Genomic DNA, 72,089 nt, shown 5'->3' on the forward strand with positions numbered 1-72,089 from the left:
CATGTGTGTGATGGGTACTAATCATGTGTATAGTAGTAGCACTGATGCATTATACATGAAAAGTAATTTAGTACATATAAAGTAGATGTAGATGCAATCCATAGTGTCATACTCAGGCAGCACATTCTTTACCAAAACAGAAAAAAAATACTCAGTTAAAGTTGCAAGAGTAGATTTTCAGTGGCCGAAATGAGGTTCTGCTGCAGGACCTCCATCATGACCATTTCTATCAGGACTGTGTTTGGCAGGATATTGCTGTGGACATTAATACTGTGGAGGAAAAGGACCTCACCTATGAGAAGATAAGAAGTTTAGCTACTTTCATCACCAGTGATAAAGCATGTTCAGTGCCTTGTATTACAGAGAAGGGTGACAGTTGAGGAGGCATTCTATTGAACATACATGGACAGATTAGGAGGTGTTTCTGGAATCTCTCAAAGGGTAGTGGAGTCTCCACAGTTTCTCAGAGTAGTAGTAAACCTTGGAGCTAAGCTTCAGCACATCCTGAGTATATCCATTGCTGTTGCCCCAGGTCTGCCACTAGTACAGCATGATCTATTAGATTGCTTTACTTGCTCATGTATTTCCAGCTTATGTTGTTTGTTGCATGTACTATATGTGTATTAGAAATACCTTCCTCCATGAGCAACTGAATAAAGTAAGTTATATCACCTACTATAGTTAGTCATATACATTGTTTACTGGGAGTAAGGCCGGTGGTGATGCAGATGACTTAAAATAGTCTTTCCACTTCTGTGTCTTCATAGGACATTCTTGAGCTGACATCATCATAATAGAAACCAGAATGTCTGAGATTGGCAGCTTCTGAGACTCTGATCATTATGTTGGAGAATTGTTGGCATGGCCAAGGATTATATTATCAGTATTGGACACAGGAAGTATAACCAAAATATCCCCTAACCAGACTTTGGACAGAGCCACAGTGCCTGTGCATACTTGAGATGCGCACACATGACAAGTTATTATGAACATTTACAGTTAGCACTGTATCTCAATCTGTGCCACAATCATTGTCTGCAGGATGCCATACTGGGATAATGAGGGAACAGAGGGATGTCTGCACTGGTGCACATCAAAGGTGTGGGTTGTGTCTTCTAACTAATTTTGTCAATGAATGCCACCCAACGTATGTGCAGGACTGTTGAGGAGGAGGGCTGTAGTGTTCTGGATAACCATAGAGAGTGCACTTCCTATATAGCTGACACCTCTGACAGAACTGAGCACACATTGTTGCAAGGCACATATTCCCATAGTCATGCCATCTGTGGCAGGCATGTGCACTGCAGGACATCCACATCTGCTTCCCCAGATGGTAGCCATGATGGACATGGATGGATAGGGTCACTGTTTCTCCACTTCAGCAATAGCACTGTTGGTACCTGTGCCCAGGAAAGGGAGCCCAAGAGGATGATGAATATCTGGTTATGGAATATAGTCGGCATCATGCAGTGTACCTACACCTAGCCAAGGCCATGACACTGCTCATGAGATTCCTGGTAGGGGCACCTCTCATAGCCTGGGGTGCCAATGGGATGGTTGCTCACCTTGCATGTATGCCTTGGACCTATCCATGACATTGAAGTACTGTGTTGAAACTGCTGCTGAGTCAATGCCCAACACACACACACACACACACACACACACACACACACACACACACACACACACACACACACACACACACACACACACACACACACACACACACACACACACACACTCACACACACACACGCTCATGCACATGCATGCACACACATGCATGCACACACACAAACACAAACACACACACACACACACACACACACACACACACACACACACACACATGCGAAACACACATAAAACACTACAGCTCCCCTTGCCTCACACACACTGAAACACCCAGTGCCAGTGGCCTCTCACCAAGCATTCCAATGTAGGGTCACACATACCTTTGTTTCATTGTGAGGTGTTGAGGGGTTGGTATAATGGCTAAGGTGTTTACTTCACAGTCACAAGGTACATAGTTTGATTCTAACAGTTGAAATGAAAAATGGCCCATAAAGGCAGCTAGCCTAGTACTTACCAATGAAGCTATGTTAGATGCAGTGCAGTATTAAAGTTTTGATTTGCACACGTTTGTGTGCACATCACTCACACATTTCCCCGTGGAAGACGTTGAACACGTGTTTTCCCATTCATCCATAAAAATGATAACTATGCCCTGAACTTTGTTCTTTGTTACTTGTTTTGCCTTTGTATGATGCACAGTGCATTCAGCCTATGCATAAGTCAGCACAGTCTGGTATTAAGTTTACTTGTATCACTTTAACTGTTGCATATGTGCTGTACTGTAGGCAGAAGCTGTGTGTCATTTGCTGCCTCTTTGCCAGTGCCATAACATACTGTGGCTGCCTTCATCTGGCAAGTTCATTCTCTGCTGATCAGTCCTCCACGGATTCCTCATCCGGCTAACTCTCCACTTCCTGAATAACAGAGAATCTGGCATCTTAATGGGGTGATATGATTTATGCTTCACATTCCTTCTTCCCAGCACACCAGGTAGGCCCTTTATTTCTATGTGGGTGCAGTCTATAGCCCCTGGTAACTCAGGAAAACGGGCTATTTCATAGAAATTCTACAGACTGTTTACTCTTTCTTGTCAGGTATGGGAAAACCATGTATGCTCCCCCAAATGCTGAAACACTGTGAACTCTAAAGGCAGTTGCCTAATATACTCATACAGTTTCTCCCACTGGTCACTACTTTAACTAGTAAATGTCAAGTCACACATACCTTTATATACATTAAGGTGGGTACTCCATGACTCTCACAGTCCTGCAGATGAGACGGATGCATGTCTACCAGCTCCTGCACGGGATCCCTATACACACAGAACAGTTTACAATGTCAGTGTCTCGAAGGCCATGAAATGTTAAGCAATGATAGATGATACATCACTTCCAAGTGTTATAACATGCATGTCCATGGGCTGTAGCAACAGTAAAAGTCTGTTGCATACAAGTGTTAATTAATGCTGTGGAAACCCCTCGCATGACTCCAAGATTGTCCTGCATGTACATGAGAATTTAGCTATGGTCAAAATATTAGTGTTTACTCAGCATGCCACACACTAAATAGGTCTCTAAATCACTTCACTGTCTTGTTTTGTTTCATTAACATACATAAAAGTACCCCATTTTAATACTGTTACTCATTACATTATCATTATACAGCCACTGAAATATACCATGAGCCCCTATGTGGCTCTGACTCCTACACTCATGTTCATAGTATCCCTGAAATGAGCATACCTTGAGTGCGGCCACTCTTACTATTAGGAAGCAAATGTTTCTGAATCCCAGAGATTGAATTAACAGGACAGAATTGTTGCTTATTAAATCATCTTGCTTTAATAATAATGTTTACTTCTACACTGAATCTTGTTTTTCATTATTTAGAAAGTTTCTGATTGTATAGATGCATTTAGGTATGAAAGAAGTGCTGACAGACAGGTGAGACAAGTAAGATGATATAATAGATTGTGTATCTATGTTGGAAATGTTAAAACTATAGAGGTGTTTTTGGTTGTCAAAATCAAAATTCTTACATTTTTCTTGTGTGTATGTCTGGGATTGGAGACTTCTTTTCCAAGAGGGATAGTATTCAGGATTTCCCTTTTATAATTAACTAAGACCATAATGGATGGTATGGGGAATGTAGCCTTTCTAAATATAGGCATTTAGGATCTAAGAATTTGGATAACATGACCATGGTGGCTAGACAAAGGGGTTAGAACAGCAGTATCTTGCTTATTTTATCTCTTTTTGCAGTGATAGAGCTCTCTGTGTTGACATATTCAAAGGAAGGCAGTCAAATTTTGCCAGGGATAGCTTGTGGGAGGGCAAATTATTATTGGATATTTGGGTTATTTCTGGGATAGAGACTTATTTTGCTATAAGACTAAGAATGGTGCAGGTGATAAAAATTTTGAGGATGCTCAGTGCTGAGTGCTCTGGGTATCTGGAAAGGAGTTGCTTTGAAACTTTAGTGGAGGTTGCACAAGGATCCATTAGTCCTAGTTCTTCAAGTAGACATCTTGGTTGCAGGGGAGTAGGTTGGCATGTTGTGGGGGGTTTAAAATAACTATTTGAATGTATGGAGTTTACATGAACACATTAACTTGAAATCTTTTCTGCTAGCACAGAGGCTTTAATTCATTTATTTCCTTTACTTTTGATTCTATTTTTATATTTATCTATATATTTAATGTATTTTCATTTTTAACATTACATGTCATTTTAAACTTAATTATTTCACAAATGTGTAAACTGATTGTTTCTAGAATTCACATCATCGTGCCAACACAGTTCATTGATAAATTGGTGCTTTTTATTGATTTGTCAAAACAAGTCACATGACTTTTTAAGCAAGTTTTAAATTGATCTAATGTGTTTTTACTATCATTTCTGAAGAAGTTCTGGTAATAAAGGAAAAAATAATTTGCTGAAAAAATTACATCTGGTCTCATATTTGCTGCCATTCCAGTAGTTCTTTTGTGGCCTTCTAGTATGGATTTTTATGCGGATTGTTGGTTTATAGACAGAGACATATTTTGCTCTAAGACTAGGAATGGTTGACGGGATACAAATTTTGAAGATGTTCAGTGCTGAGTGCTCTGGGTATTTGGAAAGAGGTAGCTTTGAAACTTTAGTGGAGGTTGCTCAAGAATCCATTAGTCTTAGTTCTTCAAGTAGACATCTTGGTTGCAGGATGAGTAGGTTGGCATGTTGTGGGGGGGTTTAAAGAAACTATTTTGAATGTATGGAGTTTAAATATTCCATTTGAAGAGAGGGGTTAGTAGATGCTAAAGAGAACAACTTGATGAATTTTTGAATTAAGAAACACAGATATCTAGAAACGTGATACCAAAAGTGGGCTATAGAGGTTATAAAGTAAGAAGGAAACAAAACCAACAAATGAGAACCAGAAACACATAAAACATAAAATAGTAATAAAAAAAGTGCCAACAGCTAGAAGGCACTTATAAACACTTTAATGGATAAAACTGGTAAGCGCTTCCCTAAAAACATCTTCAGACCATATCAAATTACACAATTCAGTCATTAAATAAAGATTTAAAAAAGAAGCAACCAATGAATATGCAGTTCTCATACACATGATTAAAAAATTAATTAAAACCTCCTACTCTTCAATTTAGGTTTTAAAGAAACCGTGTCATTTAGTTCAAAAACTTTATCAGCTTGCAAATGTAGTATCCAAAACAACTCATGGCTTTTAGTGTGATTAATAATATCACTGAGTCTACCATTTTCATTTACCATCTCAATAACTTTAAAATTAAAGTGATGTATAATGTCAGTATCTTTAATGTGCCTAGCCAGAGAGTTGCTAACATTCAAATTCCCGATATCCCTTTGATGCTCCCTCATTCTTTAAACAGCATCCTATTTGTTTTGTCTATGTAAAATTTTTTGCAGATATTACACTGTGTCAGATAAACTAAATTTCTTGTCCTACAAGTCGCATGAACTTTAAAATGATAAATAGCACCAGTATGAGGGTGTAAAAAACTATGCATATCAATTAGGTGACAAAAGTTACAAGAACCACAAGGAAAAGTCCCCTGTACATTACTATCACTATTGCTTGTAGGGCTCTTGTAACATAGTAACCTTTTCAAGGACTTTTTATTCCATTTGCAAGGAACCTTGACGATTGGATGTGAGAAAGGAAATTCACTCCGGGAATCATGTCAGTTGCCCGGGTCTATATTAGAACATCGAAGTTTCAAAACTTTGAATGTTCTAATATCGACCCCTATTCATCGAAAGCTGAAAACATCGAACATACAGAAAGACATTTTTTTTCCTAGGGAAAAAATTTGTTGTTCCAAAACATATACACACAACACAAGCACACCAAACAAACAGCAATCAACACACATACACCTAAAATCTTACACCTAACCCTACACTAAATTATACACACATCACTAACTATCCATTTACCTTAACCCAAACCTTAACCCTAAGGTCCGTCACTATCGCACACTCACCTCACCCGTGCCCTAACCCTAACTCACCTACCCCGCCCTAACCTCACATCCACACAATCGCACACTTACCTGACCCGCCCTAACCCTCATGTCCACACAATCGCACACATACCTAACCCGCACCCTAACCTAAATAACCTAACCCACACTCAATCGCACACTTACCTGAACCTGACCCGTAACTTTCCACCACAGTGCTGAAAATACTGAAGCAACAGAATTGGACAACCAAATTCTTTCCCTAAGAAAAAATTTGGTTCTGTTGCTTCAATATTTTCAGCTTTCGCTGAATAGGGGTCGATATTAGAACATTTGAAGTTTTGAAACTTCATTGTTCTAATATAGACCCAGTTGCACTGCTAGACAGGGTTCCAAGGAAGTAAATAGTGTGGGAAGAAATAGCCAGGGAATTGTTATGGTTAGGCTTGTATAGGCCCTAGGGTCACTAGCCTAGTACCAACCTATGAACCTATGAACCTAAATGAAAAAGTCAGTTCTATTCCTATTACAGCATTAATTGTACTATCTGATTTTAAAACATGCCAGTTCTTTTTTATTGTATCACAAATAACCTTAATATTACTAGAGTATGTCAAATTCACCCTTGGAGCTTTATAGCTGGTAGCTGATCCAGATACTTCATTCCTATGATTCGTATCTGAGAGTGTTAACAGCTCTCTGGCTAGGCACATTAAAGATACTGACATTACACATCATTTTAATTTTAAAGTTATTGAGATGGTAAATGAAAATGGTAGACTCAGTGATATTATTAATCACACTGAAAGCCATGAGTTGTTTTGGATACTACATTTGCAAGCTAATAAAGTTTTTGGACTAAATGACAAGGTTTCTTTAAAACCTAAATTGAAGAGTAGGAGGTTTTAATTACTTTTTTATCATGTGTATGAGAACTGCATATTCATTGGTTGCTTCTTTTTAAATCTTTATTTAATGACTGAATTTTGTAATTTGATATGGTCTGAAGAAGTTTTTATGAAAGCGCTTACCAGTTTTATCCATTAAAGTGTTTATAAGTACCTTCTAGCCTTTGGCACAGTTTTTTATTACTATTTTATGATTTATGTGCTTCTGGTTCTCGTTTAGTGGTTTTCATAGGTTCATAGGTTCATACTAGGCTATCTGCCCTAGGGCATTTATAAGCCTAGCCAGAGTATGTTTGGCTTTCACCACCCATTTTAAATTAATTTTGCTATGCCCTTTTTCGAGGTTAGTATACTGTGCCTCTGTCTAACAGTGACACAGAAGTGATACCGGGGTAAACCTACGATCTCCCATCCACTCATCAAGATTCCTCTTGAAGAGAGTCAATGAGGGACTCTGCCTAACCTGGACTGGGATTTTATTCCAGAGTGAAGGGAGCCTCTGGGTTATGAATCTGTCCCTCCAGCATGTCCTATTTATTTCAGTGCTGAGGTTCAAGTCTCTCGAGCGTGTAGCTCGATGGGATTTGGATTTTGAGGTGCAGCATGTCCCTTAATTCGGGTTGGACATGGCTTTATACGTCAGGCACAGGTCGCCTCTGAGCAGGCGGTATGCCACTGAGTAGAGCTGGAGTTTCTTTAACCGGGCAGCATATGGCATCTGTTTGAGCCCTTTGATCCTCTTGGTGAGGTACTTTTGGGGTCTTTCCAGTTGCTGCAGGTGTTTGGTAAGGTACATCCCAAAAGGGGCATTGTACTCGATTATGGGCCTGATGAGGGATGAGTAAAGAGGCACGATGACCTCCCCTAATCTAGATGTGAATCCCTTCATGATTAGGTGGGCTATATAAAATGTTTTTCTAACCACTTTGGCCACGTGGTTGTCAAATGAGAGATTGCTATCAACTTGGGTCCCCAGGTCCCTAATTACTTCTTCTGTACTTAATGGATTACCACCTATGTGGTAATTTGTGGGCACTTTGTTTTTGCCAAAGGGGATGACTATACACTTTTTGGCGTTTAGCTTGAGGCCATGGCTCTGGCACCAGTTGTCTGTTTCTATGAGGCCCTTTTGGAGGATGCTTGTGTCAGCTGGAGAGTCGATTATGGTGCCCAGTTTGCAGTCATCTGCAAACTTGGTCAGCCACAGTCCTTCTGTGTTGGCCTGTACCTCCGAGAAATATATACTGAACAAGAGAGGTCCCAGGACTGATCCTTGTGGGATGCCACTTGTAACTGGTTTGGAGTCTGACATGGCTCCAGCAATTCTAACCATGTGGGTTCTGTCCTTGACAAGTTTGCAACCCATCTAGTGACATAGGGGTTTATATTTAAGTTGGTGAGCTTATCTATAATGCCCGAGTGGGGTATTGTATTGAAGGCTTTTGCGAGGTCCAGGTAGGCTGTGTGGACCACCTTCCCTTCGTCAATGGCCTTGGTGACTGTTTCAAAGAAGTTGACCAGGTTTAAGAGGCAGGATCTGCCCTTCACAAAGCCGAACTGGGTAGGATCCAGTGTCTGTAGGTCCCCAATATCTTTATTTATGAGGTCCATGATGATCCTTTCCATAGCTTTGCAGACCAAGCTAGTCAGGCTTATGGGGCGATAGTTTCCAGGGTCCGTTGAGGCACCACCTTTGTGGAGAGGGACCACTGTTGCTGTACGCCACTCTTTGGGTACATATCCTGTAGTAAGACTGAGATTGAACAGTAGTTTTATGTTTGGGTTTAGCTCTTCTTGGAGTTCATGTAGGATGCAGCCCGGGACACCGTCTGGTCCCATTGATGCTGTGTTTTTTGCTGTGGAGTGGGCGGCTCTTACCTGAGCATCTGAGATGTCGGGGGGCAGCACTCTGCTAGGATAGATATTTGCCCTTTTGGTAGGGGGGGGTGAAGTTTGCGCTGAACCTGTCAGCTAGGATGTTGGCAATGTCTGTGGGTTCGGTGTATTTTTTGTCATTTTGGACTAATTCTGAGCATATCTGGGAATTCCCACCCAGGTTCCTAACATAACTAAAGAAATCCTTGTGATTATCCTTAGTGTCCTGTGCAATTTTTCTCTCGAAGCTGGCCTTAGACGATTTTATGAGTGCCCTTAGTTTTTTGCTAATACTGATCAGAGATGCCTTCCCTTTTTGGGATTTTGCTCTATCATGCAGTAGCTTCCTCCTTCTATTGTATAGTTTGTTTATGGCTGCGGTCCACCAGACAGGACATCTGCCTTTGGAGGATTGGGTCTTGGTTTTATTTGGGATTGCATGATCCATGCATTCCTGAAGGTGTTCATAGAATGCATTTATAAAGGATTCTGCGGTCTGGGCCGTATTTTCCACAGGCCCGGGGGCTTTGAAGGATTCCACCTCGGTTTTGAGGAGTGTGAAATTTGCTTTAGAGAAGTTTTTCACTGTGGTTTTCTGGGCGGGGTGGGGTGGGGGGGTCGGGATGTGAATATCCAGTGAGATCAGTTTATGGTCTGATCTTACCAGTGAGGGATACACTTCTGGTCTGGAGCATAGAGTCCCCATGTTGGTGATGATCAGGTCCAGTATGTTTCCCCTCTTGTGGGAGTGGTAACAAGTTGTTTCATAGCATTTGAGTTTATGAATTCTAGGAACCTTTGGGCTAGGGTGTTGGAGCTAGAGTAATGCTCCCAGTCTATGTTTGGGTAGTTGAAGTCGCCCAATATAATGGTGTTTGGAGAGACCTTCATATTTTCCAGTGTTCTCAGGAAGGCCGAGTGGGGTTCCTGAGTTTGGGAGGGTGGTCTGTAGCAGGCTATAAAATGGAAGGCAGTTTTACCCACTGTTAGTTGCACATGGATAGTCTCTGATGCTTCGTGCTTTGCCACCAACCTGGAGGTGTGGTTATCTTTGATGAATATCGATACTCCCCCTCCTTTTGTGGTTTGGTCCAAGTTTTGGGGCCGAAAAGCATGGTATGAGGTATAACCTGGTAGTGATGGGGTGTTCTCGGGAGCCCTGAACCAGGTTTCTGTTACTGCACAGATATCGATGTTCTCCACGCTAAGGAGAATTTTGAGTGTGTGCATCTTGAGGTTTAGACTTCTGGCATTGAGTAGCATTACTCTTAGTTTCTTATCCCTTGTGATACCTATGGAGGTGGGTTTGTCTTTTGAGCCTTGCCTAAAAAAGGCACTATGGGGGCAGCAAGAGCCTTTGCCAATATCCGAAAGCCCAGGGGTGACAGGTGCAAGCCGTCCCTAGCGAAGCATCGTGGCTTGTCGAGCATATCATCCCAGGCTGACAGGCATTGCATCCCCTTTGAATGACACCAGTACTTAAGCCAATTGTTGAAATTGATCATCTTGTCTTCATATTGTGGCATCATTCTTGGTGAGGGTAAGATGCTACTCAAGGTCAGGGTCATACCGGCCTGAGCTACATGCTCAGAGAGCTCCTCTAGGTCTCTTTTCATGTAGTCCAGGGAGGTACGTCTCAGGTCATTCACACCAGCATGGACAATGACTGAGTCATATTTGTACTTGCCTTGGAGTGACCTGAGTGCTTGTGTTATGTGGCGGATCCTAGCGCCCGACAGGCTTCTCACCGTGACCTTCTCCTTGTTCAGCCTGGTGAGCGGGACGTCAGTGTGCCTGACGATAGAGTCACCTATTACAAGTGTATCAGGTGTGTTGTTTAGCCTTAAGGGCTGTGACTATTCAGCACACTGGCTTTGTGAGATATGTGTTGGACGTGTTTTGTTTTTGGGTAGCGGTTGCTTGGGTGTCTGCTTTGGAGGTCTCTGCTGCTTAGGCAGATCTTTATTTAGACAAAAAGGCACTAAAGTAACATAACAGGTAACCTCACAAAACCTTTATTGATCCACAATTTGATGAATGAAGAAATAAAAAAACAGCAACTTGAACTGACTAAGTGCTTTCACCCTCACGGGCATCTTCAGAGTCAGTTAACTTCAGTAAAAACAACCTTTAAATACAGCTATTAATTAGTGCTTGATTAATCAATGATGAAAAAGCTGGAGGGTAGTTAAATTAAACAATTATCCCCCTAAAGTTCCTGTTCACCAAATCTTAAAGTCCTGCTCAACAATACCTTGTTTGCTAGAATCTCAAGTAAGTAATAGCTACCCAGAATAAATAAATAAACCAAAATAAAACATCATAAAAAGCAGTGTGTGCAGTAATAAACATTCAATATAAAACAAAAAAAAACATATCTGTTAAAATATTTAAACTTACATAGTTTTATATTATATACAAGCTGCCTTGTATCTTAAAATACATGCTAGGGATAGTGCATCATTGATACCAGGAGCATTGCTGGCATCAAGTCTCAGTTGCCAAAGACATTCCCTTATTTCCAACATGGTTTTAAAGTCCCCCCCCAAAATCCTTTGTATATAGCCTGTCAATAACAAAAAAAATAAACTTTTTAAAGTTTGAACAATGATTCGTGTGTACATACAATGAATTAGTGGTTTTCTTGTTTTTTATGTCCCTGTAATGTTCTAATATTCTTTGTCTCAGCTTCATGGTAGTCATACCTATATAGAACGCTGGGCAAGATAAACAAGTGGCAGCATAAATGACCATACTTGTGTTACAGTTGCAGTAACCAGGGCTCTTCAAAGTTCTCTTAAAATTACCTAGACAAACATAGGGACCATCATTAATAAATTTACAGGCCTTGCAACTGCCACATTTGGCCATAGTAACTGGTCTTTGTCCAAAGGATCTAGGGGTCTTCTCTAGTAGGTCTTTTAAATTTGAACCTCTACTATTAATAAAAGTGGGGCATTTACCAAGTATGTTGTATAAGTCTGCAGGGATGAGGCTTTCCCAAGCACCGTAAATAACATCTTTAACTTCAGGTGCTAACCTATTGTGTTGTAATACCATTCCTGTTGGCGTATTGTTTCTATCAGGCACATCTTTATGGTTGGTGACTTTGTCACATAACCTGTGTGTGTCATGCAAAATTGGAACAAAGTCAGTAGACCTTCTTCTAAATATTTCATGTTGAAGCGACAAAAGTATATCAATGGGATAACCTCTTTGGACAAATAAGTCCTTCAATATGTCCAGTTCAGTTTTAAAGACATCATCCTCACTAATAATATGAGACAACCTGATCATTTGGCCCTTAACAACATTTCTCTTAACATAGACAGGGTGACAACTACTATAATGTAGAAATGAATTGCTGTAAGTTTTCTTTCTGTATAATCTTGATTCTATTTTACCATTTTAGTATATAATTGTAAATCCAGATAATCAATACTCATCTTGCCAACCTTGTGTGTAAATTTTAAGAATGTTGTCGTGTTGTTCAAATATAAAATAAATTCTTCCAGTTCGTCAAGTGTGCCCTTCCAAAAAAAGCAAAATATCATCCAAAAATCTAAAATAGATAGGCATCTTAGCCTTATAATCAGATGTCAACACAAACTGGTCTTCCCATTCTGCTAAAACAAGGTTGGCATAAATGGGTGCACATTTAGCACCCATAGCCATCCCTGTGGACTGTCTGTAATACTCATCCTCAAAACCTACAAAATTGTTCTCCAGTACCATTTGCAACAGATCCACCAATAAGTCCTTCTTGGTCCGGTGCAAGTTGGTATGTTTGTCCAAGCTCTTTCTAAACCAGTCGAGCCCACAATCATGGGGGATCACTGAAAATAAATTGATAACAATCAATAGTGACCAACAAAAAATCCCCCAGATCATCATGAGACAAAGTTCTGAGGCAGTCCAAACAGTGCCATGAATCTTTTAAGATATATGGCAACCATTCCAGGATGTCCTTGGTCATAATGTCTATGTAGGAAGCTAGAGGTTCAGTTTTTGATCGTCTGGCTGCAGCTATGGGTCTAAAAGGTGGGTTAACTAAATTTGTATGAATTTTGGGTATGCCAAAAATGGTGGGCATGACCGGGTGTTCTACCAATAAATATTTATATTCCTCAGCATCTATTATACATTCACATAGCAACTCATAAAGCATCCAGTCTATTTTGGTGTACGCCTTCTGGACATCAAATTTAGAATCTAACTCATATGTGTCGGAGTCATTTAGAATGTTCTGCATCTGCGTTAAATAATCAGTGTTGGTCAGAATAACCACTCCTCCACCTTTGTCCGGTTTCATAAACCTATAGTCCTTGTTAACAGAAAGTTCCTTTAAGCAAAATAATTCTGCAGATGTTATGTTGCTGTCACATGTTATCTGTCTATTGTCAAGAAGTCACCTAATTTGTGTTGTACATAAACGTTCAAAAGCCAACACAGCAGGATGGTGTGGGGGTATAAATGTGCTACTCCTTCTAATTGTAAATAATTGAGCTTCACTGTCAACCCTGTGTTTAGTACTAAAAAATACTTATAAATTCAGTTTGTGTTGACATCTGATTATAAGGCTAAGATGCCTATCTATTTTAGAATTTTGGATGATATTTTGCTTTTTTGGAAGGACACACTTGACGAACTGGAAGAATTTATTTTATATTTGAACAACACGACAACATTCTTAAAATTTACACACAATGTTGGCAAGATGAGTATTGATTATCTGGATTTACAATTATATACTAAAAATGGTAAAATAGAATCAAGATTATACAGAAAGAAAACTTACATAGGTTCATAGGTTCATAGGTTTATACTAGGCTATCTGCCCTAAGGCATTTATAAGCCTAGCCCAAATTTTTGTGGCTTACGCCACCCCTTATATGAAAAAATACTGTGCCCATTAGTTTGTTGTGCCTCTGTCAGCAGTGACACAGAGATGATTCCCGGGGTAAACCTACGATCTCCCATCCACAGGTCTAGATTTCTCTTGAACAGAGTCAGCGAGGTGCTCTGCCTCACATGGACCGGGATTTTATTCCACAGCATAGGGAGTCTCTGAGTGATAAATCTATCCCTCCAGCATGTCCTATTTATATCCATGCTAAGGTTTAAGTCGCTTGCTCTAGTGGTTTTGGTGGATTTGGATTTTTTGAGGTGGAGCATGTCCATTAATTCCGGGTTGGACATGGCCTTGTATGTCAGGCACATGTCACCTCTGAGCAGATGGTATGCGACTGAGTAGAGCTGGAGTTTCTTCAATCTGGCAGCATATGACAGATTTTGGAGTCCCTTTATCCTTTTGGTGAGGAACTTTTGGGGTCTCTCCAATTGCTGCAGATGTCGGTGAGATACATCCCGAATGGGGCATTGTACTCGCTCATTGGTCTGATAAGTGAAGAGTACAGGGGAACAATGACCTCACTAGATCTGGATGTGAATCCCTTCATGATCAGGTGGGCAATGTAGAAGGTCTTTCTAACCACTTTAGCAATGTGAGTGTCAAAAGAAAGGCCACTGTCAACCTGGGTCCCCAGGTCCCTGATAACCTCTTCTGTGCTTAGTGGATTGCCACCTATATGGTAGCTTGGGGTTACCTTGTTTTTCCCGAAGGGTATGACTATACATTTTTTGGCGTTTAACTTCAGGCCATGGCTCTGGCACCAGCTATCTGTTTCCGTGAGTCCCTTCTGAAGGATATCCGTGTCCGATGCACTTTCACTATGGCGCCCAGTTTGCAGTCGTCTGCAAACTTTGTCAGCCAAAGTCCTCCCATGCTGGCCTGTACTTCTGAGAAGTAGATGCCAAACAATAGGGGGCCAAGGACCGAGCCCTGTGGGACACCACTTGTGACCGGCTTGGAGTCTGACACAGCGCCAGCAACTCTAACCCTGTGGGTTCTGTCCTTAAGCCAGTTTGCAACCCATCTTGTGACATATGGGTTTACATTTAAGCCGGTAAGTTTTTCTACAATACCCGAGTGGGGTATTGTGTCGAAAGCCTTTGCAAGGTCAAGGTAGGCTGTATGGACTGCCTTTCACTCATCAATGGCCTTGGTGACTGTTTCGAAGAAGTCGACCAAGTTCAAAAGGCATGATCTTCCCTTGACAAAGCCAAACTGGGTCGGTTCCAATGTCTGCAAGTCCCCTATATCTTTGTTTATGAGCTCCATTATGATCCTCTCCATAGCTTTGCAGACTAGACTTGTTAAGCTTATGGGGCGGTAATTACCAGGGTCCGTAGAGGCGCTGCCTTTGTGGAGTGGGACCACAGTTGCCGTACGCCACTCCTTGGGCACGTATCCTGTGGTAAGGCTGAGATTAAACAGCTGCCTTATGTGCGGGGTTAATTCCTCATTTAGCTCGTGTAGCACACAGCCGGGGACACCATCCGGTCCCATTGATGCTGTGTTTTAGCTTTAGAGAGAGCAGCTTTCACCTGCGCATTTGAGATGTCTGGGAGGCTACACTCGGCTGGGATAGTTATCTCTCCTTTAGGGGAGAGGGTGAAGTTTGCACTGAACCTGTCTGCCAGTATGTTGGCAATGTCTGTGGGTTCAGTGATTTTTGTATCATTTTGGACTAATTCTGAGCATATCTGGGAGTTTCCACCCAGTTTCCTAACGTAGCTGAAAAAGGCCTTATGATTGTCCTTTGAATCCATGGCAATTTTTCTCTCAAAATTGGCCTTAGTTGATTTTATGAGTGCTCGTAATTTTTTACTCATAATGATCAGGGGTGACTTCCCTTTTATGGATTTTGTTCTATCATGTAATAGCTTTCTCCTCTTATTGTAAAGTTTGTTAATGACTGGGGTCCACCAGACTGGACGTTTGCCCTTTGTGGAAAGAGTCTTGGTTTTATTTGGGATTGCCTGATCCATGCAGTCCTGGAGGTGTTCATAGAAGGCATTTGTAAGGGCTTCCAGCTTGGGTTGTGGTTTCTTCTGGCTCAGGGGCCTTGAAGGATACCACACCAGTCTTGAGTAGTGTGAAGTTTGCTTTAGAGAAGTTCTTCACTATGGTCTTTTGTTTGGGGTGGGGGCGGGATGTGGATTTCCAGTGAGATTAGTTTATGATCAGATCTCACCAATGAGGGATATACTTCCGTGTGGAGCATTTTGTCCCCATGTTTGTGACAATGAGATCTAGTATATTTTCTCCTCTGGGAACAGTGACTAGCTGTTCCATGGCATTTGAATTTATGAACTCCAGGAACCGTTGGGCTAGAAAGTTAGGGCTTGAGTAATGTTCCCAGTCTATATTCGGGTAGTTGAAGTCACCCAATATGATGGTGTTTGGAGATACATTTATACCCTCCAGTGTCTTCAGGAAGGCTGTGTGGGGTTCCTGAGTTTGAGAGGGTGGCCTGTAGCATGCTACAATTTGTAGAGCAGTTTTGCCTATGGTTAGTTGCACCTGGATGGTTTCCGAGCTTTGTGCGTTGCCACCAACCTGGAGGTGTGGGTATCCTTTATGAATATGGATACACCCTCCTTTTGTGGTGTGGTCCAGGTTTTGGGGCCGAAACGCATGATATGAGGTAAAACCTAATAGTCTCAGGAGCCTTGAAGCAGGTTTCAGTTACAGCACAGACATCGATGTTCTCCATACTGAGAAGGGCCTCGAGTGCGTGCATTTTGAGATTTAGACTTCTGGCATTGAGCAGCATTACCCTCAGTTTCTTCCCATTTTTGTTTTCTAGGGTGGTAGGTTTAGAATTTGAGCCTTGCCTAAAAAGGCACTATGGGGTGGCAAGAGCCTTAGCCAATATCCGAATCCCAGGGTGACAGGTGCAAGCCGTCCCTTGCGAAGCAGCGTGGCTTGTCAAGCATGTCATCCCAGGCAGACAGACACTGGATCCCCTTTGAATGACACCAGACATTAAGCCAATTGTTAAAGCTGATCATCTTGTCTCTATATTGTGGCATCATTCTTGGTGAAGGAAGGATACTGCTCAGGGTTAGGGTCATACCTGCCTGGGCTACATAATCAGAGAGCTCCTCTATGTCTCTTTTCATGTAGTCCAGGGAGGTACGTCTCAGGTCGTTCACACCAGCATGGACAATGACTGTGTCATATTTGTACTTGCCGTGGAGTATCCCGAGTGCTTGTGTTATGTGGCGGATTCTAGCCCGATAGGCAGCTTACTGTGACCCTCTCCTTGTTCAGCCTGGTGAGTGGGACGTCAGTGTGTCTGACTATGGAGTCACCTATGACAAGTATGTTTGATGTTGTATTTGGCCTTAAGGGCTGTGACTGCTTTGCACACTGCTTTTGTGGTTTATGTGTTGCTTGTGGGGTGTCTTGAGGTAGCAGTTGTTTGGGTGTCTGCTTTGGAGGCCTCTGCTGTTTAGGTAAATTTTACTCAGAGCCTCCGAGTATGTCTTTGTGTGTTTATGTGTTTGATTCAGTGGAGTGGTAGCATTATGTGAGGCTGGTTTTGTGGTGTGTGTAGTTGCCTTCTCCTCCTGTCTGGTCTTGCCAGTCCTGAGTTGAGAGAGCTCAGCCTCGAGTTTGGCTAAATAGCTGCATCTCTCGCAAGTATTTGTGTTATGTGGGAGGAGGAGAGGGTTGTCTGTGTACATGAGGCAGTTATAACATTGCCTCAAGATTCCCAGATTCACCAGCTGGACTGGAGAGGAGATTGACAACTAACCATTGGACATGCTAGAATAATATTGGGAAATCCTTAATTGAAAACAAGGGCCAGTGGGGAGTGAGGGTGTAGTGCTTTTAATTTTTAGTGCTGACTTATATAATTGCTTTAGTGAGCAAGTGCCAGGTAACTTAAGTGCAATGTGTTACAGGTAACTTAAATGCAAAAACGACAAACAGTAACTTTCTTTCAAGTGAAACAAGGAAATAAGTACAGTAAGCAATGCAGATATCACTAGTGATCCACAGAAGCGCTGAGAAGTTGCGTATTAGGTGGAATTAGCTTCCAGGGAAATAACAAGCAAACAAACAACAAGCATATAAACAAAGCTAGATTCAGCAGGCCTGGATCTAGTCTATGCTAGAGCAAACAAGGTGAACCAATTTCAGTAAGATACAGTTCAAATATTCAGGCACTATAAACCTTTAACCAGAAATTCCCAGCTCAGAAGGGCAGAGTCCAGCCTCTTCTCCCACAAGAGTGCAGACCACGAACCTTCTTAATGTAAAATAACTGGCCTGAAGCCCAAGTGCCTAAACCAGAACTAATACACTTGGACACTGGGCTCTCAATCAGCAGTTCCCAACTTAGAAGGATGAAAGCTACCTGTCCTGCCACCACAGTGCTTGCCACAAACCTTCCTAATGTAAAACAACTGGTCTGAAGCCCAAGTGCTTAATCCAAAAGACTTGAATGATAGCTACACTTTAATCAAGTTACAACCAAGCAGTAATAAATACCATTGAATACTTTAGAGAATGTCTGGATTAGTGCTCAAGTTACACAAACAAATCTAGATCCAGCAGGCCCGAATCCAGTCTATGCCACAGCAAACAAGGCACCAACTTCAGTAAGAAACAGTTCAGATATGCATGCACTATAAGCCTTTAACCAGAAATTCCCAGCTCAGAAGGGCAGAGTCCAGCCTCTCCTCCCACAAGAGTGCAGACCACGAACCCTCTTAATGTAAAATAACTGGCTTGAAAGCCCAAGTGCTTAAACCAGAATTAATACACTTTTAGAATAACAGACACTGAGCCCTCAATCAGCAGTTCTCAACCTAGAAGGATGTAAGCTACCTGTTCTGCCACAACAGTGCAGACCACAAACCCTCTCAGTGCAAAACAACTAACTGGTCCGAAGCCCAAGTGTTTAAACCAAAAGGCTTAGAATGAGTTACACCAAGCAGTAATAAATACAATTGAGTATTTTAAGATGATGCAAAAGTAAAAAGAAGTAGGTAAAAACACAAGTACAGTAAAAGCAGATGAAATTTTTTTTTTTTTTCTGAACAAGTGCTGAAATCAAAGAAACAGATTTGAGTGCTGAAACTAGAAAACTGGCTAGTTATAAGAACAAAAACAAGCTAGAAGGCTTCCCTCAAACACAGAATACAGCAATTCATTTCTACATTATAGTAGTTGTCGCCCTGCCTATGTTAAGAGAAATGTTGTTAAGGGCCAAATGATCAGGTTGTCTCGTATTATTAGTGAGGATGATGTCTTTAAAATTGAACTGGACATATTGAAGGACTTATTTGTCCAAAGAGGTTATCCCATTGATATACTTTTGTTGCTTCAACATGAAATATTTAGAAGAAGGTCTACTGACTTTGTTCCAATTTTGCATGACACACACAGGTTATGTGACAAAGTCACCAACCATAAAGATGCACCTGATAGAAACAATATGCCAACAGGAATGGTATTACAACACAATAGGTTAACACCTGATGTTAAAAATTTTATTTACGGTGCTTGGGAAAGCCTCATCCCTGCAGACTTACACAACATACTTGGTAAATGCCCCACTTTTATTAATAGTAGAGGTTCAAATTTAAAAGACCTACTAGAGAAGACCCCTAGATCCTTTGGACAAAGACCAGTTACTATGGCCAAATGTGGCAATTGCAAGGCCTGTAAATTTATTAATGACGGTCCCTATGTTTGTCTAGGTAATTTTAAGAGAACTTTAAAGAGCCCTGGTTACTGCAACTGTAACACAAGTATGGTCATTTATGCTGCCACTTGTTTATCTTGCCCAGCGTTCTATATAGGTATGACTACCAGGAAGTTGAGACAAAGAATATTAGAACATTACAGGGACATAAATAACAAGAAAACCACTAATTAATTGTATGTATACACGAATCATTGTTCAAACTTAAAAAGTTTATTTTTTTTGTTATTGACAGGCTATATACAAAGGATTTTGGGGGGGACTTTAAAACCATGTTGGAAATAAGGGAATGTCTTTGGCAACTGAGACTTGATGCCAGCAATGCTCCTGGTATCAATGATGCACTATCCCTAGCATGTATTTTAAGATACAAGGCAGCTTGTATATAATATAAAACTATGTAAATTTAAATATTTTAACAGATATGTTTTTTGTTTTATATGGAATGTTTATTACTGCACACACTGCTTTTTATGATGTTTTATTTTTGTTTTATTTATTTATTCTGGGTAGCTATTACTTACTTGAGATTCTAGCAAACAATGTATTGTTGAGCAGGACTTTAAGATTTGGTGAACAGGAACTTTAGGGGATAATTGTTTAATTTAACTACCCTCCTGCTTTTTCATCATTGATTAATCAAGCACTAATTAATAGCTGTATTTAAAGGTTGTTTTTACTGAAGTTAACTGACTCTGAAGATGCCCATGAGGGTGAAAGTGCTTAGTCAGTTCAAGTTGCTGTTTTTTTATTTCTTCATTCATCAAATTGTGGATTAATAAAGGTTTTGTGAGGTTACCTGTTATGTTACCTTAGTGCCTTTTTGTTTACTAGTTATTTTACACTCTGAGATCTTTATTTAGAGCCTCCGAGTATGTTTTTGTTTGATTATGTGTTTGGTTTGCTGTCGTGGTAGGTTTATGTGAGACTGAAATTGTAGTGAGTGTGGTTTCCTTCTCCTCCTGACTGGTTATGCCAGTACTGATTTGAGAGAGCTTAGCCTCCAGTTTGGCTATATGGTTGCATCTCTCACATGTGTTGGAATTTGTTGGGAGGAGGAGAGGGTTGTCTGTGTACATGAGGCAGTTGTAACATTGCCTCAAGATTCCCAGATTCACCAGCTGGACCGGAGAGGAGATTGACAACTGACCTTTGGACATGCTAGAATAATATTGGGAATTCCTTTATAATTGAAAACAAGGGCCAATGGGGAGTGAGGGTGTAGTGCTTTTAATTTTTAGTGCTGACTTATATAATTGCTTTAGTGAGCAAGTGCCAGGTAACTTAAGTGCAATGTGTTACAGGTAACTTAAATGCAAAAATGACAAACAGTAACTTTCTTTCAAGTGAAACAAGGAAATAAGTACAGTAAGCAATGCAGATATCACTAGGGATCCACAGAAGCACTGAGAAGCTGCGTTTCAGGTGGAATTAGCGTTCCAGGGAAATAACAAGCAAACAAACAACAAGCATACAAACAAAGCTAGATTCAGCAGGCCTGGATCTAGTCTATGCTACAGCAAACAAGGTGTACCAATTTCAGTAAGAAACAGTTCAAATATGCAGGCACTATAAACCTTTAACCAGAAATTCCCAGCTCAGAAGGGCAGAGTCCAACCTCTCCTCCCACAAGAATGCAGACCATGAACCTTCTTAATGTAAAATAACTGGCCTGAAGCCCAAGTGCTTAAACCAGAACTAATACCCTTTAAGAATAACAGACACTGCGCTCTCAATCAGCAGTTCTCAACTTAGAAGGATGAAAGCTACCTGTCCTGCCACCACAGTGCATGCCACAAACCTTCCTAATGTTTCCTTTTGTTTCCTTTGTACTATTTTTGCTGGTTTCTGGATGAGAACCATGGCTGAAGGTAACAATATAGAATTAGACTACAATCCTGCTTCTGGATCTATTCAGAGGTATAAAGATTCATTCCAACATCTTTTGCAGATGGACACTAACCCTTTACTTTCTATGAATGTGCTTGACAATGTTGCTGATGCTTCAACTGCAGATATAGACATTGGGGTACTAAAAACAACAGTAGCGGAACTTGAAAACAGCTTCTTTCAGCTTAAATGCTACCAATGGCAAAGGATGCATATGGAGGCTTGTTTGGAGTTTAAGGTAATATCAAGAGGTTTACGTATTTTTGTTATGCCTATAGATGGTATGCAGCATCCTGAGCTTCTTAAGAACTGTCAGAAGCTAAACCTAGATACACTTTTTGCATACATTAGGATACTTATAGACTATTTTTTGCCCCTGGAACTTTCTTTAATTGATTTGGTTAAAAATAAGCAACGTTTTTTAATTGACAATTTTCCATCTTCTACTGTGGACATTTACTTAGATGAAGTTTATACTAATGTATCAGTGTATGAGTTAAGGCTCAAACACCAAAACGCACAAAAATTAAAAAGGACATGCATGATTTTAAGAATGGCGCAGTGTTCTCTTGGCCTAGAAAGAATATGCAAGATCATAATGCCAGTAATGCTGAGGGGTCTAGTAGCTTGGGAAATAAGCAAGATGGTAATGTTAACAGTGCCAATGGAACTGCTGACCTAAGAGAAGGGCCGGCTCCTGAACTCAATAACACACCTATTCAGATGTCACCACCAGTGATGAGTGCTAGTTTTCTCTCTACAACCTCCAGTGCTGTTATTTCTTCACAGTTAGATGTGCATCCCAGGGAGGCCTTGGTTACTGACAACAACAATAAGTTTTTTTCAAAACTGCCGCTCCCCATTCGAGACAAAAGGATACAGGAGAGAGGTTGCTCAGTCAGCAGGGGGTGGAAACGTCATATGGAATAGCAAGACACTCTACTAACACCGTCAATGAAGAGGATGCGGGACAAAGGCACAATAGATTAATTTTTAATTTATCTACTCGGACATTAGATACAGATGAGTATAATGTCCTGCAAAGAGGTTTATACTTTATTCCAGCAGCGTGTTCATCTTTAGGTGAAGTTTCAACAGACATCTGTTTTTTTTCTGAAATATTTTTTTTATTTTCAATTAAAATAACATTTACATAATATTTTTAAATATAATTTTAAACAACTATATACAATATTTACAATAGCCTGACTTTCAATTATATACACTGTATGTTATTAAATATAGAATTAACAGATCAGTTATCAGAGATACAATATTGATTATTGCAGAGTGTCCAACAAAGATATAACTTTCTTCCAAGGATTATTTACCAGTGGCCTGGGATAGATTTGTAGTTCTTTGATTTTTATTTCCATCAATGCAGTTGTCTTCAGTAAAGTGTAGAATTCTTCCAAGTTTGGAGATGTATTTGAATTCCACCTTCTAGTTATGCATTTCTTAGATATAGCAAGTATTGTCCATAACAAATACATATTTGTCTTATTCAGGTAGGGACCTTCATTTACATTTAGAATTATCAATATGTTAGTTAAGGTAAAGGATTCATTAAATAAAGCTTGTAAAAAATGATTGATTCCATTCCAATATGATTTCATTTTATCACATTCATAAAAAATATGAATCCAGTCTGCTTTATTTGACTTTTCACACCTCCAGCAAAAACCATTTGTAGTAGTACTGATCTTTTTAATTCTATCTGGTGTTAAAAATGCTCTTTGTAAGTATTTCCAGTTAAATATTTTCCAGTACTGTGTGTTAGAGGTGTAATTAACGGATAGTAAGATGTTAGTTTTAATTTCTTCTGTTAACTGCAATGACTGACCTTTTGTTAAGAACTGCCAGTATGATAGTTTGGGAATTGTTTTATATGTTATTAATTCCTTATATAGATTTGAAATGGAATTTTTCTTTTCACAACTACTATATATAAATTCATACAAAAAACGTATTAGATTTGGAATATCTTTAAATGAGGAATTATTAATTAATCTGTATAAATCTTGAGTGTACATTAGAATGCTTTGTAAGATTAACCAGTCCTGTGTTGGAATATTGTAAACAGTTTTTATCATATGTATATCTAAAACATTTAATTTATTTAGACATTGAAACTAGCATAAGAATCCATTTTGTTCCCAGGAGGTTATCGTTTCTCTATATATTTTGCGAGGAAAGTTCTTAGTGATAGTAAATGGGATTAAAAGGTCAAACCAACGTTTTAGATCTATGTTTGCATTGATAAGTTTCCTAAATGAAATGATGTAATGATTAATCAGTGTTGTTTTAGAAGGTTTTGTTATATTATATTGTATACGTATGTATAGTATGTACCAGGGTTTGTTTGATTTGTCTACTATTAATTTTTTTTTAACAGATTAAATTAATTTGTTAATATAGCCGTTGTTAATTCTTTCCAGTTGGCAAAATAATTTGGGTTTATCCAGTCTATTGTAGTTTTAAGCACTTATGCTTTTATATATGTTTCTATTTCTGGGAAGTTCAATCCTCCTTGTTTCCAGGGTTTAATGTGATGAGTTAGAGCAACTCTATTCATTTTGGGGTACCATAAAAATGTTATTAAACATGAGTTTATTTCTTTAAGAATGCATCTTTCATGAATTAGCTATATTGCTAATGCTACATATAGTACTTTTGGTAATAAGACCATTTTTATTAATTGCAATCTGTCTTCAAAAGTTAAAATAATTATCTTCCACTTTTCTATATATAGTTTTATTGTTTTAATAATGTTTTTATAATTTATTAATATTGTTTTGTTTATATTTTTGTATAACAGTATTCCTAAATAATTTAGCGTAAGTTCTTGTTTTCTTATGATGGATTTATCTGTTACTTGTAGTTCTTTTTTCTTATTTAAAAATAGAAATTTTGATTTTGATCTATTAAAGTGTATACCTGAAATCTTATAAAATATCTCCATTACTTCTTTTAGCTCTCCTAATGACTCTCTGGAGTTTGATAGGGTTAAGAAAATATCATCAGCGAAAAGCATTATTTTAGATATGTACTGGCCATAGACTTCTATTCCTTTTATTCTTGGATTATTGCGTATTATTTCTGCAAGTATTTCTATAGACAAAGCAAATAAAATAGGAGAAAGGCGGCATCCTTGTTTGATACCTTTTGTTATATGGATAGATTCTGAGGTAAAAGGACCTAATTTAATGTAGGCTAAGTTATTAATATATATGTTTTTTAGTAATAAGATGAAGGGAGGAGGAAATTCAAATAATGCTAAAGTTTTAAATAGATATTCCCAGTTGAGGGAATCAACAACTTTTTCTATGGCTGATCTGGTTACAAGTGTTTCTCTATTTTCTTTATTCACATAATCTATAAGAGTAAGTATCCTTTTAATATTATCATGTGTGTGCCTGTTATATAAAAATCCAATTTGATCATTATTGTTTTTGAAAGTGGGATTTTCATTCTGTTAGCTAGTATTGACATGAATATTTTGTAATCATTATTCAGTAATGATATAGGTTTGTATGAGGTGCAAAGGTCTGATGGTTTATTATCTTGTAGAATTGATGTTATGAGAGAATATTTCCATGAGGGTGGTATTTTTGCTTCTGACTGGACTTCTAGCAAAGTTTTATGAAAAAGGGGGAATACTGTTGAAGGGAAGAGTTTGTAAATTTCTGTAATTATACCATCTATCCCTGGAGCTTTGTTAGATTTACTTTCTTTTATCTTGTCAACAATTTCTTTGTAGGATATAGGTTTTTGTAGGTCTGGTTTTAAGTTTTTGGGATTTTTTTTTATATTGATAAGGTTTGTATCTAAGTTTATTTGGTTGCTATCTAAATCTTCTTTTTTGAAGTGTTCCATATAATGGAACCGAAATGCTTCAAGGATGTCTCCTATATCTGATACTTTTGCCCTTTCTTTTCATGATATATACTACTAATGTTATTTGCTTTAGATTGTATTTTAATTCTTGTAGATAAGTTATATAGATATCTGGGGAGGTGGCTAATGAGTTTATTTTTAATTTTTCCAAGGCTAGACAAGTTTTGTGTGTTAGAATGTCATTATATTTTTTATTTAATTCCTCTATTTCTTTTTTCACTTCTGGACAATTCTGATTTTATTTAGATTTTGATGTCAAGAGTCTGGTTTAGAAGTCTAATGATTCAGATTCCCACTTTCTAACTTTGTTTTTGTACCAGCTAACAGTCTTAACAAATAAATACACTTTTAATGAGTCCCAAACTATGTCTCTACTGATTTCTGTTGTATTAGTAATTTCAAGAAATGATTGTAGTTCTGACAACATCCAAGGTCTGAATTCTTTAATTTTCGTGATATATGATGGAATTCTAGTTGAGAGGATTAAAGGTTTAAACTCTATTTGGAGCTTCATTATCAGATAGTCGTGATCTGGGATGGGGCATGGAACTATTGAGAAGTTGAGGATTTTTGTTTGTAAATCTTGAACTATGAATAATTTGTCTATTCTGGTCTGTGTTCCAAATCTATGGTCTTTATGGGAAAATAATAAGGATTTATCATCTTTTACTTTAAAAGTGTCAATTAAATTAAATGAATCAATCCATTTTTTAAGGATTTTGAAAGAGTTGCTATGCAAAAAGACTTCTTAGTGGTTTCAGAAGCTTCTAAGGTACAATTAAAGTCTCCTCCCAGTATAAGATTTCCTTTATAATTGTTGGAAATAAAATCTAGGTGTTTTTTATCCATTCCTGCTCCAATTCCTGGGAACCAATATAGTTTAGCTAAGGTCCATATTCTGCTATTAAATTTAATTATAACAAATGCTTGTAGACCTTCTTTGTCTTCATATTTATAAATAACATTTGGAGTGATTATGTTTTTCTTCCAGAGAATTGATACTCCTTTTGTCTTTGTTCTATAGGAGGATTGAGCTAAGACTGTATAGTCCTTAGGGTTCCAAATAAAGCTATCATTAGTCTTAAAATGCATTTCCTAGAGAAATACTACTTGTGCCTTATTTAGATTTAAATATTTTAGTAAATTTGATCTTTTATTTGCATTATTTAAGCCATTAGTATTTAACGATAAGAATGTTAAATCCATTTCAAGTTATTGTTGGAAGAAACTTTTTGCTTTTTTTTTTTATTTTGATTATAGTAGTTATATTCTCTGATAACATTGGATGTTATTTTTATGTGTGTAAACTTGGGAGTGTAATTTGATGTTCTTTCTTCTTTAAATATAGGTAGGGTAAAATCCTGGTCAGGCTTTAAAAAAGTACTTCTATAAAACATTAATTCTAAAGTATCAAATACAAGTAAATATGAATTTCCCATTAAACATGGAATGAAAGTCATTCCTAATCCAATAGATAAAGATAGATCTATTGGATTATCACTCATACCTTTAACCAACAATATCAACTGAGCTCCATATGTTAAATTATTATATGTAGAATTTTCTTAAAAGAGATACGAAATTCTATTTTATTCTGTTATTGTTCTATAGTATTTTATATATCAGTATGGAATGCTAGTCGTGTAAACAATTATTATGTTGACTTAGGAAATATCCAATATTTAGTTACCCTTAAGAGATCCCAAACATGTCAGATATGTTATTTTGGATAAATTAAATGCAACAGAGAAGCATACACTAAACAAGCCAACAACAAATAGATTATTACTAAAATAATTTGACTAAAAGGACTTTACAGGAGACAATGAGTGATTACCAATGAAATATGAATTTACTGTAGGTGTACTGTCTTCCTTTACTTTCCCACTCTTCAGCTCACCAACTTCAACTTGCACATATGAAAAGACATGGCTTATCAGTGGTACCCTGACTTTGAGTAGAGGTGCCCTACATTCTAGTGTGCAGTGCTTTTACATATTTATAGATTTCCAAAGCAGAGTCTAAGAATGAACTATGATCACCCTGAGAATTCCCTTCCTGCATAGGGCACCTCCTGCTTCCAGAATGGGTAATCACATCAGGTCTAGAATTAATATGAAGGTACCTATATGGTAATCAAGACTTACCTTAGGTAAGTATTAATCAAATAGTATTTAGAGCACCTTAGAGAGTTCTCGGGGCAGTGAGAATACTCTTAAACCTCTCCTCCCTTGACCAAAAACAGAGATTTCCCTTCCCTTTCTTTCCCTTGTTTTAAATCAGTACTAATAAAAGAAATTCAGCAAACATAGGTAAACAGAAATAACATTCAGTAGTCCATCTTGTACATGACTTGCAATCCATTAAACAAGTCAAGTGACTAACATCACTTTAGTAAACATTTTAAAGACAAATTAGAAATAATTGCGTAGCTCTTTAAATTTTCTGATAAAGCAAAAAGTTAACAATAAGCTATTTTAACTAAAGTTATAAAGCATTTCAATTTTTCCTTGCATGTATACATTTCTACTTATGTTGTAGTGTCAATAGCTGTCTTTGAAATCTGTACAATGCTTCACTTCTTCAAATCATTCCTTTTTCAATTCAGGTTTTTGTTTTGTCAAAACGGCACCAATATTTCAGGGGCACAATTAATATTTAGACTGATGTTTCAAATAAATAGCTTGTCAGTTGCCAATTGAGTTAGTTTAGAATGTACAATTAGTGCAAATATAGCATGTTGCAAAAATAATATGTATTTTTTCGTGTGCTCTAGAGACTGTCATATGCAAGTGACATATATAATGTAGCATATATAGAGCAGATAGCTTATGGATTCATGTTGTTAAAGTGAATTATGCTTATTATTCAGGCAGTTTCATTTAAATTCACAAGTAATTTGGGAAAATTTCAGTTGAGTTTCCAAGAATGTGTAGTCCAATGTGAGTAATTGAGTCCACTTTTCCTCATAAATATATGCCATAATTCATTAAACTAAGCAGAGTCTAACATTTGTCTAATAATCATTATAAAGACAAAGAATAGTAATTTCCTAGCTCTTCAAACTTTCTGATATCACAAAATGTTGACAGTAAGCTATTTTAACTGGAAGACTAAAACATTTCAATACTTCCTTCCCGATATATATTTTTACTTTTACTGTAGTGTCAAGAACTGTCTTTGAAATCTATGCATTACTTCACTTCTTTCAAGTCATTCATTTTACAGTTCAGATTATATTTTGTCAAAATGTCAATAGCATTTCAAGGGACATTTAATATTTAAACTGATATTTTAAATGAATAGCTATCAGTTACCAAGTGAGTTTGTACAGAGTGTGAGGTAACTGCAAAGATAACATGTTGCAAAAAGAAATATATATCTTTTCATATGCTCTAGAAACTGACAATTTCAAGTAACATATAAAATGTAACTTTTACAGTGCAGACAGCTTGTGAAATCAGCATGTTAAAATGAATAATACTTTTTAATCAAGCAGCTACATTTCAGTGCACATGTAGTTTGGGAACATTTCAGTTGTGTTTCCAGGAATATGTCATCTTATGAGGATAAATCATAAAATATTTACAAATAATCCTATTATATATTTATTTTATCTTATTTAGGTTGTTTTTCATTTTAATAACTAAACAACACTACTTTTTCTTATTATTTGTTAACTGTGAGGCTGAATGCACTTCACAGATTCACAGTGTCCTTAGAAACTGCAGCAATTGTTTACTGTTGCTATGGCAACACAAATAGAATGTGAAGAAAGTTTCACTTCTCTTAACCAACAGTACATTTTCCATTCTTTTTTATGTATTTGTTAATACTAAAAGGAAATAATTCAAAGGACATATGTACACGAATGGAGTATTTCAGAGTTAATCACGAACATGTCCCCAATCCCAATAAGCATAACAGTGACTATCATTAATCTAATAAATATTGTAATAACAAATAATTAAGTTAAATATTACAATTAGTCTACCTTAAAACTAGATTATTTTAGACTATTATTTATCTATGTATAGATAGTGAGTTATTAAATATATACAGTCTATATTAGTATAGTAAATAGGAGAGAATTTAGAAAGGGAGACAAGATGCAGTTAAAATAACTAATGAGAAAAGAGAGAAAGAAAAAAAGAAAATTAAGAGAAAATACACATATACCATGTATGTTGATTTACAGTATAAATATTTTATGTGCTATATAACCCTCCTTCTGTGAAAGAAAAGTACCCTCTTTTACATACCTGAGGTAATGTGAAAACTCTCATGTGTCATCTACTTTCAAAAAATATGGATAAAGATTCCAGTAGTTAGTTACCTTTGTTTTAAAATTCTAAGCAGTAAAATTGGTCCTTTAAAGTAATGTTAAAACAATTCATATCATAGTAGATGCTTTGAGAGAGTTGGCTGCAACAGTATCAGTCTTTTGCTTCTTCTTTTTGACATCTGTCCAGACATTTGTTTCTTTTGTTCTCTTGAAGAAGGTGACATCCAATCCATATCTTCTGGTAAAGTAATCACATTATTAGTTTTAATAAATGAAGAGGCTTACTCTAAGTCAATAAAAGTCCTCATCTCGTTGGCATACAGTATTCTTATCTTAGCTGGATATGCAAGTTGTGCCTTGATGTTATTTTGTTTCAGAAACTTTATCATTGGCCACACTTTTTTCCTTTGATCCATTATTCTAGATGACTAGTCGTTATCAAATCCTATCAGGCTCTGTTTATATTTTAGAGGTGTCTTCCTCCAAGCAGATCTTAAAATCAGCTTCTTGTCCAAGTATGAAAGAAATTTGATAATTACTGACCTATGAGGAGAGTTTGAGTTAGTGGCAGGTTTCCCAAGAGCTCTGTGTGCCCTTTCAATGCCAAAGGAAAGTCCTTCTTTTACATTTAAAAAGTCAGGGGTCCAGCTTGATAAAAAGGAAATAATATTCTCACCTTCTATGTTTTCAGGTAATCCAAAAATCCTGATATTATTTCTCCTCTCCCTATTTTTCAGGTCATCTACTTTATTAACCAACCAAGTGTTTTGTTTAAGAAGCAATTCTTTCTGTGATTCCTCTTCCTTAAGTCTGCTTTCTAAGTCATTTAGATAAACCTCTGTTCCTGTTATCCTTGTCTGGTGTTGTTGTAGCATTTCCTTGAGGGTGTCAGCCTGTTTTTGACTGCTTGTATTAAGATTTCCCAGGTTCTCTTTAAAATCATCCATCTTCAAAGACAACTCCTGCAGGGTAGATGCCATCTGTTGTAGTTCCTTCTTTAAGGCAGCATCCTGGTGAGAACTCTTTGAGTTGCTCATTTTAACAAGTGTATATATCTCCAAGCTTTTTGACAGGAAATTATTTGTAAAACTTCACCAAAGTTTCTAATTATGTAAATTAGTCCTTTATCTATAAGATTTTATACTTTAAAGACAAAAAAAGAAAATGTTTCCTGTCTTATTTAACTAGTTATATGGAGCTTTAAATTACTGCTGCTTTCAGTTAGCCATTCAATCTCCACCCCGATGGACATCCGTTTATTTGCTCGAAATGTTACGTTAAAACTGTTATTCCCTACTGAACAAACTGTAAGTACTTTTAAAAAACCTAGTACTTTTAATCCGCCACTAAATGCCACATTAGAAGTATTTTGCAACTTATGTGAGCATGACTTGAGTCTAACATTCAACACTGAACAGTCTGAGAATACAAAACGTTTCTTTAATTTAACCATCAAAGTGATGCAAGCCTTAAATAGGCTTCATAATGATAACTCAATCTATATTCGGCCAGCGGATAAAGGAGGTGGATTAGTGGTCATGGACTTTGAAAAATATGTGAGTTCAGTGTTACAGCTTTTAAATGATGAATTGACTTATGAGAAACATGTTATTTCTGATGTGCATGATGTTATTCATAGGGTACATTCTATATTGAATGACTGTCTACTTTTGAACATTATTGATGTTAATATTTTTAAGTTCTGTTGTGTTGACTCTCCCTTAATACCAGGCTTCTATACATTACTTAAAGTACATAAAAGCTTATCTAATCTGCCCCAGAGACCAATTGTCTCAGGACAGGGGTGGGTGACTGAAATTATTTCTGTTTTTGTGGAACAACATTTAAGACCAATACTAGATGATTATTTGGTGGTTCTTAATGATTCTGGACAATTTCTATCTCAGTTATTTGATTATTGTTCTAAGGTAGGTTCATGTGCCAATTTTCTATTTGTAACATTAGACATATGTTCTTTATTTACAGTGATACCAAATGATAGTGGTTTGGAATTTGTTAAGAAATTTTTTGTTAGATGATGGAACATATGACCTAAAATGGGTCTATATCAGATTGTCGAAATCTGACAACTTTGAAGCTTCAAACTTCAAACTTGAAAGTTCAAAGTCTAAAAATGTTGAATGTTAAAAAAAAAAAAAAAAACACTCAAAACCCAAAACAAAAAAAATTAAAAAATGCTCTATGCAGGGGGGCAAACCCTCCTGCATCCCCCACACCCCCTGCTACTTAAATATACCAACTCCGAGATCGCACTGCAGTGCAGCAAAGGGACATCTTCCCTTCCCACACTCTATGGCAATCTCTGTTATACGTTTCAATATTTTTACACTTCGAGCTTTCAAGTTCGAAGTTTAGTGCTTCAAACTTGTCAGCATTCGACATTATGATATAGACCCACCTAAAACAGATAGATTTAATATGTGTATTTATAGAAACCATCCTGGATAATAATGTCTCACCTTTGATAACTGTTATTATAGGCAGAAGATCGGAGTGGCCATGGGCACCCCCTGTGCCAACAGCTATGCTAATATGGTGTTGGCACAGTGGATAAAGACATGTGTCTTGGACAATAATAGGTTTCTGGATCATATTAAGTTATACAAATGTTTTGTAGATAATGTTTTTATGTTGTGGGAGGGAACTGTAGAAGACTTTAGATGTTTCCTAGAGTATTTACATGGTACTACCAATTTTCTTAAGTTTACCAGCAGGTGTTCTATACAATGGATAGATTATTTGGATATACAGCTAGAAAAAGATTCTTCAGTTAATATTATTACTAATCACTATAGGAAAGACTGTCATAAAAATCATATGTTGCATAGAAATAGTCTTCACCCCCCACATATTTTTAAAAACATCATTAAGGGTCAAGCAATGAGACTTTCTCACCTAAATAACAGGGAAGGCAGCTTTATGACAGATTTGGAAGTACTAGGTGATGAATTATCAGCAAGGGGCTATAGGGATGGAGAAGTAGAAAAAGATATTAATTAGGCCAGAACACTTGGGTACTAGAGCTTCCCCTTATTTCTCAGATACGAAACATAGGAATGAAGAATCTGGATCAGCTACCAGCTATAAAGCTCCAAGGGTGAATTTGACATACTCTAGTAATAGTAAGGTTATTTGTGATACAATAAAAAAGAACTGGCATGTTTTGACATTAGATAGTAAATTAATGCTGTAATGGGAACAGAACCAACTTTTTCATTTAGGAATAAAAAGTTCTTGAAAATGTTACTATGTTACAAGAGCCCTACAAGCAGTAGTGATTGTAATGTACAGGGGACTTTTCCTTGTGGTTCTTGTAACTTTTGTCACCTAATTGATACACATAATAGTTTTGTACACCCTCATACTGGTGCTATAATTTTAAAGTTCATGCGACTTGCAGGACAAGAAATTTAGTTTATCTGGCACAGTGTAATGTCTGCAAAAAAATTAGATAGGCAAAACAAATAGGATGCTGTTTGAAAGAATGAGGGAGCATCAGAGGGATATCAGGAATTTGAATGCTAACAACTATCTGGCTAGGCACATTAAAGATACTGACATTACACATCACTTTAATTTTAAAGTTATTGAGATGGTAAATGAAAATGGTAGACTCAGTGATAATTCATTGGTTGCTTCTTTTTTAAATCTTTATTTGACTGAATTGTATAATTTGATATTGTCTGAAGAAGTTTTTACTAAAGCGCTTACCAGTTTTATCCATTAAAGTGTTTATAAGTACCTTCTAGCCTTTGGCACAGTTTTTTATTACTAGGTTATAAAGTAGTTGCATAGAAATCAGTAAGGGTAGGAGAGAGAGAAAGAGACAGGAGCATGAATTTTGCTCAAGAAATGAATAGATCGGTTAGAGGAGGTACAGAGAGAAACTTGATAGTTTACAAATGTTGGAAATTGTAAGAAATAGTATAGAGACTGTGAGGAGTTAGTCTTGGATTCCTTTTACAGTCCCAGTAAGGATGATTTGTGTCAATTACTGAATGTTTTGCAGTACTAAGAGGTTTTGTTTGGCAAATGACTGTTCTTGTGCTTGAGGGAAAGTTTAATTTTCCAATGTACTGGAGAGGTGATTTGGAAAGAAAGAAAGTGCACTACCTCAACTGAAGGAAATACCTAAGGTTAGGAATGAAAGAATGTTATTTACAGGACTAAAAACAGTGATGGGGAGAATTTTACTTATTTTTGGATTACCCTAGTTCTATTGTGTAAAATGGTTATTTGTGTACATATGAAGCATATTTGGGGGATGTTTCAGAAATTAAGCTATAGGAAATAGGCTTATCTGATCTAACATTGGTGGTTGCTCAGTGGTTACAAATCTGAAAGTGAAGCATGAAAATGAAACCCTTTTGATCATAAGGAATTACAAATGATATGATGTTGGCAGCAGATAGTACAAATAGAGAGAGAAGAAAATGGACCGTTGCAAGACAGTAATAAGGTGATATGGATAGCTGAATGGATGGATGGATGGATGGATGGATGGATGGATGGATGGATGGATGAAAGGTGGGAAGAAGAGGAAGAATTGTGGATGGAAGGTAGGCATAGAAATTGAGAGGAACTAGCTGTATATAAGTTAGAGCAGGAGGTTCATTCAATGCTGAAAGACATATGTTGGGACAAATAACAACGAAGAATACAACCAAAAGAAAATGTTTAAGGAAAGATTGAGAGAAGAAGATCCAGACTGCTTTTAAACCCCACTCTATTCATCATCAAGCCACTGCCTCTCCCAATTCTTGACTGAGCCAATCCATTTGTTTGTTGATGGCAGTGAGAGACCTTAGGCCCATTTGTTCCCCTCAGAGGTGACAGGTAACAATCAAGAGTACGTCATCATTTATGTAAATTTCTATTTATTTATTTATTTAGTAACTGAGTTAGTGAAACAGTCTACTGACCCTTCTCAGTATGAAAAGATAAATACAGCAGGGCATCTGTGTTATACAGCAATAAAGGACTTTCATTATAAATACATTAAATGATATAAAATCACAGTACAGTATTTAAATTATTGACATTGTGTTCTACAGATAAGCATTCAGTCTACAGATGAATCATTAGGGTGAAGTTAGGCATAAGGTGATCTGCCTAAGACAGCTTCAAACTCAGATCCTACACAACCAAAACCAGTTCTCATAGCAGCCATTAGCTATGCATATGCATATGACACCATTCTAAGCTGGATGTATGCATGCAAACTCCTTCATGCATGTTCAGGTCTCTCCAACCTATCTGCAGTATCTAGTCACAATGACATAAAACCTACTCCAGGCATTCATGTGTGTTCCTATAGGGGCTACAGGTAAACTGTATCAAGCTGCTTTATTCCTCCATAAGACAGACAAGTTGCTACTTAACCTCCTGATCATTTCAGTAGCCAAAACTCTAATTAAACAGGGCGGATTTGAGCCATAACCAGACCTTTACCATTCTATGCCACAGGACCAGGACAAGCCAGGTTAAAGGTGGAAACTGGGTGAAGAGGAGCATGTTGTTGCACCTTGCATGTAGAAGTGAAATTGTTTGCATTTAAATTAAAGAATAAAAAGAATAAAAGGTTATCTTTGTCTGACATGCACAGTATCTCTGGACCCTGTTTTGATGAACCTTTTGAACATCTGCAAAACAGACAGCAACAGAACTATTGGATTAAAAGAACTAAATGTTGCTTGCAACTTAAGTAGGACATGTTGGAAAACAGATATTTTTCTTGGAGAATTCCTATTCCCTGGAACAGGCTCACCATCCATATGAAGCTGAGTTCCTCCTTATCCCTATTTAGGTGCAGCCTGGACCAATGTATGGGTAATCGGAAATTCACACCTTCTCTGCCACCTATTTCTCTGATGGACAGAGGCAGCCACTAAATCATCTTATATAAATCAAATTTATTCAGATACCTTGCTGACCTCAAGCTTGAACCAGCTATTTCTTATCTGCCACTACCTACAAAAGGCCTCTTCAAGCAGTACATCCCTTGACACTGTTCTTCAGCCTCTCACCCTTGAACGTTAACCCTGGAGCTTCAGAGACTTTACTGACCTAAAGATTGATCCAGCTGTTATTTCTTACCTACCACTACATACAAAAGGCCTCTTCATGCAGTACATCCCTTGACACTGTTCTTTGGCATCTCATTCATGAACGTTAACCCTGGGACTTCAGAGACCTTGCTGACCTAAAGATTGAACCAGTTTATTTCTTACCTACCACTACCTGCAAAAGGCCTCTTCAAGCAGTACATGTATGTGATAATTTGTGAGGTTAATTAACCAAAAATCTGTACTCTCTAGAATGTAAACACTGCACCTGGTGATTACTAGCTTAAAATAGGGGAAGCCAGCAGCCCATTTTAGCCTGCCATTTATACTTCCCTGGGTTTTTATTTTTCTCCACAATCTCTCCTTCCACCCCTGCCCTAAATCAACTGTCATTTACCCACTTGCACCTTTTTCACATCCGTTCTTTCACAGCTTTCTCCTACCCTCTACATACCTCTCGCTGCCATACTTTTCTGTGTTCTTTGCCTGCTGTCTACCTTCCTCTCCCATGTCTGTGGCCCTCTCTCCCATTGTGTTTTATGTTTTTATTCCTTTAGTCAGCCATCAGCCATCCCTACTCTTCCCCTACTTTCTCCCTCTACACTCTAATTACCTGTTTCTAGATGCAAATGCTTGTTCCCCTGACCATCAGTCTGCCTTACTAGTAACAGAGATATTTCCTCTTCTTGATTTCTTTTTCTCTCTCACTAAACTCTCTCTTTGCAGTCTCATATTTTTCCCATACCTGAGATATATCCCTGGTTTTCACTGTGAGTGACTGATTGTCTCTCACTGCACTGATTCTCATTCTGGGTTGAAGCCCCGCTCTGTTCACCCTCGCTACACTCTGGCTCACTCTGCTCCTCTACCCTACCCCCATTCCCAACCACCCCCACTTCAGTTACATTTATTGTCACCACAGCTTCTCCCCTCATTAACTCCCAACCAATCACAGAACTTACCAGCACCTCTAATCACTGTGACCTCCCACACTCTAACACTCACATTCTTCCTTTATCTCCTCCCCTTACTAGACCTTATCTGTATACACCCCATACTGGCTACACCTGCTAGCTTATATTACTAGTACCACCTTTTCTACTGGACCTTATCTGTATACACCCCATAATGGCTACACCTGCTAGCTATTTACTACTATCTAGACTCCCACTATTCCCAAGCTCTCCAAAATGCCACTTAAATGTAACCTAACACCCTACCTCCTCTTACTACCCTTAACCATCCTACCACATCTTACCTCTTTACAAAATACATCAATCCAGTACATATCTTCACCTACAACTTCCATTCATACATCAACAATCAAAACCTTCTCTGACATTTCTCCTAACCTATACCCTACAGACAACTTACTCTGCTTTAAAAAAAAATTATACCTCCTAATGACACAGCTATCACAAACTATGCCCCTTCCTTTGACTAGAAAAGTAAAGGAAAAAAGAGCCCACCACCATCCTGCTCAAATACTCCAAACTAATCTTAAGTGGAGATATCTATTCCAACCCTGGCCCCCCACCCCATCTCCCAACCCACACCACCTGTATAAGTCTCTGAATCTAACTACTATTAACCTGCATAGCATTAGAAACAAAATCCATGACTTCCACACCTGGATAACACACAATAAACCTGACATTATTGCCACTACAGAAACATGGCTAAAACCATATATCAAATCCTCAGAAATTGTCCCTCCTGGCTTTGCCTGCCTGTGCAAAGACAGACCTCAAAAAAGGTGGTGTGGTAACTCTAAGCTACCCTAACACCTTCAATATGATCTCCTACAACACACTCATACCCAACTTTGCTACAGCATAAATCTTAATAGCCTACCTAAAAAAGAATGAGAATAAAAATCTTTGTATCATTGCCCTGTATAGTCCCCCTGATAATAATATCCCCATTCTAGAGGACAGCCTAGCCTGGACTTCCAATAACATAACTACAGAAACAATAATCCTGTGTGATGTTAATATAAATTGGATTGGTTTCTCACACCATCACCCCCTCCCACCATCAACCTATACAAATACAGTCAACTAATTGTTGGCATTACCAGACCCAACAAAGACAACAGCCATGGTACAATCCTAGATTAGATCATGGTCTCTGACCACAATAAAATTACCACCGCAGGAACCCTCCCAAATAGCATCAGTGACCACTTGCCAGCATTTGTAATATGCAAAACTGTAACTGAAATACACAAGCATCAATACAAATATACTAGAGACTTATCACAATTCTCTCCTACAACCTTTAACAATGCCCTACAAAGCATTAATTGTAAACCCCTAAAAACACTCCCTCTAGACAATGCAGTACAACATTTTAATTCTTCTTTCCTTAATATTCTGAATAGCCTAGCACCCCCTCCGGTTAAAATGGGTAAAATCCTTGCATGCCCCATGGCTCACTAGAGCTACCAAACAGAACATGGTCAACAGGGACAAAGCCTGGAAGCTTTGGCAAAAGCACAAAAACCCCTCAGACCTCATAACCTACAGACACCTCCACAACCAAGTAAAGCACCAAATCATTAAAGATAAATATGAATGCTATCATACCTTACAACATCAACACAAGCTTAACCCTAAATATTTCTGGAGCTCAATCAACAGATGTCTACACCCAAGATCTGAACTTAACCTCTGTCCAGAGACAGAAAAAACCCCATGGAAATTGCCACACTTTTCAACACTTATTTCATTGATTTATAGGTAACCACACAACCAATTTCTGTCAAACTCTACCTAACCAACCGGAACCTCCGGTCACTAATACCTCTTCTACACATCCTCCCAACTTCTCTCTAGCTCCTATTCCCACAACCATAGCAAAGAAAATGCTTCTGAAATTAAAACCTTGCACAAATTCCCCTGACAGCCTGCCTCCTGAATTCCTACAAAAGGCAGCAAATTCAGTTGCATACCCCATCAGCATACTTCTTAATAGGTCCATCCAAGAGTCCTATGTTCCTTCCATTTGGAAAAAAGCATTTATTCTCCCACTCCACAAAGGTGGAAACAAATAGATGTCTCCAACTTTTGTCCCATTGCCATCCTTTCCCCATCTCAAAAATCCTCAAGAAATGTATCCACAGCAGGCTAGTTAGCTACCTGCTTGACAACAACATACTATCTCCAACCCAGCATGGTTTTAGACCAGGACGCTGTACCACAACGGTTACCTATTACAACCCCGAAACCACAGTTGCACAAATACGGAAACATTGACACATATTAAGCGAACTGCGAAAACACCGAACGTCCTGAAGTGCGAAATTCAAAATATCGAATCGTCATAGTTGGCCCTTCTCCGGTATAGCTCCTTAAGGTAAGTGTGCAATAGTTACGGACCTTAGGGTTAGGGTGCGGGTTAAGGTAAGTGCATACATAGTAATATATGTAAGCTTTAGTTTAGGGTTAGAAGTAGGCTTTTGTTAAGTGTATGTATGTGGATTATTTATTTTGTTTGGGTATAGCTCCTTAACGTAGTTGTGCAATAGTTAGGGACCTTAGGGCTAGGGTGTGGGTTAACGTAAGTGCATACATAGTAATATATGTAAGCTTTAGTTTAGAGTTAGAAGTAGGGTTTTGTTAAGTGTATGTATGTGTATTATTTATTTTGTTTGGGTAGGTAGTACATAGTGGGCAGTGAGGTTGGCCAACTATGCCGATTCAACATTTTGAATTTTGCGGTTCAGGACATTCGATGTTTTCGCGGTTCGCTCAATTTGTGTCAACGTTTCTGTATTCGCGTATGTGAAGTTTTGCGCTATAATATAGACCCTACCACAACAGCTCTTATTTCCTTCTGTGACACAATCAATCGGTCCCGTGACACCAGAAAACTTGCCTCCTCTCTATTTCTCGATCTGTCCAAAGCCTTTACTACTATCTCTCATCTACTACTTCTTAGAAAACTGTCCAACATAGGTATCTCTTCCTCTACTCTACACTGGTTTTCCAACTACCTCTCAGCCAGGCAACAATCTACAAAATGGCTGAACTCCTTCTCTCCTTTCCTTAACACCTCCACAAGTGTTCCCCAAGGGTCCATCTTAGGCCCACTACTTTTCAGCATTTTCATCAATGACTTTCACTCTAGTCTCAGTCATCCAATATGCTGCCAACTCACCACATGAACTTTAAAAACTTACCCTCAGCTCCACCAAAATATGGATGGCTAACAAACATTTAGCATTAAATTCCAAAAAAACTAAACTGGTGCTATTTACCCCTAAGAAATCCTGCACCATAAGCTTCATTTAACTTCTTTTGCTGCTTCAATTAACTTCTGCTTCAATTAAAAATGAAAATAGACGGCAAGCAGTTCTCTGGGACAATCACTTATCCTCTCAGCTACCCATTACCACTGGAATCCCACAAGGCTCTATTTTGGGATGAGACCCCTCCTCTTTTCTATTTTTATTAATGATCTGAAAACTTCCCTTCCACAAACCACCTGCATTCAATATGCAGATGACTGGACACTTATCTGTGCTGCGGTTTCTTCTGCTGAGCTGCAGTCTATTACCCAAAAAGTATTTACATCAGCTGAAAACTGGTTCCATCAATACTGTCTCCTTCTTAACCCCACAAAAACTAAATTATTACTGTTCACTCCTACACAGAAGTCCTCTCCTATCAACTTCACAATTGTATCAAATAACAGCACAATATCACCTGATTCTACCACCAAACTTCTAGGTGTCACAATTGATCATAATCTTAACTTCGATTCATACATTAACTTAATCATTAAATCAATAAATAGAAATCTTGGCTCTCTCTATAGGCTCAAACCCTTCCTTAACACCTTCAGCTAGGACTACTATGGCACAAAGACACCTGATCTCTACCCTTCTCTATGCCTCTCCTATTTTTACCAATCTATCAAAATCCAATTTTAATAAACTCTCAACCTCATACAATAACATTGCTAGAATTGCCACAGGAGCTCCATTTTGTACCTACCATTGCATAAATCTTAAACAACTAGGTTGGCTAGAATTGCAAAACCAGCTGTTGCTTCAACAACTTACAATCACCCACAATATCTTGTATCACCCCATGAATACTCCCATACTCTGTAACCTTATTAGCCCTTATAAAAACCTCACAACCCTTCGCTCAGCTAACAAGCTACTAGTTGCCTCCCTTAAATTTCACAATAAATCCGGTGACTGCCTGTTTGCTAACACTGTTGGTTTTAATTGGAACAAGCTTCCAAGTGAACTTACATCACTGGTATCGACACCCTTTTTCAAGAAGCAACTAAAAACCTTCCTTAATTCCCAATGGCTATGCCCATGTACTAATCCTGACTGACACTTTTTTGCCTCTTGCCTTACCACTGTTATAGGAGTATAACTTTTACTTTTATACCTTTCTTCTCCTCTAGTTATACTTTTTTACTGATAAAGATAGCTTGTCTTAATAATAAAAAAAAAAAAAAAAAAAAAAAAATTGTGATCTGTGATTATCCTTTTACTTGGGTGCATATCAAATGAGTTAACAAATACTGTCCTTTGTGCATCTTAACTATGCATGTCACTGTCACATATTGTAGCAAAATCTGATGTAAAGGGGTTCCACAGATTTATTAAATATGTTTGACTTGTTTTTATATGTATAAGCTTTGCATATTTGCTAAATTGTATAACTTGGTAGTGGAGCTTTTCTCCCCGGGCCTTTACTGAAAATGGACATGCATCCAGCTAGACTAGCCTGGTTAACAAATGTAAAATAAAAATAAATAAATAAAAGATACTTTCACTATCCTCTCCCATGACAACACCTCTATAGAGGTTGTCTCACATACTAAACTTTTAGGTGTTACCATAGACGAACATTTAACTTTCGACACGCACATTCACAACAACATTAAAAAAGCACACCAGAAATTGGGCATGCTATATTGACACAAAACATTGCTCAATTACTCTTCCAAACTAGCCCTTGCCTCCTTTTTCCTGCTCCTTTGTCTTCTGTGAGAACTCCTCTTTTCACCAATATTCAGACCAGTCTTAAATCCTAACTATACTCATGCTATAACAGAATAGCAACATTTGTTACCAATGGAAAGCCCTTATCTCACCGCTGCACCTTTCTTAGACTACTGAACTGGCTAAAACTACCTCACCACCTCACATATATTCAACTAACTACTGCCCATAAACTAATAAACAATCCATCCATCTGCCCAGCCCTTTTAAACTTATTTACTCCATACCACCCTAATAGGCCTCTCTGCTCAGAAAACCAAACACTCCTAAAGGAAGATAAACCCAACCTCACCGCTGGACAATGGCTCCACTCCTTTGTCACTGCTAAACTATGGAACCCTCTCCCACCCTCTCTTAGAGCTACTAGCAATACAACTGTCTTTAAAAAATCCTTGAAGCATCATCTCTCCTCCCACTGGCAATGCCCCTGAGCTAACTCAGCACAACCCATAACCTGACCTATGTCTCTTTCCTTCCTCTTCTCCCACCTTTCCCTCCTCTCTCCCTTTTCCTCCTCCAGCACCATCACCATTGTCTCCTGAACAGATAAACATTTTCTATACCCTTTATAAATGTAGTATGGGACTGTCAGTCTAATCGGCAACTAGTGTGGTATGTACTCATCAAATTGCATATAGTGCATTGTTAACTGAGCTTTAGCAGTTTAATCTGACATATTCGCTAGCTTGTGTTTTTATCAGTGTGAATGTAATGTATGCTCTTTGCGCTCTAGCAGTTTGATCAGATATATTTATTATCTTGTCTTCAACACATTCTAAGCACTATATTGTTACTGTGCTTTATCAAGTTGTATGTATTTGTATCTCTATGGAGTTTTTCTCCCCTCCACTGAAAATGGGCACTTTTTGGACCAGTGTACCTTCCCGGTCAAGAAATGCAATAAAGAAAGAAAGAAAGAAAGAAAGAAAGAAAGAAAGAAAGAAAGAAAGAAAAAAATTGTGGGTTACATGTGGATTGCATGGCTAGGCTTATAATCACCCTAGTGGTCCTTATGTGACATACACCCATGAACCTATGAAACTATAAGAAACATAGACTGCACTGATAACAAGAAGAGAGGGGAATAGGTGAAGGAATTCTGAGGAGGATGGGTAGATTTTTGAAGGATGTTATAAAAGGAATGAATGTTGAAGTCATGAACAGTAACAGACTATCTTGCAGAATGACAGAATGGTTGGAGGGTGTTTATGGGATATATTATGACTAGAAGAAGAAGAAGACAGGATTACGTTAGGTAGAGGCATAATAATAAATGAAGTTCTCTGTCCCGTTAGACAGATTAAAAGGGGCAACCCAAAAAGGATGGAGGGATGATTGTCCAACAGATTGTTTAAGGTGGCAGGACAACAACGTGCCCTAAATAGATCTATTGCACTTAACTTTGTTTTTTGTACGGAAGACTGTCTCTTCTTTTGTGAAGAAACACCTCCATGGTAGTCATGCAAAAAGTGTCTCAAACCAGAGATGGGCCCAGAAATTACAGACAGATTTCACTGGTAAACATGGACAATACCAAAAGTGTCAGAAAACAGAGAAGATCCCACAAATTACAAGCAGATTTCAAGAGTAAATATAGACACTAACATTTATGTGAGAGTTTTTATGGCTGGACTAGAATAGATAATGCTGAAGCACTTGGAGAAGGAGCATGTGGCTTTAGTAAATGCTCAAAGATCTGCAGATCTCTGATACCTTCTTCTGGATGTCTTAGAAGGTGTGGAAGAGACAGGATGAAGGAAGGCAGAGATATTTTTTGTCTGCATTAAGGAAGACTTTTACACAGTTGCTTCAGAATTTCTACAAAGAGCATTGTCTGAAGAGGACCTGGGGATAACTGCATTGGAGGGGTTATAGCAATGAATGAAGTTTGATCTGGAACAATAAATGCATGTAGATGTATAAAATGGAATTGTTTCCTTTTGTGTTTTTTGTTTCTTTTGGTGACTGAGGATCAAGGCCAAAGAACTGGATGAACATAACAGAAAACTTGGTCAGTAGACGTTAATGTAGGTTTCCCAATGACTTATTGTGGCTATCACTGCTTAAAGATAATGGTATCAAGTACTTAGGGTTGATTATGCACACCAGCTGGAGGGATAAAATAACAAAGAGGTGGGAGGAATGATAGAACAAGACGGAGAGTATGCTGGATGAATAAATAAGTTGCATCCGTCTACATACAATGAGAGTGGAGTTTATCTTGGTTCTTAGTACAAACTCAGTTAACCCCACAGAAAAAGCATAAACATAAACCACCACACTATACTAGCACTTGTATCCCGTAGGAACAAGAGCAAGACAAACTCCAGAAACAAACCTACATGGGGGGGGAACCATAATATCAACAAGCATTACAATAAAAGGAAAATAATTTTGACCAAAAGTAAGAGTAATTCCTAGAACTTTAGAGCCATTCTCAGTGAAATAAACAACTTAGGAGCTTAATAAAATCCATCAAAGCAAAGTCTGAAGCTAAAATAGCTACTTAATCCAAAGAAAAGGCATTTTTTAGTAATGTTCATAATCTCAAAAGCATAGCTCAGTAATGCACTGAGCTGATTGTGAACAATGTTGCCTACACTGAAGCTGAAGACATAGCAAACCTGCAGGCTCATAAATTTAGCTCCTTTACCCCTCTCTCTGCCCCATCTGTCTCCCAAAATACACCTAAAATTGGCTCACCTCCAGCTACCACACAAGACTAAATCCTAAAACTGCTATCAAAAGCTAAAAGTAATTGATGGTTCCTACCTATAACCATGGATCCATCATAAATAGTATGAAGTATGATTTAGTCACATCCCTAATAGCACTGTTCAATTTCATCCTCCATACAGGTTTTATACCAAGTGAATGGAGAACAACTAGTCTCATTTCCCTGCATAAGGGATGGCCATCTACAGACACAGGCAATTACAGACCCATAAGTTTGACCAGCCTCATTTTCAAAGCCATGGAAAGACTTACCATGGAATTAATCAATCAGGACATTGAGAATCTCTAAACACTGGACCCGTATCATTTTGAATTTGTCAAGGGCAGGTCATGCTTACTCATCCTGGTGGATATTTTTGAAAAGGTCACCGAGGCAATGGATGAAGGCAAAACAGTGCACAACACATACCTCGCCTGGCCAAAGCCTTTGAAACAATTCCCCACTCAGGCATAGTAGAAAAGTTAAATAAACTGGGACTAAACCCCTTTGTCACACACTGGATTGTCACCTGGCTCACAGATAGGATGTAGAATAGGATGTAGATAATCAAAATAGGGAAGTTACCTCTACAAATATTCCAGTCACTGGTGGAGTCCCCCAGGGTTCCGTGTTGGGATCTCTGCTGTTTGACATCTATTTTTCTGAAGTAAAATTCAATGCCAAGGGGCTCTGGCTAACTATGTTTGCAGATGACTGCAAGCTAGGAGCAGTCATTGAATCTCTAAATGACTTAGCCATCCTGCAGGAAAGTTTTTTCCCAAACAAATAGCTGGTCCCAACATCATGGACTGAAACTAAATGCTAAAAAATGCATTATTATATCCTTTAGGAAGTCATGTGCTCCAGGGAACTATCACATTGACAATATACCCATAAGAGTTGACCCAGTTGTTTCTGATTTGGGAACCTATGTGGACACTGACCTCGCATTTCAGCAAAATGTGTCTATTGCTGTAAAAAATTCCTTCTATATTGCACTACTTATAAACACAGGGATTGTGTCTAGATCTAGGGATGTCATTGCCCCCCTTTACTCAGACCTCTTTAGGCCAGTCATAGAATGTAATGCCCCCTTTGGAATGTATATGTCCAAGCAACTGCTGCAGCTGGAATGCCCACAGAGATACCTTACTAAAAGGATACAACGCCTAAACAACATGTCCTGCATGGACCAGCTCAAAGCCCTGTAACTATACTCAGTATTCTACAGGCTGGAAAGTGATGAGCTGTCTCATATACAAGGCATCCTCCGATCCATTACTGATGGATTACTGTATGTCAACAAGTCAGATGGCATTAGAAATACTTGGTTTATGGAAACTGAAAGCTTTACTCCTTACTCACATTATATGTGACATTTGCTATAGGACCATCAGGTGAGTGCTACAATCTGCGGACTAGTAAGTGACATCCACATGTTTTATCCTGACAAGGGAGTTGTATGGGATACTTTCCTAGGCTTCTCTTATAGAATGCATATAGTGATGTAGAAGGCTGCCAGTGATGCTCTTTAAAGTTATAGTTATCATCTGACTGATAAAATGTCACAATCACAATGTCAAACTTCTTAACACTGTGCACTCACCTACATGAGCTCCAGTATTTTTGCATACATTCTGTTCATACCACTTGCCTTCATGTTATATGCTACTCTGTACCAGCTCACATTTTCCAGTTGACAATAGTATATAGATGGGACAGCAGTGTATTCCATTTTGTTGTGCTCTGCTGTCATCATAAGAGGTGAATCATAGAGGTTTTTGTCTGTTTTAACTCGATGGCAGGGCAGGTCTCATTTCTATATCATGCTCATGAAGGTATCTGGCCCTCTGCATGCCCCAGTTTTAAGGCTCTATGGTATTGTCATATGCATGTGGACAGTAGTATTTGGTATTTGTACTGGATTTGCAAGCATATTGTCGATGACCACAACAGCAGATCCCACAACCCTGAAAGCATTGAAATGAATACTGAAAATGTTGGGACCCACAATATCAATCTCCCGGAATTGCCTCTGTAGGGCATATGTTAGTACTTGATCCCATGTCCATAGAGGTAGTAAGTTTTTTTATTCAGTGTATTTTGGCTTTGTAGGTGTCTGAAGTATTGAGTTTTGGTGCAATTCTCTCAAGGTTGTAGGAAAACTGTTGTGGTCATTGAAAACACAGTATTAATCCTTTTTACCATGCTGAAATGGAATTGGGAAGATGGCTTAATGGTTAAGGTGTTTGCCTTGCAAGCACAAGGTGCAGGGTTTGAGTCTCACAAGGCATAATTGACTAGGCTTAAATGGCTCACAAGGACAGTTAGCTTAGTACTAATCTATGAACCTATGCAGGAACTACTGTCAGCAAAGTTCCCTCTTTCAATGGATTATTCTCTGCAGTTTCTATGTTATGATCATCAGCAGCATGATTTTACCTAGGCCATTGGAAAGCCTTCTTTGTTTTGTTTTATTCCAGCTGATCCACATTTGTAGTTGGTCTCTCACAGAATATATTCAGCTATTTACAAGTTTGTGACTCAGTGGTGGCTTTCTTCATTTGCGTACCTACTCTGTGTATTTGTACACATTTATATATTTACATACATTTTGTAGGCATATGTGATAAGCAGTTGATGTATTAGCAACATAAGCTTGAAGTACCATCCAGTAAACCACGATGCAAAAATAGTAGGGATGCCCCCCCCCTCCACATTGTAGATGGAAGTAGTCCACAAAAATCACAAAACTTAATAGGCCAAAAAAGAGCCATAAAGACAAAAGATTGGACTATTGAGGATAAAGAAAGACATTATGTATTGTTACTATTATGCAAGAAGCCCAGAATTTCCAGGCAGAAGAAAAGATTAAGACAGAAATTAGAGGAAAGAACAATACTTGCACAAGAAAAACTGTCAGAAGCGTGGGACATTTGGAAAATGAAGCGACTGAGGAAGTCAGAAAATATAAAGACAAGAAATGTAGAGATATTTGAAAGGTATAAAAAAAGAAATATGGACATAGGAAAGAAAGATCTGATATTGTACAATATTTATGCAAAGGAGAAAGCCAAATTAATCAATAAAAAAGCAGCCCCAAAGATATTCAAAGAGAAATACAGGCAAAAGGATCCAGATATGGAAAATTTCACAATTCAAAAAATAATATCACAAAGAGGGAACACTGATTAGTAAAGTAGAAGTAAAAAAAATAGAAGTTTGAAGTTATGAAAGTGAAGTATTTAGTGTAGAAAGTTTAACAAAGGTTATATCACAGCATAATGGAAAATGAGTCCCCAAGTATGGAGAAACAGGAGGAGCAGGAGACATCTGAAGAAGAAATATGGACATGGGAAAGAGGAAGAGATTTCATATGGTGCAGTATTTATGCAAAGGATAAAGCAAAACTAATCAATACAAAAGAGCAGATAAATACACAAAAAAGCATCTGGATATGGAAAATTTTACAATACCAAAACAAATAAATAAATAAGAAAACAAAGGAAAAGTAGAAAACAAGATTAGTGATTGAAATTAATGAAATAGAAACTAAGTGTGTGGATTACCTGCGAAGTGATGGATTTAGTGTAGAAAATCTAACTTTGATAAAATCACAGCTGGATAGAGTAATGGATCCTCAAATTAAGGAGAAACAAGTGGAATGGAAAACATCTGATCAGCTGCCATATGGAGATACATTGGACCCTTCCACAGAAAATTAGTAAAAAAGTTTAGTTGTAGTTACATAGCAATGGAAGGAACAGGAAACCATGGCAAACCTGACATAGTCAATGCTGTAGAGTGATCAGCCAGTGAGTTTACATATGAAAGAGCAACGGATAACACAGAATGAAACTAAAACTGAAGAGAATATGACACCATAAGATGCTCTGGAACTTTCTATAGAATGCCTGGAGGAAGTGGAGAGCAAAGAATGTGCAATCAGTTTAGAAGAAAATGCTTGTAGAGAAGAGTTGCTTGATTTAATAGAGTTGTACAGACATATTAAGATCAGTGAAATAAATAAATTACAGAAAGTCAATAAAACCCAAAAAGTTAGACATGTGATAAAAAAATGAACACAGTACTTAGAACTGTTGATAGAGATTCATGCGATATAGCAGTAGATAGGTTATATTAATGTGCAGCTAAATTAATAACAGATAATGTCTTACCACAAAAACACAGGGCAGTAAAGGAAAGGAAGGGGAGAAATCAAATGCCATCATGGAAGTATCGAATATAGAAAGCCATAAAGCAAATAAGCAATTAAGATGAGAGGTGTCACTGTTACAAGACTATAGAAAAGGAAACATATTGACAAAATTACTCAGGAAGATAAACGTGATAAAAGCAATGTACTGTATCAGAGCAGAGCAGGATCTAGCATGTACTATCCCAAATAATAAACTAAAAATATCATCACAGGAAGAAAAACTTAGAAGATAAGCAAATAAATATAAAGGAAAAGTACAAAACAAGGAATTTATTGATGAACCAAAAAGTTTTATAGAGAATTGGGAAACGAGGCAAAATAAATTGAAACACCACCAAAAAAAGAAGAAATAGATATATTTTGGAGAAATATCCATGAACATAGCAAAGATGCTGCATGGATAGAAATAAAAGAAAGAATAAGAAGTTTAAATGTACAGGATATGAAATGGGATGAAATAACCTGAGAGATTGAAACAAAGTTAGGAAAAGCTCCTAATTGGAAAACCCCAGGCCCAGATGCAGTATGTAACTTCTGGCTAAAAGTATTAACATCTTTACATGAAGATTTAGCCATGAGTAAGAACCATTTGGATGCAAACCTGAATAGACACCAACTTGGTTAACAACAGGAAAAACAATGTTGCTGCTTATGAGTGAATCTGCAAGCTATCCTAAAAACTATAGAACAATAACTTGTCTTTTGAAGACATTTAAACTATACACTGGAATTGATGCCAACAGAGTTTATAGTCACTTAGAAGAAAACTCAATCGTGACAAAAGAACAAAAAGGTAACCAGAGAAAGTCATATGGAATCAAAGGATCATTTGTTGTTAAAGTTATAACGAAAAACTGTAAAAAGAGGAATGAATCTAGTATGTCATGGATAGATTATAAAACAATGCATTTGAAAGTGTCCCACATTCATGGATAAAAGTGTGTTTAAAAAATGTATAAGTTAAACCCTGCAGTGATCGATTACATTACAACAACTATGAAACAGTGGCAAACCACTTTGCAGTTAAGCCATGACAAGGGACAAATTATTATTCCAGGGATAAAAATTCAAAGGGGAATAATCCAGGGTGACATTTCATCACTGCTGCTCTTCTGTCTTGCCCTTAACCCATTAACTGTCTACTTAAAAGGTTAGGTCATGGGTACAATTGTATTCACAGAAAACAACAAAGTGTAAAGACTTCTCATCTTCTTTTTGTGGATGATTTAAAACTGTATAGCTCATCAGATGAGGAACTGAAAGCACAACCACAAGTGGTCAAAACTTTTTCAGATGATATAAGAATGTCATTTGGTCTTGATAAATGTGCAAAAGCAACCTTGAAGCAGGAAAGCTGCAGCACCAAGAAAACATCAGCCTGGGGCAGTAATGTGATATAAAAGAACATGAGCAAGAGGGATTGTGTAAATATTTGGTAACTGATGAAGGATCATCAATAAAACATGAACAAATGAGAACAAAACTTAGTAAGGAATATTTTAGAAGACTAAAATTAATAATGAAAAGAGCATTGACATCTATGAACAAAGTCCAAGGCATAAACCAATTTGTTCTTCCTTCCTTGGAGTGATTGCCTGGCCCCAAAAGATGTTGGATAGGTTGGAAAAGAAAACAAGAAGGATGCTTCATGCTCATCAAATGATTTATAAAAATCAGTGTATATCAAGAGTATATATTACCCATTCTGAAGGAGGTATGGGCCTCCTTGAAATTGATTACATGCATAGATCTGCAATCTTGAGACTGCAAACATACCTGCTAACCTCACAAGACCCAAATGTACTGAAAGTTTTGAAACATAAGGAAAATTAGTCTAAGATGACTTCCCTGCTCAGTTTAACAGAAGCATATACAGTTGCTAGTATAGAAAACACTTGGAACAACGTCATGTCGCTAAAATGCAGGAGTGGTTAAGGAGAAGTAAATTTAAACCAAGAGACAAAAGGTTAATATTGGTGACCCAAGATAGTGGAATACGTACACATTGGTTTACAATGCCTTTTAAAATAGATAAATGTATGTTTTGTAAAACCAAATTGGAAAGAGTAGTACATTTTGTTGGTGGTTGTGATATACTAATGGCAGAAGGACTATGTACTGAAAGACATAATAATGTGGCGAGACTGTTGGATTGGGGATTGTGCAAACACTATAATATGGAAGCAGCTGAAAAACACTGGAAACATAAGCCATAAAGCATTATAGAAAATTGTGAAGTTTATATCATATATGATCACCCTTCACCAACAGTTCAAAAAACAGATGTGAGAAAACCAGATATAGTAGCCCAGGAAAAGAAGACATCAGTAGCATTGATCATTGAAATTACTATACCCAGTGACTACAATGTCTTACATACAGAGAGACACAGTCATAAAATAACAGGATTTGCATGCAAAAATGAGGGCAATGTGGAAGAAGGATACCCAGACAATTCCAATATTAGTAGGAGCAAAGGCCATACCTCCCAACCTGCTAAAGCAAGAAATCTGAACAAAGGCACAAATTGTAAGGGAAAAAGACCCAAAAATAGTGACAATTTTTAAATATTGCTGTTATAATTTTATTAACTTGATTGTGAATTTTCTGAAGGATATGAAGTCTGAAACCCAAATAAGTAGTATTATTTTCTGATTTCAGTCCTCAGTGATTTTCCAGAAAACTACTATTTTATGGGAAACAGACCAAAAATATCAGGCAAAAATCTGGACATTCTGCTAAAATCTGGATAGTTGAGAGGCATGGCAACAGGTGTTATAAAAAGAACTTACAATCGTACTTAGATATGTTACCAATAAATGTAACTCCATATGAATTGCAAAAGAAGTCATTACTGGGCACATTGTAGGTGCTGCGAGGAGCACTTTTGGCTAACATCAAAGACTGAAACAATAATAATTTCATGAACTTTAATCGTACTTTGAGTTAGGAATGGGGTACTTTCCAATCATGGTATTAGAAACCCAAAACACTTTTAAAAATTAAAATAGGCAAAAAAAGTTAGGGACAAGTTGCAACAAAACAAATCCATATAATTTGGTACAAAGCACTCTTACAGAACTCATCAATTTCTTGCCTTAAAAGAAGTACTGTGGTTAGAATGACCACAATACTTATTCTACACAGAGCTGATCAAAGCTCATAATTGCACTACAGTCCCAATAATTGCACCACCCCTAAAAACCCTTAAACACATCCATCAGCATGTGCAGAGAATTATGCTCCAGTATATATATATATATATATATATATATATATATATATATATATATATATATATATATATATATATATAACCTCTTACGGTCACCATAAAGTCAGAAAATGCTGCAGGAGATGCTATGTATTCCAGTTACATCACCAAACTTTGGAACAAGCTACCATTTCCACTAAAACCAATAAACAAATTAAAAGGCTTCATATCCTGTGCCATGCACCTCACCATTATAATTTGGAACCTTCAAACCATTAACTTGTGTATAAGGCACCTTGCTTGTAGATATCCTGTGCACTTGTACACCTATACCATCTTACCTGGAGCTCTCCACAAATTTCTCCCATTTTACAATTTGTGTAAAGTCTTTTTCTTCCCATTCTCCCACCATATCCTCCTATTTCTAGTTTTCTTCCCTTCTGTAACAAAGTCACACTATTTTAATGCTGGATACCTGAATATCATGTTGAAGATCTTTATATTTATATTATGTTTTCTTAGACTTCTGCACATTAGACCATTTACTCTGGGGTTTTTTTTGTATTCTTAACAAAAGTGTTTCATTAGGATTCCATGTGTTAGGCCATTATTGTAGCCTGTCTCTTTTTATTGTAATGCTTTCTTTAGAACTCTATATGTTGAACATTACTGTATGTACTTTTATTAGCATTGTTTTGAGCTTTTAACTTCAGGCCTCTACTTTAAAGGGATTTTTTTTTTTTTTTTGCCCAGTTGAACTATCCTGTTCAGCAAACAAAACTAAACTAGTGAACACATACTAAAGTCTAAGATAATCAAGGGTTTAGAACTAGGGACACAAGTGGAATGAAGAAGGAGGCTGTTCACAGTGCCTATCTGACTAAATTTTGATATGTTTTTTAAACTGATGTTAATGTTCTTAAAAGAAAAGTATTGTACTCAGGTAGCACTTGGTATAATGAAAAACTCCTGTCTTACATTAATGCTTATGCTTCAGTGATTGATTTTTTTTTGTGTTTGTGTACATGTGTGTGTTAACTCTCACACACATACACGCATGCACGCACGCACGCGCGCACACACGCACACGCACACACACACACACGCACACAGACACATATGTATAAACTGTAAACAAATACTGTTTCTTTTTCTTTTCCTTTTCTGTGTGATTTAGCAGCTAAACTGGAAAATTAAAGGTTTCCATTGTGAAAGCTAATGTGTACTAAAGAAAAGATGGGTTATTAATTTATCACTTTCTCTTTTATTTGGATGGCATTTTTATATTAAGTGGCTTTATATATATATATATATATATATGTGTTTTTTTCATTTCCCTTGGTATTTTTCTGTTAGTTTCCAATAGTCAGATCCTGTCATTATTTGGTTACATGAAGTTGCTATGGTTTGTAAACTGCATATAAATACCATAGCATTTATTAGTCTTGCTTTTACACTATTTTGTCATACTTGAGTCTTTTGTTTCTGTCTCAGATTCTAGAGAAGATTTTTGTGCTATATGTTAAAGGATGTTTCACCATCAGTACATGGCTTTGTGTTCATAATAGTAAGTTGTGCTACAGTTTTCTGCATTCTTCCCTAGTTTTATGTTACATGAGGTTTTTCTGTTCTGTGTTTCACTCTGTGTACATAGTGATAAGTTCTTTAGTGTTTTTTGCATTATGTTCAGTTTAGCATTTTATGATTAAAATTGTTTTACTATTGATGTGTATTTTTGTGTACATAACAGTAAGACAGAACGTTCTGTTTTGGTTCTATGCATTCTGCTCAAGTTATATGTTACAGATTTTTTTTTGTCTTTTCTCCACCTCATAGTGACCATCATACTTATTCTTAGGCCACTCAATTGACATCTGTTCCCCTTTATATTCTAGAATCAAGACTGGGGAGAGACCATCATTCTAAGGGCAAGCAGAATTATACTTTGCCACTCCTTTGATAGTTCCACATCGGGTCTCTACCTTCTGGCCTGTAAAGCAAGCATCTGTACCTATCCATGGGTCCCTCCCTCAGTAAACATGTAATGAGGAAAAATGAGGATATGTTCCTCCTCCATATAGTATGTCACCTCCTCAGTGGCTTCACTCCTCATGCCCTGGAGCATACTCTGTTGTGTTCTCTGAAACACTCGGAAAAAGTCCTCCCAACCAACCAAGCTCCCTCCCTCCCTCCTTCTTCCCAGGGGTAGTGAGTGAGAACAGTCCCCTTTTTCCTCTCCCTACCCTCATCTGATCCTCCAATGCCAGGATTGTTAATCAAACCCAGGTCACCTGTATCATAGGCAAGGCTGCTTTCCTCTATGTCACTAAACCAACAAGGATACTTTAGTACTGGTGGATGGATTTGTGCATGGAACAGTAAGTTCTGTTTTAGTTTTATGCATTTTGCCCAGGTTTTATAAGATATTTTACTACTGGATCCTAGTTTGTGTAAACAAGTCAGTTTTGCTATAATTTTGTGTATTGTGTCTGGTTTACTATTATGTTGCATGTTATTTTACTACTGGTGCTTGGTTTGTATACTTAATTGTCAGTTCTGTTACAGTTTTGTGCACTTTGCCAAAATTTTATTTTATACAATATTTTGCAATTAGTGTTTGGTTTGTGTACTTAAGCCAGTTCTTTTACAGTTTATATGTTACATGTTGTTTTACTACTGCTGCCTGGTTTGCATAATTGAAAGTAAGTTCTTTCTGCCCCTTTATGTTACAGGATGTTTTATTATTTTGTCATCTAGCGTTCTATATATAATAGTAAGTTCTCTTCTGGTTTCATGAATTCGGCCAGAGCTATATGCTAGAGGATGTTTTACTATTTGTACTTAATTGTAAGTTCTGTTTTTGGTTTATACATTCTGCCTAGTAGAGTATTATATGTTACAGGATATTTTGCTATTACAACATGACTTTGCATACTTAATGATAAGCTCTTCTAAAGCTTCTTTTTGCATTTTTTCAGGTTGAATATTATATGGTTATATATTTTAATAATTCATCAATCATCACAAAATCCTTCATTATACAAAATAAGCTTTGTAAACAACACTGACATGCACCCCCCATACACACATACATTGAGACACACACACACACACACACACACACACACACACACACACACACACACACACACACACACACACACATACACACACACACACACAAACACACACACACACAGCAAAAGAAAACTTAAGACCCTCACATAGTGTATTGAGTGCTTTCATCCTTTATTACACAGACTTTGTCAAAAAATCTTGCTGTTATGCAATACATTGTTTAAATAATTTTACAAGCAAGATCATGTGATTAAAACAATAAAATGATTTAGTGATTAAAACAATAAAATTATTTATTTGTATCACACCCACTTAATATTCATTAAACAGAAAATATCTGATCACATGATAAAAATGTTATTCTTACTTATCATTGTTCGGAAAAAAAACTAAATGCTATATTACAAAATAAAATATATTATTTTATAGACATCATAATTTGGCTGCTTTTAGCACACTTGGGTCATTAGGTCAAAAAAATGATTGTTTAGATATTCTTTATCATGTCACAATTTCAGAAAACAGAATTTTTTATATTATATATTATGTTTGCAGACAACATAGACCATGAGCCAAAGTCTGAATGAGGCAGTTAATGCCAGTTGCACACTTAAGCAAAAACTATTTTAGATTCAGAGCAGCAAAGTTAGAGAAAATGAAATGCTTGGAATTATTACAGAAATTGACGTTCATAAGAAACACACGGAAGAGGTTAAGTGCTAATTACAAATGTTAAACAAACTGAGTCAATTGGTCAATGATTAGGAAGCCGCAAGTATGTTTGTGTTTGTAGAATGTCACTACTGACTGTTTGTATAGTGCAGTCATCATGCTTTAACTTGAGGAAAATCTATGTTGATGACATTGTAGTAATGCATATTTTTTGAATATATTCAGATATTTCATTACTGTGGTGTGGTGGTGCTGCGGTAGCGTTGTCGCCTCATAGCAAGACGTTGTCCAGTTCGATTCTCAGCTAGAGCGTCTTCTGTGTGGAGGCATACATGAATGGGGCATGCCTTCATTGAAGGTTGTGCATCAGGGCTGGTAACCCAGTACGTAAAAATCCAGTACCAATCATTAGCGGACCGGAGTTCCACTGTGGCGACCCCTAACCGGGAAAAGCCAAAAGACACAAACAAACATTCAGATATTTCATTGTATTTTAATTTTTCTAGTCTTTTGTCTAGAGTGGGAAGTATTGAAATTGTCTGAATGTGTTTAGCTGAGGGAGGTGTGAGTCTTGAGCAAAGGCCTAACTTGCCTATTTTCTATTACACTAGCATAACTTTTTTAGTAACACAAAGATTGTAGAGGTGCTTAAGAGGTTGTAAAATATAGTCTTGACACATATTTATGAGCCATGGTTGAAATCAATCTGCCACCACTGGAGCATCAGTAGGGATTTTAAAGTAGAAGGTGAGATTCAGAGAAGGAGTTAACTGAAATAGTGTTATTGCTATAGGTTATGGAGTAAGTGTTAGGAATTGTGGAGAATTCTAATAAGAAGTCAAGTACCATTAGGGACCCAGACGTTGAGGAATGAGTATTCTTTAGGAGGGGGTAGAGGAATTCAGCTTGTGAGTTGATAAATAGATTTGAGAAATTCATTTGGTTAGTTTGTAGACATTTTAGGGAGGGCTGTAGCAACATGACTTTGTACCTCAGTTTTTGGTGAAATGTCTTAATAGCACAAACATGACTGTGATGGATAAGAAGGAGATGCTTCTGCACTAACTTTAAGTGTCACCTCTAAGGCTTTAAGTTCTTTAGTTTGCCATTTGGTTATTCAATGAAGATGAAAATCTTGAATCTTTTACCTAACCTTTGTTTTCAAATGTAGTGAAATGTTTTTGGGCATTTGGTTATGCTTCTTGGGTCTTGAAAATCTAGGACAGAACTTTAGTTGGAGAGAGTTCAGCTTGTAATGTATTAATGCTTCGTCAGATCTGAGTCTGAAGGTATTCAGAGATGGGAGAGTACTAAAGCTAGATAATTAAGGAGGAAGGTTATGTGGCAGAAATTTCAAATAGAAGACTGAAGGATTGAAAGTCTATTATGTCTAGAAGATAGCGGTTGCCTGTTTTAATGTTTTAGCTGGAATTTTTGAACTATTTTGATAATGCTAGTGGTAGTTCTGATATCAATAATTCCCAGATTGGAGGGGATGAGGAGGTTTATATTGAGGTTACTCAGAATTATAGTGACTTTTGGGGGGTTGGTCCCATCTAGCATGCCATTTAACAAAACGGTAAATGTATTTTGCTTAGTTAGAGGGTATAGGCAGACAATTATGAAAGTGAGGTTTTACCGGTATTTAAACTGAAGATTAATTTCAAACCAGTTACGATCTTAATCCTTCAAATATCTGCTTCGGGTTTTGGGGGATACCTTGAAATTATCCCTTATAAGGATGATTTGTTTCCTTCAACTCGGTTACTTGGTCTGGCATTGTAGAGGAATTTCAACCATTGAAAGTGAAGGTGTAGGCTGGGCATTGTTGTTTCTATCCATGATTCAGTGATTGCAAGAATATTGGGATTACATATATCTAGTACATATTGTATTTTTATGGTGTGTTTAATTTTATTTAGTTAAGTTTTTTAAGGAGTGAAGGTTTAGCTTTTAGGGTGAAAATCAGGGAGTGTTTAAGCAGAGTAAGAAGATATGGATTATAATCTAACTAGCTTCAAAGAAGCAGAATTATGATTGGTGGCTCAGTCAACTACACAAATGAAGAAACTTCTTGAAAACTAAGGAGAGTTTCTTACAGTGAATTGTTTGGGTGGATGTAACTTTTGTCTGAAGGGTTGTATGGTGTGTGTGGATAATAGTGCTGAATGTCAAGGTGGTAAGTTTGGTAACATTAGTAGAGGAAGTTTTGAAGCAATGAGCAGAGGTAATTTAGAGTAGATGATAGTAGAGGTTTTTGTTGGACTTGAATATAAAATGGTGGGGATGAGGAGAGCTGGAGATTTAATTTGTGAAGGTTGGGAGAGTAAGGCTAGTAACAGAATGTGGCTGATGAGCATTAGCATATTAACTTTGTATATTTATTATTGTTGGTATGGATGAAAATGCAGGGAAACCATGCTGTTATGCTACAGTCAGGGCACTAATGTGGAAAGGGAAGGGCAGTTAGGGCAATATTATTGGAAAGTATGGATGCTTATTTCTGGGGTTAAGTGGTATGCTACATCTTAAAATGTTCATAAGATTAAATTTCTTTATTTTTTTTTAGTTTTGCTTTCTGCAAAGGTTATATGCAACAGCAACGTTTTACTATTTGTAACTGGTTTTGTGTAAATAATAGTAAGATCTTTTACTTTTTTGTGCATTTCACATTGCTCTTATTCTTACAACTGAAATGCAGTTTTGGTGCTCCACCCAACGTTCTGGCAACCTCAACAAACATTTACTCATCGGATGTATCTTCATATCTTATGGAGGTTTCAGGGCAGAAGTAGAAGGTAGGCCACTGTGGATGACACTGGGTGAAGTATCCTGATAGGCATTCTGGTGACAGTTCACTCTGCTGGGGTAAAAACATCACATCATACATCATTCACTAAGGGGACAGTTTCCAGGAGGAATTCTAACTGTAGTTTTTGGCTACAATCTATCCAGCTATGTGAGAACTTTCCTACAAGACATTGTTGATTTTCTTGTTAACTCAGCTTAATGTCACCAGATTATTTTGGTTGATGACTTTAGTACTTTGTTTGATGATGGATGTTACTAAAGAATTCATCTACCTTAAGAAGAGATTAAGACTTTATAGGTTAATTTTCCTTGCAACTCATTAGTTGTGCCATACTTTTGACTTGCATTTCCATCTGCTGTAAGCACATCAAGCCTTAGAGTCAAAAAGGTCTCTTACTTCACTCACTCATGGTCTACTCCTTATATTGGTCCCTCTGAATTTGATCTGATTGAATGTCAGAATATGAAGAATTTTTTTTTCTTTACCTTCCTTCATCTGGTTTAGAAACTAGTATTACCATTCCTGCGTTACTAGCTTCTGACAAAAGGAAGTCAGTAGCTTCTACTGGTAGCTTGTTGACAACATCTCATGTTCATTGTATCCTACATGGGACATAATTTATTCGTAAGCTCAGTTCTCTAAGACAGGCAGGACAATGGTCAGAGCAACAATGGAGACATGGTTTAATTATGTTGGGTTGGGCCCACTAAAACAAATTACCCTCCATCAATTTTCTTTATGTATTTGGACATGTAACTCAATAATGCAGTGGACAAGCCCACCACTCTCCTTATTTATATATACTAACATCATGGTTCAAGGGAGAAAATAAAAAAGAATATTGCAGTGCTTCACTGGTTCACACTATATAACTCAATGAGGTTTTGATAAACTGCAATGAAAAAAAACAGTGAAGTAAACTAAGAGATACAAGCTACACTTGTCAAAGTGTAGGATAACTAGAGATATATTAGACTATGGAATGACATGCTTGAGCTGGCTAACCATTATGCCCTTTATGAACCTGAGACAGCTTGAAATAAAGTAAAGTTCCTTTCCAGAGAAATCGTATGGGAGGTCAGAACTAAGCCCTGTATTTTGTGTCTATAAAATTAATGCCTTAACCATTTTGCCAAACTGAAACAACCAACCATGTTCTTTCTGATTGTTGGAAGGCTGCACAGTCCAGCCTATCTAGCCTCTTTTAGAACTTCTAAACTCAGCAGTGTGAGTCAGCTTCTCAGTTTATCACTGAAAATGATGCCACCATTACATTAGCGTCATCCCGTAGTGCAGCCAAAGGTTTCAAGTATGTTTTGATATCACTGTGTCTTCCATAACTTAGAGTGAGTTTAAAGATCTTGACTATGACAATTTAATTGTTTTTATCTCACATAAATACCCAACAACTTGGAGACTTCAACCATGTCCCCCTAAGTTAGTATTTTTGTCACTGAAATCACGGTACATATTTCTCTGTCAGATTCTCACATCCTCATTGCAGTTGAGTGTTTTTCCACTGATTTTAGTATTCCTGAACTCAAGAAATTCTCTTTGGAATTAAGTAATCTTGAACATTTCCAGCCTGTCTCTAAATTATATTTCCTTGGGAAGTTATTGAGATATTTATGTACATCGTGCACTGTAGTTAACAGCCAGCAAAGTCCCAGATTCAAACCAATTCAGATTTTTTTCTCTGACACCACTAATATATATGGGAAATTAATGATATCCTCCAGTCAGAGATTAGCACTCTATTCTACTGGTCCCACATCATAGCTCTCTCTGCAAGACTCAATTTTGTTCTTCCAGATATTCTGACTGTGCGTCTTATTGTGAGCTCTGCATTATTGTCCTGCACTGGTCTGCCTCCTACCTCTATTGGCATTTTCAGAGAATGGTATGAGAGGATCATTTTATATCAGAATGCTGAATGCCACATAGGTTAGTTTTAAATCAATTATACTTCATTGAGGCTATATTGTCCTTAAGTGACTTAACAAAAGCTTTTTCACCATTACTATGCAGACGTTGTTCAATTATACCTTACATGAGGAGCAAATGGTGGGTGTAAATTTACTTGCAGATGATTTGGAAGTTATCCACCATTGTTTCTCCTGTCATTGCTTGAAGCTTCATATATATCCAAACCTGAGGACATGGTGGTGCATATAACACTACAACATTTCTATACATCATTTGACACCTCTTGTTATCTAAGATGGCTTTTGGAACATGCATCTAAAGTGTTAAATCTTAGCATGATCCACAACTACCAGCTCTCATTCAAATATATTAATTTGTCACTGTTAAACTATCGTGTTACCAAGTGAGGAATATCACAAATAGCAAGCCCTTGATACTTGTGGATGTCAGTGGTCAAGTCTCTTCTTACCTTGATTATTGTAATGCCTTTTTCATGTAGACCCTGATACCAAGACTGATTTATTACAACTCGTTCATAAGCTCACTTCAGGGTTATGTACAGGTAATTTCTCATCAATACATTACTCCTGTGCTTTGCAGATTGCAATAATTATGATCTGGTGTTATGTTATTTGCAAGCTCCTTTTTTGTAGTTCTGCATGAAATGGTTCCCCCTACCCAAAATGGCTGAATGTTACAAAGTGGCCACCTGTAGCACTACACTCTGATACCTTGCATCTGTTAGTGGTTACAAAGTTGTGGTTTAAAATTGCTAATTTGAATACCATTGCCAATGCAGGCTATGCGTCTACAAAACATACTACTATGGTGAATTTGGGTGTTACTTTATACTGATGCTAAAGGCTGACAGTTTTGATTTTCCTTTTCTAGTAATTCAGCTAGAGCATTTCATTCTCTGTTTTAATCTCCTTTTTGTCTTGTTTTACTGTGTCTTAACTTGAAATGTACTTAGTTTCATAAGCACATAGAATTTTCCATTTCTCCTGCCCTCTCAGGTTTATCCTGCACATTATATTTCATTCTGTACTTCCTTCTTCATCCTCATTCTTCTTTCATTGTTTTGATTTCATGTCACTCTGTGTAGATTTCCACCTGAAGTTCCTGCTTCCCTCATTTATCAGCTAGCAAGACTCTTGATGGCCCATCTTTATACATATAGAATTAAACATTTTACTATGAACATGTTACTTGTTTCCAGTAATTCTGCAACATCTTCACTTGCCTTATCACTCTTTTAAAATGTATTCTTTCTGCTGATCTCTAGAAAGAAATATCCTTTGTGAACTTGCCATACACTTTACTTGGCAAATTCAGATTCTGAAAGAATTGTAAAAATAATCAAGTCTGCTACTAAAATAGGTAAACGCCGCTATCCCAAATGACAGAGTAAATGGTTAAAAATGGAGAGATGATGGAATATAAGCGAAGCAAGTGTTCACAGAAACTGCCAGTAGAATCAAAATATTTCCAACGGACTTTATTACAAACGGATATCCACAGATGAGCGCTTTCACTATACAAGCTTCTTCAGATCTTAAACAAGTGGATGAGCATAGGCTAAAGTATATATATACAATCGATTCAATTAATTAATCAAATCTTAAAGATCATCTGTGGATATCCGTTTGTAATAAAGTCAGTTGGAAATATTTTGACTCTACTGGCAGTTTCTGTGAACACTTGCTTCGCTTATATCCCATCATCTCTCCAAATTCAGATTCTGTTTTATTCAAATAAACTCATTAAAACTCCCCAGACCTCACCAATAAAACATGAGTGGATTAAAAATATCAGATCATCTATATCAGATAATTGATGATTATAAGCAAATTGAAAGAAACAGTTTCAGAGAACAACAGTTTATTTAACATAAAATCAAAAATCACTATGCTGTCTTATTCTCATACTGTCCCCTCATGCTGACTTCAGATATAGAGCTGCATATTTCCAATATCTTGTCCTGCATTCATAACCTTATCCTTTGTTAATTTAACCCTCTGCTACCCCAGCTTTATCTCTATCCCTTTCCCCCACGTCTTCTCTTCCTAACATCTCCATTTTCTAAATACTCTATCTGTAGCTGATTTGTTTTATTCTTCACTCAGAATGCACCACCCTTGTCTTCCACTTTTCTTGCAGTTGCAACCTTAATACCATTGCCTTAAAATATTTGCAAACACACTTCTCTTTAATTACATATCTAATGTTTCCCTTCACTCCTAGCTAATTAATACCTCTTCCTGCCAGTTTTAAATGTATACTTTCAATTTAATCCCCTTACTAATAAGATTTTACATGCCATCCTTGCCTCTTATTCTCTTAGTAACATATATTCCTATTTTCTTAACTACTAGCCATAATGTCTTTGCATTTCTTTCACACTTATCATTCTAATTCTTGTCATTTATATGCCTATTTCCCAGAATCTACACATGTCCTTATCCCCATATCCAGCTAGGGTAGCTCTCTCTCTCTTATCCATATTAATTTAATTTGCCCTTTATCCCCACTTTTTCTCATTTTGTTCAACTGATGAGGTATCATCCCTGATCTATTGTTTGTGCCTATAAATGTGCATTTTCTGTTTCTGGTTCAGTGATCTACTGATTACTTGTGGCTCACACATTTGTCCCAAGTGTTGCAACCCACATGGGATTTCTAGTTGGTCAATCTCTTGGCAGTAGATTCCTCCAAATATACCTCTTCATCTTTAATCTCTCCATCTGATCTTTGCTGCTGTCTTCCCAATAGCTTCACCCACTATACTGTCTGGGTTGTATTGTTAGGCTCTATTTAGTCACTTACTCTAATACATAGTAGAAAACTGAATCTTCTTCATTTGGACTCACCTTCTCACATACCTCCTGGATCTGATTGGCTCCCTCTTCATCCATATTGCTAGTCCTCATTCCTTACTTTTCTTTAGTCAAGCTACAGTGAGAAGGCATTCAACTGAAAGTTTTATGATACTAGTCTTGAAGATTCATTTGTTAATCTGTTTAGTAACCTGTTATAAATTACCTGTCTGTCTGCCCTAATGTGTGCTATTTTGTATCTAACTGACACAAATATCTGAAGATTGCAAAAGGGTTTATACTTGTATCTCAAATTCCTCTGGTCTCTGCATCATTTCCCTGGAAAATTTGCTGATTCCCTCTACATAAACATGAAATCATTTATTTATTTATTTCACATTTGTTGTCAGGGCTAGTCTAACTGGATACATGTCCATTTTCAGTAGAGACTCGCGGAGATAAGCTCCAAACACACACAATTACAAAAAATGCTGGTGCAGTACAAGAATATAACAGATGATCTTAGTAAAATACTATACTTTTTAACAATCTTAACATGAACACTAAAAAAATGTTATGCATTAGAATGATGTTTCTATATACTTTAGCTTAAATTACAAGATCATGGTCTCTTTGGTTATTTAAGGAGAAGACTGGAGTTAGTACAGAAGAGTAAAAGGAGTGCAGTAACCAGTAATAAAAAGATGGTGAGCTAGTTAGGGTTAGTACAGGGGCATTACCAATGTGTTCTAAGATATAGTTTCAGTTTATGTTTGAAAAGTGTTATTGAAGACAGCGATAAATGTTCAGTGAGAAGTAGGTTCCAGTTTTTTCCAACAATGTTAGAGAACAGAGAGCCTCCTGCCAAGTTGTTGGATTTACTTGTACACAAAAGTAGTTTATTTGCCCTAATCATCATTGAAAACCCCCAGCCATCAATGAAAACAAGCTAAGTTTAAGCTTCTCTATCTTAGATCTCATCTTTGGCAGCCACAAAGCTATAGCTTCACATAAGGTATATGAATAACCTACTAAAATGTATATGTAATCATTTTTCCATTAAAGTACTTCTTTTTTTATTTGACAGCCTTGGGTGCTTAGTGACTTTTGTTGCATTCATGAAAAGAAAATAATTACATCTGTGATGTTTCATCCTACCTAGGGCACACCATAAAAATGATTCTACCTAAATGAATTTTTTTTTTCTTCTAGAATGTCTGAGACTCAGTTAAGGGCCAGGCCTTCTCTTATTCTTTCAGGACTCTCCAATATGTTAACATTTTTCTGACATTGCTGCAGTAGCTTTGTCCCCTGACATGCCATTTTCTTCACTTTAGATTATTTCTTCTTCTATAATGTCTACTTCTATAAACAAAACAATTTATTGTTCCATCTGTTCAACTTAATTGCCGATCACTTCTAAATCACTTTGCTTGAATTTGTGTTTGCTGCACCTCTGCAATTTACTTTAGGGAGACTATACTTCAACCACCCCTGTGAGTCTTCCCGTTATTGAACTCACATCATCCTTCCATGAATGGGAGATAATCTGCATAAACATTCATACTTTATAATGTTTAATTTTCAATGAATGTCACTGCACATATATCTTTTTTAATTTCTCCTCTATTTCTGGTGTATAATATTTATTTTGCCTTTCTCTGAACTGGTCCATTAAGAGGAGGCTTACTGGGTCACATACAGAGGACTAGATTGAAAGTACCTGACGAAAAACTTACTAAATACCCAGTTTCAGTACATAATTTAATGTTGGTGCTCCATTAGTTACACTTGTAAATCCAGACCAATAGATAGATGAAAATTAAATTTACTAATACAGAAATTTGCCCTCAAGCTGATTTGTCATTCAAAAAGATACACTGTTGGTCACTAGTATCTCATGGTAAATGTTTATTGACACAAACAAGTTCACTTTATCTGAAATTGTTACTTGTATTAGCTGGAATTTGGAAATCTCCTAGAAGGGAGAGAAGAAGCAGGTCTCTTAATGGCCCTGAAATTTTCATCCCAGTATCTGAATGATATTATTTTTATATAGACATATTTGAATGGAGGCACTTGGACAAAGATTCATGCATACCTATAAACTCTCCAGATTTTTGCAGAGTGTCTAGATTTTTGACTCATATTTTTGGTCTGTTCTTCATAAAATTTGTGGTTTTCTTGAAAATCATTGTGAACTGAACTTACTAAATAATGAAAGACATTTGAGTTTCAGACTTCATATTCTTCAGAAAATGCATGCAAATGCAGAACCTGTTATTCAAGTAACAGTCTAGAAACATTGCAATAAAGACTCGGTTAGTACGCTGGGTCCATTATTTGGTTTTGTATTAACAGTCAAAGTTTATAACAGCAACATTTAAAATCTGTCCTATTTTTGGATCTTTGCCCCCCATTAGTTTTGCCTTTGTCCAGATTTCTTATATTAAGAGGTTGAGAAGTATGGATCTTTGCTGTACTTAAAAGACATATTGAGTTAGAAGAGAAATCATCCATTCGCTGATAGTGTCATAGTTCTTAAAAAAGACATTTCAAAAAGGCATTTTTACTTGCTTATATTTTCCAAAGAATGCATCAGTAAAACTTAATCAGGCCAGTATTATTAAACTTTGCAGGCATACCTAGCAAACTTCTGGAAACTTTCTAGGTGAGACACTGGCAAATACAAGATGTTTACTGTTTTTATGACATGTTTTGTTGCTTCGTTAGCTGAGCATTAATTTGTTACGACTGTGTTCCACGAAACTGATTTTATTTTTCTTATTTATACATGAAACAAAATATCAGATCTGCAGAAGGCAGATTAAACTTTTAGTTATCTGTATAATTCTTAAAAGTTTAACATTAACACAAAATTGTATTTCATTTTTAATCACAGTTACTCAGCAAGCTTTGCATGCATGTAGCCTCATCTCTCCCTATACAAACCTTTCAAACCTGCACTCAGCAAATAAACTACTAGTTACAACCCAGAAATCCCACAACAAGGCAGGAGATTCTCTCTTCACAAACTCTGTGGGGACAGTTTGGAACAAACTTCCCACAAAACTGACATCTCTCTCATCATTACCTCGCTTTAAAAATCAACTAAAAAGTCACTTAAAAGCACAATGGCTTTGTCCTTGCACAAACCCCGACTAACCCCCCTTACCACCATAACCTTTTCTATACATCTCCACCTCAACCACCTTTAATCTACGTAAACATATGTTATCTCATTATACAGTATGACAAAAAAAAAAAAAAAAAAAAAATCTCTATTATTCCTTGTTTAAAAAGACATTTTATCTTTTCTCCCTGTTTCAATCTTATTCATATTTGTGTATTACATGTATTAACTTACTCTGTTTTATAAATGTTATCTTATTATGCCTATTTTGGTGCAAACTTGTAAAAACCACTGGAGCTTTTCTCCCCAGGCCTCCACTGAAAATGGACATAAATCCAGCTGGACTAGCCCAGTCAACAAATGTAAAATAAATAAATAAATAACAAAATGTAGACTTTATTTTCAGATGTACATTTTCATATATATTCTATGCCAATCTGTGTATCAAATAACCTGCAAATAAAATTAAAGGCTACAATCAAGTTAGCATGAATTCTATCCTTGAACACAAGCTGTTAAAATGTTTAAAACCTCACCTGTAGAATAGCTAAAAACAGAAAGGTGGATGTTCATAATATGAGCTAATATATGTCTTCAAAATATTTATAATATAGAATTTTGATAGGTAATATGTTAAATAATGTTATTAATGCTTAATTTAATATGAAGCAGCTGAGTACCGTACTTCTGTTTGAAGTTACTGTTAAACAGTTTTGTATTTACTGAGGTTTTATGTAATTAAGTGAGGATTTGTATCCCTCAGTTGTTCTTGTAAGTTTGCAGGAAGGGATAATCCTTAAACAGATTCTTGTTCCCTCCCCCACCCAACACACACAAGCACACACACATGCACCCACATACACAGCAGAAGGATTTTACCTTTCAGCACTTCAGAGCCCAAGGTGGGGCTGTTGATCCCAAAATTGTTGGGATTATTATTGTGAATTGCTTGTTTGTTCTACACTGTTTCCCTTAAGTGGCTAAAGCTTTGTTTGTTTGTTTTGTTCTCAATGGCTCTTAATGGATTAGCCTTAAATGCTTTCACCACTGACTATAACTGATTGCTTCAGACTATGTAGAACAGAAGTGAAGACCTGAGAGGGATTTAAAAGAAGGTGGCTGATAAAATCAGTGTCAGAATATCTGAGATTCATAAAAGGGTTTATAAAAAGGCAAGTTTAGATTTTTTTGTACATTTTACATATGCTTCTTTGGGACCAAGGTTTCAGTCAAAGCAGCTGCAGCAGTGAGGGCTACTTTATTACTCACACAGACACGGGTGCACGCGCACAAACACACACACGCACACACACACACACACACACACACACACACACACACACACACACACACACACACACACAGAGCACTGTAAACTCCCACTTAGATTTCTGTTCAATAAAGAAAAGACCAGATGCTGCATTCTCATAACTTAGTGTCTTCTTTGGTGGTCGGGTAGGTGTACAAAGGTTGAATCACATTTTTCTTCATGTCTATAGAGTACATCTGTCTGAAACTCAAAGCTTTACCTATGCCCTTAGGATAGCTAACTTTAGCAGGCTCATCACTGACACACCCAGCTTCTTTGTGCTGTTCTTGTTTTCCACAAGCACAAAGGGTTGTAAAAACCTCCATATGGTAAGGATTTATTTAAACATAACAGCATGAGCAAGAGCAATGTTCATCCCCATGCTATCTGTCCTGTTACCTGCTGAAAGTTGTAGTCTTTTCACAACTTTGTTTTCAAACATGTCCATAATGTGAATACAGAAATGTTATGAAAGATAATGTGAAAAAGTGTAAATTCATAAAATAGAAACACGTTAAAAAAATAGGTAATTCACTAGAAACATCGTACTTTGTTTAATAGATTGACAATTTCTGTAACATTTTTAGCTGCAGTACAGCATATTCTGCCCTATAATATAACATGAAGTAACATGCAAGGCATATACATATAGGTTTACATGGTCTGAAAAAATTAAGATTCATTCATTCATTGCCAAACTTACAAATTATCTGGCTGCAGGTGTGTTATCTAAACAAAATGAGTGCACATTATAAGTATTTATCACAATGCAATTACATAAGTTACAAACACCATTCTTATTTCATTTTTATTATGAAAACAGTGTGCAAGATGTATTGCAGAGCATGTATGTACATCACACAGTCTTCAAAAGGAGGTATTCAAAATCAGCTGTGGGCCCTACTTATATAAATAACTAGATTTGACGGCTGAGTGCTGTTGTGAGCAAATCACATTAGCTGTTGCAGGCTGAATAGGTCAAATAGCATCATAATTTCAGGAGTTACAAGATCACGGGCTCTGGCTCCATAAGTTTACAACCTGGATCCATTCTTTGGATAATTTGTCAAAAATATAATATATTACCTCAACACATATCTCTGTTTAGGATCAAAACTGTGGATATTTCTCAAATGCCTAATGGTAACAGTTTTTGACAGGGTAGGATAATTATGAAACTGAAAACTAAATTCACTGTGAGCATTATAAGTTTTAACGAAATATGATACGTCTTGCTCATTTTTATCTGCATATGTACATAATTTCCATATATTTGGCTGTTATCACTATATACCAATTAATTTATTTGTTAAGATTTCACACTTTTGGAGCTGATTGATTATTACCATGTTTGCATAATAGTATATATTTACAGGTCTTGTTATTGAATTTTTTACTCTAGCTGTGGCCGCAGCTGAAACTTGCCTGTTTTGGATAATTTCCCCTGTCCTAGTTAACAAAAATAAATAAGCAATGAATAAATGCAAGAAAACAAAGATTATAGATATGAATTTAGGATGTTTCACAGGCAGAGGGTGGTCATTGCAGTGTGCTTGTTGGGACCATAGTGTGAAACATTGTAGCAGAAAGAGTCTCATATAATGCAAATGACAAGAAGAAACAATATTTTTATTCTGTTATTGCTGAAGAATGAAATACAAGAGCAAACATTTTACAACTTTAAATATGTCATAAGATGAACTGAAAGTAGAAACTGGCTTGCAAGGAGATAAAAGCAACATGATGGGTAGAAAACAAGAGCAGGAACCAAGAAATGCTTCAAATACAAGAACAATATTAGGGGAGAATTTTAACAGCATATAGTACATCAGCAACATCTAAAATGAACAAAACTACACTATTAACAATCTGTTGAATAAAGCAGTACAGAGAAATCAAAAGAAGGACTTTCGGCACAGGGTCACACTCCTTCTACACCCCAGTGTGGAGGCTTCGACACAGTTTAATCTCTCCGCACCAGAGTCAGCAATGAAGACAGAGGTAATAGGGGACAAAGGTGCAAAAATAGGGACAGATTTTAAAAACTGTGGTTATAAACATAGAACATTTTGTATTAACATGCACTTCTGAAATATAAGGTCAGAAACTCATATGCCTGTAAATATTTAGTGATTGTGGTCCTCAATTATTTCCCAGAATTCAACACATTTTATGAGGAACAGACTAAAAATATGAGGCAAAATGTGGGTATTTTACAAACTTCTGGACAGATGAAAAGTATACTGCTAACACATGCCAATATGTGTGTGTGTGTGTGTGTGTGTGTGTGTGTGTGTGTGTGTGTGTGTGTGTGTGTGTGTGTGTGTGTGTGTGTGTGTGTGTGTGTGTGTGTTTGTGTGTGTTTGTGTGTGTATTTAATACCTGCAAGGTCACTCAAACCTGGAGGAAAAGAAAAAAGCAGAAAAACACAGAAATCTAAGGCACTAAAAAACAATAAACATAAAAGAGAATACTGTATAAAATAAAGAAGACTGAAGATGACAATAACTGGTAATAAGGAAGACCTGATTATTGGCTAATTTGCATGTCTCTGAATCACAGGTATACTAAATAATGTCATGCCTCACACTGCTCTTATGGAGACTTCATAAGGCTAAGACAACCATGTGACATGCCTTACTAACACTTTTAAGTCACATGATGAAACAACATCAGCAGGTGAAAAAAATAAAAGCAATACACAGATATTCAAACAGTTATAGCATATGAAGCCCCTGTAATTAATGTTTTAATTGTTTTTAAACTGTCTGGACTCATAAAAGGTGACAGGGAGTAGTAAGACTTACCAATAGCACCTAAGTCCTCACAGTAATGTTTTCCTATTCAGAGACTCAGATGACAGGGTGCATCAGCATGGAGGGATGCCTCACTGGACATGATACATAATAATGACATAGAAATTCCTGTGACTAACTATTTACTCTGCAGAGTGATTCAGAGCTATATAAATTAACATGTTCAACAAAAAAACTTAGCAGAGACATTGAGGTCTGGGGAGGATTGCAAGTCTGTATGCATTTATGTATGGGGCCGTGTCTATATGAATGTCTGGGGGAGAAATGAATGGTGTGAGATAAGTGTGTGTGTGTGTGTGTGTGTGTGTGTGTGTGTGTGTGTGTGTGTGTGTGTGTGTGTGTGTGTGTGTGTGTTTGTATTTATATTTATATATGTATGTTTGCGTGTATGAATGCTTGAATGTGTGTGTGAGTGTGGGGGTATGCCTGTGCCAATACAATGCATAGGCTGACAGACAACACTACTGTTAAAAACAGCTTTTAAAATGCGTGATAGAAACATGTGATTCAGGGTCATGCAAATTAGCCAGTAATAAGGTCTTTCTTATTGTTGATAAAGTTGTATCTGGATGATATTTTTCATGATCGCAGATAGCATTGTTTGTATCCAAAGTGTCATTTTTAACTTGATGTTGTTGAAGAATTGGACATGTCAGAACACAAAGTTATTACCTTTTGTATTCACAAAATTAAGCCATATAGGAAGACAACTAATGTTTTCAACTTTAAGGCCTTAAAATCTGACAAATTAAATAGGATTCTAAGAAATGTTGTCTGGGGAAATGTATCTTCTGCTGGAACTGCAAATGGTTGAGATATTTTGCATTGATTGTTCAGAGATCATTAGTAATTAAATTGAATTACAGACTGCAATGCAATAACAGTAAATATGTTAAGTTGGTCAGTGTTAAAACCCTGTATGGGAGAATGACTGTCTAACAATGCTACATCAAACAAAGAACATAAACTATGCCTTTTCTAAGAAATATACAACTAGATATAACAAGAGATATGTAAACAAACATGTAAGAAATTACAAGAAGTGATAACTGAGTCCAAAGCTAACTATAAAAGACAATTAAGGACAATTAGAAAACATATTACAAATATGTCATCTTCTAATGTAAAAATAAACAGTTAACCTTTAAAGGTGAGAGATACACATATATATGTGATTCCGTAGAAATGACAGGAATTTGCTTACTACTAATCTCTGAACAATCAATGCAACATGTTAGATGTAAATGTAGACAAACCAGGTACTACAAAGATTACTAAATATCTTGTTTTGAGCTGCAAGAAATATGTAACAGTGTGAAACTTGTGAAGAGAAGTAATGTCATTATCCTAAATTCTTTCAGTGAACTGTTTGCAAAATTACTGTAAGAAGCATTTATTACCTTTAAATTACCTTTTTAACAATCTTTTGAAATATCATTAAATACCATCTGAATGGAGGACATAATTTGTCTGTATATTAAATAGTTGTGACAGAGGTCTGTTATACAATAATATGCCAATATGTTTAACCTCCACTACAGGGAAGTGCTCTGAAATATGTCTGCTAGCTAAACTTGTCCAACATAAGCTGCATCAAGTTTATAGATACTTCACATCATGGCTTTCGAAATGGGTTTTTAAATTTAACAAATCTGAACACGGTTTATGATCAGGGACTATCTGTTGTGGCTGTATGTCTGGACTTAACTAAGGTAACTGA

The sequence above is a fragment of the Protopterus annectens genome, chromosome 6.part0, assembly GCF_019279795.1.
Source record: "Protopterus annectens isolate FY-2018-M chromosome 6.part0, PAN1.0, whole genome shotgun sequence".
In the NCBI taxonomy this organism is placed as follows: domain Eukaryota; kingdom Metazoa; phylum Chordata; order Ceratodontiformes; family Protopteridae; genus Protopterus; species Protopterus annectens.